At 44.2% G+C, this 72089-nt stretch overlaps 2 protein-coding genes and 1 long non-coding RNA gene across 4 annotated transcripts in view; 2 read left to right on the plus strand and 1 right to left on the minus strand.

Moving 5' to 3' along the window:
* Nucleotides 1-9385: 9385 nt before the first annotated feature.
* On the minus strand, nt 9386-29690 carry LOC140729424 (uncharacterized). 2 transcript variants are annotated; one of them, XR_012099324.1, is made up of 3 exons: nt 29510-29690; nt 24466-24673; nt 9386-12383 (listed from the first exon to the last, which is right to left on the minus strand). It is a non-coding gene; the product is annotated as an uncharacterized lncRNA (long non-coding RNA). The 2 variants fall into 2 exon arrangements; XR_012099325.1 differs by lacking the exon at nt 29510-29690 and adding an exon at nt 27311-28190.
* A 901-nt stretch (nt 29691-30591) lies between these two features.
* fjx1 (four-jointed box kinase 1) lies at nt 30592-39853 on the plus strand. The gene has a single exon (XM_073049140.1). The coding sequence runs from the start codon at nt 31197-31199 to the stop codon at nt 32361-32363; it is 1167 nt and encodes a 388-aa protein (XP_072905241.1). The 5' UTR covers nt 30592-31196; the 3' UTR covers nt 32364-39853.
* Nucleotides 39854-70352: 30499 nt separating this feature from the next.
* The window catches only part of trim44 (tripartite motif containing 44), a 99885-nt gene continuing 98148 nt past the window's right edge, over nt 70353-72089 (plus strand). Inside the window, exon 1 of the mRNA XM_073049141.1 lies at nt 70353-71500. Within this exon, the coding sequence (XP_072905242.1) occupies nt 71087-71500 (414 nt within the window). The 5' untranslated portion in view covers nt 70353-71086. The remainder of the gene's footprint in view (nt 71501-72089) is intronic.

Consider the following 72089-nt stretch of genomic DNA (forward strand, 5'->3'; position numbering starts at 1 on the left):
CTCAAAGTGAAGCTACTGGGTACTCGCCATATTATCTGATGTTTGGGCGTGAGGCGAGGTTGCCTATTGACCTTTGTTTTGGGACTGACGAGAGTGACTCACCACTGAGGACATCTGAAGTATGTGTGTCTGACACGAGAAGAGAGCTGAAAAGGACTTATGGATTAGCTGGGGTCGCAGCTGCCAAGCAGAATCAAAGGAATAAGAGGAGGTATGATCAAAAGGTGAGGTTCTCCCAACTCCTGCTGGGAGACAGAGTCCTCATAAGGAAAGTGCAGCTACCTGGAAAGCGTAAGTTGACTGACCACTGGGCGGCTACACCCTATGTGGTGGAGAGTCAGATGCCAAACCTACCAGCTTTCCGGGTGAAACCAGAGGAGGGGAATGGGCCTGTCAAGATTCTCCATCAGAAGCACCTTTTGCCCCGGGTCAAGAGGTGCAGGTAGACGCAGAGCCCAACTTGCAGCCTGCACCTAGTAAGAGGACTCTGCGGAAACGCGAAGTGACTACAGGGGCCCCAACAGGCGAGGTTAGGCCGGCCCCCACACCTGAGAGGGATACTGATTCGGAGGATGAGGACCTGAATGTATGGCACATGCTGCCTTTCACTAACTCCTCATTGATTGAGGAAGAGACCCCCGGCCCTTCTCCCATTGAGAAAGGTGAAGTTGGGGGGGGCTATCTGTGGACAGCCTGGGTTGCAGCGGGACCCTGCAGGAGAGGAAGTGGGGTTTGGCCCTGGGACAGAGGGCTCCGAGTTGTGGGTGGGCATCAATGATAGGCCAGGGGAGGCCTCGCCAGGTAGACCGGAAGTATCCCCAGTAGTGTCTGAACCTGAAGAGTTAGATGAGGGGGTGCGGAGGTCTCAGAGAATTAGGAGACCACCGGATAGGCTGGCCTATGTAGTGCCTGGGGAACAGGGAGTGATCTCTACCATTTGGGGAGCTAGTTTACTGCCTTATGCACCTGGATTGGGCTTTGTGTTTTGCAGGAAGGGTTGGCGAATTATCTCAACATCATGAGGACATGACTAAATTTGGTGGGGGAGAGTGTAACATGCTGTAAGGTTTCACTGCTAATGTAATGGCCTCTCTGTAATGTTCCACTGCTGATATAATGGTTTCTCTGTAGCAGCAATGTTTGGGTTATGACTAGAGATAACGGGGCTTTGGAATGTGGGGACTATCCAATGGGAGAAATGTTGCTCTTTCTTGTGAGTCTGGAAGAGAGATTTTCACAGTCTTTGGTCGACGAGAGAAGAAGGAAGACACGCGTGGAGAGAGCTGATAGACCACCAGATGGAGTGGTCTCGAAGCAAGGGTCCGAAGGTCGGCGAGGAGGAGGTCGATGGTTGATAAATGGCTGTATCAGTGAGCTCCAACGTGCACTTCTGACTTTTTCCCTTAAAATGGGCCCTCTTTCTTTTTACTTTCTTTACTAACCCTATATTCAGATTAAGATTTATAAAGTTCAATTATTTAATTGCATATGGTGTACTGTCTGATATTTTGTGGCACAGATTTGCAACCGGGCAATATATCACACAGCACCTACACGATTGAGATTTCTCAGTTTGGCGGGGCCAGACGTTGTCTTCCCCTAGACAAACATGTGCTGGCGGAGCCTGAGGGTTACATCTGTATTTGTTCTTGCTGCGTGACCATTATTCACTCTACATGCCTCATTATTGAGCCATGTGATCAGCGAGTCTTTGCATGAGTTCCAACTGATTCTGTCTCGATTCACAGAGCTCCCTCTGTTGGCTGAGTATCATAGGCAGCAACTCCCCCTGTTGGTTTGTGTTCAACTGTTGTTGTTCTGACCTTTGGATCTGTGTAGTCTCCCCATCCTCCTATTTATTTTTCCTCTTCAACATTGGAGAGGATCTTGAAGATATTTTTGACTTCCCGTCCTTAACTGAAGTCTAATGTTACAAGTTTCTCAAGTTACATCAAATAAGCATCCAAGCCCTTCAAATACATCTGCGTACTCTTTATTGAGTGTTGCCTGATCAACTTTGGTCTGTGAAGCCACTACAGAAACTCCTTCACCAGGTTGAGCTTTTCACATGCACTATGACCTAGTATTGGCTGTACTCACTTTTCAACAACCAGTAGGTGTGCCTTTAGGTGCTGTCCCTTGTGCTTGAAGATCACTGTACATCCTCCTTTTACTGGAACTTTCTCTCCAGTATAGCCTGTCACTTTTAACTTCACTGAGTAAATCTTGCTCTTTACGTTGAGAGTCTTGTAAACATCCACAGATAACAGATTCACCTGGGCTCTGGTGTCAGGCTTGAATGGAATTGTTGTCTCATTCACAGCCACTGGAATGATCCATTCTGTTTTATCAGCACCAGTACCTTGTAGAGAATCTACAGAAGCTTCCTCCATTTCCTCAGCAACCATGTGCACCTGTCTCTTGGTAGCCCCAGCTTTGCAGCCCTTTGTAAAATGATTCCCTGTCCCACAATTATTGCAGGACTTTCCATAAGCAGGACACATCTTAGGGATGTGTCTAACTCCACATTTGCTGTTTGATCGTACCTCTTTGCTAACTTGTTGCTTTGTGAAAATCCTTGTGCTCTGCCCGTTTGATTCAAAGCTAGCACCTTGTTTCTGTTCACAGAAGAACTTGTATCGCTCCCCCCCCCCCCCTCTTTCTCCTGAGGCCTCCCGTCCCATGATCCTTTCCCTTCTCCAGCTCTGTATCACTTTCCCCAATCACCTTTCCAGCTCTTAGCTTCATCCCACCCCCTCCGGTCTTCTCCTATCATTTCACATTTCCCCCTCCCCCCTCTACTTTCAAATCTCTTACTATCTTTCCTTTCGGTTAGTCCTGACGAAGGGTCTCGGCCCGAAACGTCGACATCGCTTCTCTCTATAGATGCTGCCTGGCCTGCTGTGTTCTACCAGCATTTTGTGTGTGTTGTTGTTTGAATTTCCAGCATCTGCAGATTTCCTCGTGTTTGATCTCTCAAATATGATGTTTTTACTTGGGACAAAATACTCCTCAAATTTTATCATCAGAGTGTCCAATGTCAAGCCTGTCTCATCAAGTTGAAAGCTGTTATTGATGTCCAAAGCATCTTCACCAATTCCAAGTAGAAAGATAGTTACTTTACATTTTTTCTCTGCCCTGCTTGCCACTAAATATATATTGAATCGCTGTTTGAAGCATTTCCAATTATCCGCTAGATTGCCGGTAAACTGCATAGATTCAGGGGGGCTTAAGTTGATTTCAGAGATGAAGGGGTTAACCTATGAGGAGAGATTGAGTCGCCTGGGACTATACTCTCTGGAATTCAGAAGAATGAGAGGGGATCTTATAGAACATACAAAATTTTGAAAGGGATAGATAAGATAGAAGTAGGAAAGTTGTTTCCATTGGTAGATGAGACTGGAACTAGGGGACATTGCGTCAAGATTCAGGGGAGGAGATTTAGGACAGAGATAAGGAGAAACTGTTTTCCCCAGAGTGGTGAATCTGTGGAATTCTCTGCCCAGGGAAACAGTTGAGGCTTCTTCAGTAAATATATTTAAGATACTGTCAGATAGATTTTTACATAGTAAGGGAATTAAGGGTTATGGGGAAAAGACAGGTAGATGGAGCTGAGTTTACGGACAGATCAGCCATGATCTTATTGAATGGCGGGGCAGACTTGATGGGCCGGATGGCCTACTCCCGCTCCTATCTCTTATGTCCTTATTCACAAAGGAATTTTTTGGGTTTCTCTCACCTGAATCTCTTGGTGAGCTTCGAGACAGTGTGCTCTCTTGCTAGCAACCTCTCCTTGTTGGAACCTCATGCCTCTTTCTTAATCCCTCGCAGTATTCAGTTACGCTTCATATTTAGACCTCACACCAACTTCTGACACCATGTTATGTTGTTGTTTAACAAAGACAAACTTGAGTGGGTAAAAATGCGAGAACTGTTTTATTCACAGATGTACAATGGCTTCAGCTCGACCACATTTTACTCAGGACCTTCAGCCCGCCAAGAGTGTGTGCGTGCATGCGTGTGCCCTGTTCACCAATGTCACTTCCGGTTTCGGCTGAACTGCCTCATTACACACTAAGTGTGGACAGTGGTATATATACCCCCCCCCCCCCCGTCATCCGTCCCTCCTGATTGGTTTGTCCTCATCCAATCAGGTTTCCGCTGTCCCACCTTGTTTACAATATCTTGCTTTAAGTAAGAACTGGAATTTGATTGTAAACAAGCTAAAACAGCGAAAACCTAATGAATGAGGACTAACCAATCAGGAGGGATGGATGATGGGGGTATATATACCACTGTTCAGACTTTACAATGTCTCACTTTAAGTAAGAACTGGAATTTGATTGTAAACAAGCTAAAACAGCGAAAACCTGATGAATGAGGACTAACCAATCAGGAGGGATGGATGATGGGGGTATATATACCACTGTTCAGACTTTACAATGTCTCACTTTAAGTAAGAACTGGAATTGAATTATAAACAAGAAGGGACAGTGAATGAGGACTAACCAATCAGGAGGGACAGACGGTGGGGGGGGGGGTATTTATATCAATGTCCACACTAAGCATTTTCCACTGCAACTATAGCAGGTGCAACAAGTCCCCACCCCTCCTCCCTCACCTTCATTCATAGATCTAAAAGCCCTTCCAAGTGAGGCAGAGGTTTGCATGTACCTCCTCCTCAATGCTCCATTGCATTTGGCGCTGTAAAATGATCCTAGTGTGTAAGTGAAGGGTAGGACCTGGGGATCGTTTGGATCAGGGTAGAATTAACGCAACAAAGGTGGTTGATGATCTGTATTCATTTGTTGGGCCAATGCTGTTTCATTCCATGACTCTAAGAATACATGTGGTCATAGAGTCATACAGGAAAAAGAACAGGTCCTTTAGCACAACTCAGCCATGCTGACCAGGAAGCCTACCTGAACTAGTCCCATTTGTCTGTAATTGGCCCATATCCCTCTAACACTTTCCTATCCATGTAGTTGTCTATATGCCTTCTTCTGGTAGCCCAGTCCAATCAGGACCGACAGAGGAGGCTACTCACAAGTATGAGTGAGATTTTAAAAAGGATCGTTTGCAGGCTTTCGGTGCTTTCCAGCAGATTAATCAAATCATGATTCAATAGGGCAAATAAAAGTCAGGCAGGGACAAGCAGAGCGGCCATTGTGTGAGGGGACCAGTGTTGGGAGTGGGGAGGCTTTGGCTCATCGGGCTTGGCTGAGGTAAGTAACTGGTAAGTATCTTCTTCCTTCTTCATTCTTCCTCGGCAATACATGGTTAGTGCAGTGAGGACGTGTTGTGTTCTTTGTGTGAGATGTTGGAATTCCGGGAGATCTGCAGCCTCCCAAATAACCACATCTGCACCAGATGCACCAAGCTAAAGCTCCTCAGAGAACACATTATGGAACTGGAGCTGCAGCTCAATGACCTTCAGTTCACATGAGAAACTGAGCAGGTGATGGATAGAAGCTACAGGCGGTGATCACCCTTACGTTACAGGAGACAGGGAGCTGGGTGACTGTCAGGCGAGGGAAAGGAAGTGGGCAGCCAGTGCAGAGTACCCCTGTGGTCGCTCCCCTCAATAAGTATACCACTTGGGATTCTGTTGGGTAGGTGGGCGGGGAAGCCACAGCAACCACTCTGGCATTGAGTCTGGCACTGTGGCTCAGAGATAAGGGGGGTGGGCAAGAGGAGCACAGTAGTGATACAGGATTCCATAGTTAGAGGAGTAGACACAAGGTTCCATGGACGTCCAGATGGGATGTTGCCTCCCAGATGCCAAGGTCAGGGGTGTCTCAGATCAGGTCCACAGCATTTCAAAGGGGGAAGGTGAGCAGCCAGAAGTTTTGGCAAAAATGGGCACTGATGACATTGGTAAGAAAGGGGAGATGGTCCTGAAGAGCAAATGTAGAGCAGTAATCTCTGGACTGCTGCCTGTGCCACGTGCCAGTGAGAGTAAGAATAGGATGATTTGGCAGGTGAATATGTGGCTGAGGAACTGGTGCAGGGGGCAGAGTTTCAGGTTTCTTGACCATTGAAGTCTCTTCTGGGGAAGGTATGGCCTGTAGGTTACACCTGAACCCAAGGCCAGGTTTGCTGGAACTGTTGGGAAGGGTTTAATCTGACTTGGCAGAGGGGTGGGAACTGGAGGGATAGGGCTGACAATGGGGTAGCTGGTATACAAGCAGAAGCAGTATGTGATGAGACTGCCTGGAAGGACAGGATGATGATACAGCAAAATTGCAGTCAGTACAATGAGTTGCAATGTAACAGGGGACATCAGAAAGGGTGAAGAAAATAGGACTGAAAGTGTTACATTTTAATGTATTCTGTATACAAAATAACATAGATGATCTTGTAGATTGGCAGGTATGATGCTGTGGCCATCACTGAGTTGTGGCTGAAAGAAGATTATTGTTGGGAGCTTAAAAACCAAGGATACAAGGTATCAAAAGGACAGGCAGGTAGGCAGAGAGGATGGGGTGGATCTGTTGGATAAAAATTAAATAAAATCCTTAGAAAGAGGTGACATAGAATCAGAAGATGTAGAATCATTGTGGGGAGAGTTCAGAAACTACAAGGGTAAAAGGACCCCGACGTGAGTTATATATAGGCCTATGAATAATACCAAGGATGGCAGCTACAAATTATAATGGGACACAGAAAAGGAATGTAAAAAGGCCACTGTTACAATAGTCATTGTGGATTTAAATACGTAGTAGATTGGGAAAGTCAGGTTGGTGCTGGATCCAAGAGAGAGAAATTGTAGAATGCCTACAAGATGGCTTTTTAGAGCAGATTGTGGTTGAGCCCACTAGAAAACTACCTATTCTTAACTGAGTTCTGTGTAATTTGTGTAATTGGATTTGATTAGGGAGCTTAAGGTAAAGGAGCCCTAAGGAGACAGTGATCATAATATGATAGAATTCACCCTGCAATTTCAGAGGAAGAATCTAAAGTCAGATGTATCAGTATTACTGTTGAGCAAAGGGAACTACAGAGGCATGAGAGACGTACTAGCCAAAGCTGATTGGATGGGAACACTAGCAGGGATGACAGTAGAGCAGCAATTGCTGGAGTTTCTGGGAGCAATTTAGAAGGTGCAGGACAGATAGCTCATAAGAAGAAGCATTCTAAAGGCAGAATGACAGAACCATGGCTGACATGGGAAGTCAAAGCCAACATTAACGCAAAAGAGAGGGCATACAATAGAGAAACATTTAGTGATGAGTTATAAGAGTGCAAAGGTTTTAAAAAGCAACAGAAGGCAAGCCATAAGGAATGAAAAAATGAAATAGGTAAGCTAGCCAGTAATATCAAGGAGGATACCAAAAGTCTTTTTTTCAGATATATAAAGAGTAAAAGAGAGGTGAGAATGGACCACTGTAAAACGACGCTGGTGAGGTAGTAATGGGGGCAAGGAAATGGACAAACTGAATACGTATTTTGCATGTCTTCACTGTGGAAGACAATAGCAATATGCTCAAAATTCGAGAGTGTCAGGGGGCAGAAGTGCAGGCTGTTCTTATTACTGGGGAGAAGATACTTGGAAAATTGAAAGTTCTGAAGGTAGATAAGTCACTTGGACCAGATGGACTACAGCCCAAGGAAAGAGGTAGTTGAAGAAATTGAAGAGGCAGTAGTAATGATCTTTCGGGAATCACTCGATTATGGCATGGTTCAGGAGGACTGTAAAATTGCAAATGTCACTCCACTCTTCAAGAAGGGAGGGAAGCAGAAAAAAGGAAATAGTAGGCCAACTAGCCTGACTTCAGTGGTTGGGAAGATGTTGGAGCAAATTGTTCAGGGAAAATCTCACCCAACAAATATGTTGGAATTTTTTGTAAAAATAACAAGGAGGATAGACAAACACGAGAAAATCTGCAGATGCTGGAAATTCAAACAACAACACACACAAAATGCTGGTAGAACACAGCAGGCCAGGCAGCATCAATAGGGAGAAGCGCTGTCGACGTTTCGGGCCAAGACCCTTCGTCAGGACTAACCAAAAGGAAAGATAGTAAGAGATTTGAAAGTAGTGGGGGGGAGGGGGAAATGCGAAATGATAGAAGACCGGAGGGGGTGGGATGAAGCTAAGAGCTGGAAAGGTGATTGGGGAAAGTGATACAGAGCTGGAGAAGGGAAAGGATCATGGGACGGGAGGCCTCAGGAGAAAGAAAGGGGGGGAAGCACCAGAGGGAGATGGAGAACAGGCAAACAACTAAATATGTCAGGGATGGGGTAAGAAGTGGAGGAGGGGCATTAACTTCCTTAAGGAGGGGACTGTACTTCCTTAGAAGGTTGGCGTCATTCAATGTCTGTAGTGAGATGCTGAAGATGTTCTATAGGTCAGTTGTGGAGAGCGCCCTCTTCTTTGTGGTGGCGTGTTGGGGAGGAAGCATTAAGAAGAGGGACGCTTAATAAGCTGGTAAGGAAGGCGGGCTCTGTCGTGGGCAAAGTACTGGAGAGTTTAACATCGGTAGCTGAGCGAAGGGCGCTGAGTAGGCTACAGTCAATTATGGATAACTCTGAACATCCTCTACATAGCACCATCCAGAGACAGAGAAGCAGTTTCAGCGACAGGTTACTATCGATGCAATGCTCCTCAGACAGGATGAAGAGGTCAATACTCCCCAATGCCATTAGGCTTTACAATTCTACCGCCAGGACTTAAGAACTTTTTAAAAGCTATTATTAATGCTTTTTGAGATAGTGATTTAGATGTATATCATATTTTTTACTGAGTTTACTGAGTATGTAATTAGTTTTGCTACAACAAGTGTATGGGACATTGGAAAAAAAAGTTGAATTTCCCCATGGGGATGAATAAAGTATCTATCTATCTATCTATCTAACGGAAGTTAGAGAAGTCAATGTTCATGCCATCAGGTTGGAGGCTACCCAGCCGGTATATAAGGTGTTGTTCCTCCAACCTGAGTTTAGATTCATTTTGACAGTAGAGGAGGCCATGGATAGACATATCAGAATGGGAATGGGACGTGGAATTAAAATGTGTGGCCACTGGGAGATCCTGCTTTCTCTGGCAGACCGAGCATAGGTGTTCAGCGAAACGGTCTCCCAGTCTGTGTCGGGTCTCACCAATATATAAAAGACCACACCGGGAGCACCGGACGCAGTATACCACACCAGCCGACTCACAGGTGAAGTGTTGCCTCACCTGGAAGGACTGTCTGGGGCCCTGAATGGTGGTGAGGGAGGAAGTGTAAGGGCAGGTGTAGCACTTGTTCCACTTACAAGGATAAGTGCCAGGAGGGAGATCGGTGGGAAGGGATGGGGGGGATGAGTGGACAAGGGAGTCGAGTAGGGAGCGATCCCTGTGAAAAGCAGAAAGGGGGGGGGGGGGGGGGGAGGGAAAAATGTGTTTGGTAGTGGGATCCCGTTGGAGGTGGCGGAAGTTACAGAGAATTATATGTTGGACTACTGGGGAGGCCTCACTTGGAGTATTGTGAGCAGTTTTGGGCTCCTTATCTAAGAAAGGATCTGCTGGCATTGGAGAGGGTTCAAAGGAGATTCATGAAAATGATTCTGGGTTTAAAAGGTTTGTCATATAGGAGTATTTGATGGCTCTGAGCCTCTACTCACTGGAATTTAGTAGAATGAGGTTGGATCTCATTGAAACCTATCAAATGTTGAAAGGCCTATACAGGATGGGTGTGGAGAGAGTGTTTCATATAGTGGGGGAGTCTAAGACCAGAAGGCATCACCTCAGAAAATAGGGATGTCCACTTTGAGTGGAGTTGAGGAGGAATTTCTTTAGCCAGAGGGTGGTGAATCTGTGGAATTCATTGCCACAGGCAGCTATGGAAGCCAAGTCATTGAGTGTAATTAAAGCAGAGCTTGATAGATTCTTGATAAGTCAGGGTGTGAAATGTTATGGAGAGAAGGCAAAACAATGGAGTTGAAAAGGAAATGGATCAGCCATAATGAAACGGCAGGGCAGACTTGATGGGCAGAATGGCCTAATTCTGCTCCAATGTCTTATGATCTTTTAAATGTTTTTATTGTACATGCCTCAACCACTTTCTCTGGCAACTCATTCCACAAGCACACCACCCTCTGTGTGAAGAAGTTGCCCCCTTTTAAATCCTTCTGGTCTCACCATAAACCCAACCCCTCTAACTCTTGATTCCTTTTCTCCAAAGAAAACAGGCAGCCTATCCTATATCTGCCCACGATTCAAGTCTTCAAACCCAGGAAACATTCATGTGAATCTTTTATACACTCTCTAGCCTAAATGTATTTTTCCTGTAGTGTAATGACCTAATCTGTACACATTACTCCAGGTCCAGTCTCACCAGTCTTGTACAACTGTAGCATAATGTATCAACCTTTATACGCAGTAATGAATGCCAACTGCCTTCTTCACCACCCTCTCTGCCTGTGAAGGCACTTTCAGTAAAGTAAATGTCCCTCTGTTCAACAACTCTCTCTTGGGCACTACCATTCACTTTGAAAGTTATACCCTGTTTCCTAAAATGCAACATCTCAACTTATTAGTATTGAATACCATTTGCCATCTCTCGGCCCACTTACGTAGCTGATTAAGGTATCTTTGAAATTTTGATAACTTACCTCACTGTCTATGATATCACCTATTTTAATGTCATCTGCAAACTTGCTAACTATTCTTTGTACATTGTTATTCAAATCATTTGCCTAAATGATGGATTGTTGCATTTGCTTTAACAATTGTTATCATAATGTTAATAATCTTTACAACACTCTTAGATTACAGCAACAGCATTAAACACTTCAAATTAGGCTGATACATCCAAAACATGTTACCAAATGTTTAAACTACCATTTACACGTGTGATTTTCCAATAATTTGCAGTGGTTTGAAAATCCTGTCTGACTGATGTTCTAATGCCAACCTGAAACATTCACCGTGGGGATAACAACACCAGTGTGAATGCAGTACGATTGGGTTGGTAATTAATCCAACTGTGCAGCTTCCTTATCATTGTCTGAAACTTATCACCTTAAGTGAACTTTGTTGCTACCACGTAGACCAGTACATCAATGTCTTCCTTCCAAGAGTGACTATTTCACGCAATATTCCACATAACAAGATTCACACAATATTCCACATAACTGGCTCATCGTTGTCATTATCTTTAGTGCAAGTTTGGACAAATATCAGACTACTGGAACAACTGCCACCTCATAAAGCATGACAAGATCAGCCATGTAGAGCAATAAAGAGTTACGGACTAGAAGTATTCAGCATGGAGTCATTAAGCCGAAGAGATCTGTGATAATATCTGTGCGTGTTAGCTCCCTGTGCAGGTCATAAGTTCTCTCATTCTGGGGAACTCTTATATCAGATATAGGAAAGCTGATACTGGGTGAGATCCAGACGAAAACCAGCTGTCTTAACGCATTGACTGCATAGCTATCTATCAACATACATGATTACTATACAACCTACAGCAATAAATAGCGGAATGCAAGAGTAAATAGAAAGCAGTTCTATGATTTACATGATAATAAAAAGTTTTAAAATACAGAAGTGGTACCAGTGGAATAAATAAAAGGCACACAAGGAGACATGACTATCTATTTTGCTGCAGCAGGCTCCAGTGACATTGAAAAGGTGGGCACCTTTTTCAGTCAGCAATAATGAATAGATGAAAACTACTTGTGGGAGGAGACTGCAGTGTGCAATGGGCCAGATGTTATTGTTCCACCTCTGGCTACGGTGGTGACTGCAGGATCTGAATCAGAATCAGGTTTAATATCAGCACCGTGAAATTTGTTGTTTTGCAGCAGCAGTACATTGCCGTACATAACAATAAAAACTGAATTACAGTAAATATATATATACACACACATATACAGTATATATAAAATAATTAGGTTAAATAAGTAGTGTAAAAAGTTAGTTAGATAGTGTTCATGGGTTCAATGTCCATTCAGAAATCTGATGGCAGAGGGGAAGAAGCTGTTCCTGAATCACCGAGTGTGTGCCTTCCGGCTCCTGTACCACCTTCCTGATGCCAGCAATGAGAAGAGGGCATGTCCTAGGTGTTGGGGTCCTTAATGATAGATGCCACCTTTTTGAGGTATTGCTCCTTGAAGATGTCCTGGATGCTACAGAGGCTAGTGCTCACGATGGAGCTGAGTCCACAACTTTCTGGAGCTTCTTTTGACTACCGTGCAGTAGCCACACCCCCACACCAGATGGTGATGCAGCCAGTTAGAAAGCTCTCCACAGTACATCTGTAGAAATTGGCGAGTGAACAGATGCAAACATATAAACACAATGATGAATGCAGGAAGTAGGTTCAGAAGGAAAAGCAAAATAGATCTGACAGATGATGGAAGTCTGAAATAAAAATCAGCACGTCAGGTAGAATCTGTGGAGAGAATAACGATTAAAATTTCACATCCGGGACTATTCATCTGGACAGGAAAATTGAGAAAATAAGCTAGTTTAGGCAGAAGAAGGTAGAGGAGGGCAATGGGTGGAACAGAAAGAACTTCTCAGATAGGGTGATACTGGATTACTTAACACTAGGGTAATGTAATTGATTAAAATGTACATAACTCACAGTCACTGACATTGAGTTCACTTTAAGGGGATGGTCTGTCATGATGTCACAATTACGCAAAACATTTTTACCACGCTTTGTGTTCAGTGTTTGGAGTACAATAAGTGAGTTGTTACGGTTTTTCTTAAACATAAAACTCCATCGTTGATATTTGCAAAAACCAACAATATCAGCTCCACATTGTATACTATAATTCCAAGCAAACTCATCTCCAAACTCCTAAACCTGGGACTCAACACCACCCTTTGCAGCTGCGTACTTGACTTTCTAACTAACAAACGGAATTCAGTAAAGTTAGACAGCAGCATCCCCACCATGATTATCACCAACACTGGAGCCTCACAAGGTTGTGTTCTCAGCCGTCTACTCCCTGTACGCTGACGGCTGCAGACCAGGTCTGCCCTAACTCCATCTACAAGACTGCAGACGATACCACCACAATGGGTCGATTTTTAGATAACAATGAGTCGGAGTACAGGGGAGAGATGGAGAGCCTAGTGGCACGGTGTCATTAAACAACCTTTCCCTCAGTGTCAGCAATAGAACGGAGCTGGCCATTGATTTCAGGAATGGGGGTACTGCACATGCTCTGGTTTACAACAATGGTCCTGAGGTTGAGAGGGTTGAAAGCTTCAGGTTTGTAGGAGTGAAGTTCACCAATAGCCTGGTCTGTTCCAAGCACATAGAGACTATGACCAAGAAAACTCACCAACGCCTCCATTTCCTCAGGGTTATACAGAAATTTGGCACGTCCCTTTTGACCCCTTATCAACGCATCACAGAAAGCATCCTATCCAGGTGGATCACCGATTGGTATGACAACTTCTCAGCCCATGACTGCTCTTCAGTAAAGTAGCCAGCATGATCATAGACCCTCTCCCACCCTGAATATTCTTTCTTCTCCCTCCTCCCATAAGACAAAAGATACCACGGTGTGAGAGCACGTACCACAAGGCTCAAAGACCACTGTTATAAGACAATTCAGCAGTCACTTAGAATGATAAGGTGTACTCTTAACCTCACAATCTGCCTCGTTATGGCCTTGCACTTTATAGTTTGACTGCACTGCATTTTCTCCGTAACGCTTCATTCTGCAATATTGTTTTCCCTTGTATTACCTCAATACATTGTTGTAATATAATGAGGTGGAGTTTTTCACTGTACCTTGGTGCATTTGATAATAACACACTAATTCCAATAAAATCAGATAGCTCTCTCTCCCTCGTTAGTGAGAGACAGGGCCTGTGAGATGTCGGGGTATTGGCTGAAAAGTAGTTTTTGATAAGCTATAGATTATGGTCTCTGGGGGCTTGCTATTGCTTGCATGATGGGTGGTGGGGGGCCTGATGCTTTCTGCTGGAACAACTTTGGGGAGGGGGAGGAGGGAGGGTTGAGGCTTTGCTGCTGCTTGTGCGTGGTAGGGGAGGGGGCTTTGGGATGCTAATGTTTTTCAGTCATTCATTCTTTGCGTTTGTTTCTGTTTTGAGGATGTCTGTGAAGAGTAAGGGTTTCAGGTTGAACATTGTATACGTTCCCTGACATTAAAGTGAACCATTGAGCTTATTTTCCTTTGTGGTGTGCTGGTGATATGGTCAGTAGACCAGATTATACAAAAAAAAAGTAAAACTGAGCCAAAATAATGACAGGTAAAAATAGCCTGTTCAGAGACAAAGAAGAAAGAAGGTTAACACAAATGGAAGAATTGAACATTGAATCCTGCAGGCTGCGATGTGCCCAGACCGAAGATGAAATGTGGCCATTGCCTTGTGGAGGCCACAAACAGAAAGACAGAGTAGGAACAGGATGCTAAATTAAAATGATAGGCACTAGGAAACTATGGGTCTCTCCTGCAGACAAAGCAGAGGCTCCCCCAACGAGATTATCCAATCCGCATTTGGGTTCTCCAGTACTGCATTATGACGTATGCAATTAACATATTTACATATAACGTATAATGAATTATTAAAAACAAGAATGCTTAAACAACCAATATACAGTATATACAAGATTACTCAAATATTATTGACAAATTAAATACACAACACTCCTCCCTGCTTAGCTATAAACTCCTTCTCAATATGGAATACATCTCAACTATATACAGGACATTATGAAAGTACAATATACACACATCTACAACATATTATCTTTTAAATTGTGCCATTCAGGGCTAAAGATTTAATTGCTGTGGAGGATTTCTTACTCTTGTAGGTTCTGGCCTTTCCTGACAAGTGGGTATCACTGCTTGGCAGGAGAGACTGTGGCTGTGAAAACAATCCCAGGTTCTGGGACCTTCCCCATGGTTGTTGTAGGAGTTGTCTCAGAGCTTACAGGAAGTGGTTCTGACCGTGATAGTCACCTTCCTTCTTCTTCAGAATCAGGTTTAATATTACCAGCATATGTTGTGAAATTTATTAACTTTGCGCCAGCAGTATAGTGCAACTGTGAATTACAGTATATATATATAAAATAGTTAAATTTAAAAAGTTGTACAAATACAGAAATTTAAAGAAGTAGTGAGGTAGTGTTCATGGGTTCAATGTTCATTCAGAAATCGGATGGGAAAGGGGAAGAAACTGTCCCTGAACCACTGAGTGTGTGCCTTTAGGCTTCTGTACCTCCTTCCTGATGGTAACAATGAGAATAGGGCAGGTCCTGGGCAGTGGGGATCCTTAAGATTGGATGCCTCCTTTTCGAGGCACCACTCCTTGAAGATGTCTGGATACTACACAGACTAATATCCATGATGGAGCTGAATAATTTTACAAATCTCTGCAGCTTACTTCAATCCTGTGCAGCAGCACCACCAACCCCCACCCCCCCCCCCCCCCCCCACCACCACCACCACCACCATTCTAGTTTGTGCATCTTGATATTGGGAAGGTGCATTTAGTTCACTGGAGTATTCTCTTATTAATCTTTCTGTTGCTCCCTTTACAATCAGATGTCTCCTCTTGGTTTCCTCACCCACAATATCTGACAAATCCTTACTTTTACAAGCAGCTTTTTGTCTTCTACTTGAAATTCCTGCAATAATCTTAATGCACACAGAATAGATTTTGGTTCTTTAAACTTACAAAAGGCAAAGGTTGCATCTTTCCTAAAGCTCCCTGAACTCTCTCCCAGCTTAAAAACAGGCCACACTTTGCAAGTAACTACCTGATTAACATATCAGAAGCTTTCTCAGATACGTTGCTTACAAAAACTGTTGTAGTCAGACTACAGCTTTTGTCACTTTCACAGTTCCTCTGGGCAGCATGGTCCTCCCTTGGACCAACCAAAAGCAAAGAGGTTGGCACCCACACCTGTTTGCCCTCTGATGGGCAATGGTTCACAGTGCTCAGGCTGGAGACAGTTGTGGCATCATATAATACCTTTCTGAATTCGCTTTCAGTGGCTTCATTGCAGGGGATGTGGCTTGCAATTGGTGGATGGATCTCCAATCAAGTTGTAGTCATCTCAGCCAATCACAACCCACAATGCTGGTCCTTCTGTTTTTACCACATACAAGCTCAATGTGGCTCATTAGTTGTTATATTTCAGTTACGGATGTCATTTCCTAGGAGTTATCTTTACTCCAGTGTAAATTCTTAATTAATATCTGCAGGCTTCAGTTTAGTATCTATTCAGACTCATTTTGTGGAATGATTTAAACAGCTGAACCAGTGTCTGATTCCATTTTAATTAACTTGCTGTTCACTTCTGGCACAAGCCAAATTGCTTGTCTATTATTAATTTTCACACTGTAAATCTCAAGGCTACACAATCCTGTGTCACTCTCATCAATATCAATTTTTCATCAACAGTTTGCAGATTAGTGCTCATTTTGAAACTGCAACTTGACTTTTTAGCAGTTTATCTTCCCTGTGCAATCCAGTTATTTTTGTATGCCTGACGTGCTCTTTGTATGTGCCCTATTTTGTTGCATTTTCTGCAGGTTTCACCTTTAAAGATGGGTTGTTTTATCGGAGCTCCTGCCACAATGGTAACACAATTTTGGTCAGACACTGCAACCTTGCTCACGCTCACTTTCATTCCTGACTGCAACTCAATTGCGTCTTTGTCTGCGGTTTCCATTGAAACAGCAATTTCAATTACTCTTCTGAGTACAAGTTGTGCTTCAGTTACGAGCTGTTTTTAAGTTTCCTTTTGTGATTCCACAAACTAAACAATTTCTCATTGCATCATTAAGCCCACTACCAAACTGACAATGCTCAGCCAATCTCTTCAATTCAGCCACATGCTCTGAAATGGTCTCCCCTTCCTTTCGATTCTGCTTATGAAACCTAAAGCATTCTGAAATCAACAGTGGCTTTGATTCCAAGTGTTCCAGTATCTCTTTTACAATAGCAACAAAGCTATTTGATCTGATGGTCTGATTGGAGCAGTCAAACACTGAAGCAAATTGTTTGCCTTTAAACCCAATGCACTTATCAAAATTGGCACTCACTTCTCATTGGCTATTTCATTTGCTTCAGCATACTGTTCCAATAGTTCAGTATACATGAGTCAATTACCCATTCTGTTATCAGACTCGTCAATCTTTATGTCATAGCCAGCTATTTCCGATTTTTTAATTATTATTATCACCTGATAGTCACTCTTTATGAACCCTGAATTTTTCCCATTACAGCCTCTTTTTTTCAAACTCGATTGGGTCTTCCTTTAGAAGAACTTGGGCTGGCTGTTTTTATGTTAAACTCGACCATCTCTCCACGGGCTGGGTTGTTTCTTTTAAACTCGACCATTCCTCGCAGCGCTATTTTTAGTTCGAACGTCTTGCTCTGCTTTAACAGGTCAGTAGCTGTCTCGGTTTCATTTTAAAGATACCTCATCGTCAATGTTATTTTGTAACTTCAAAACATTAAATTAATTCAAAGAAGACACAGGGTCCAAAAAATACTGAGGTAGTTCGAGTTTACTTTAAATGAGGCACGCACATATCACGTGGTAGCATGATATACGCAATTAACATATTTTTACACACAACCCATAACTAATTATTTAAACGGACAAGAATGCTTAATTAACCTAGATATAAGATGTAGTCAAGGGCTCGGATGACTGAGGTAGACGGAAAGACATAGTTCAGGAAGAAGCGAACATTTCTAAGGCACCTGCGAGGAATGTCTCATCATCAGAACAAACGTGATTTCAGACTGGGAGAATGGAATGGAATCGTTATAAGAGGCAGGGTAGAATGAAGCATAATCCAGGCTGTTGCAGCAACACCCCATCAGAAATATGACCTTTGTTCCACCCGTCTCCATCCTCATCTCCTCTGCCACCTAAACCAATTTGTTTTCTCTTTCCTCATTCTGACAAAGGGTCCAAGACCTGAAACACAAATTGCTTTTCCCTTCATAGATGCTGCCTGGCCTGTACAGTATTCTCAACATTTTCTGATTTTATAGGGCAGAAAGAGGCCATTTGGCTTCTTCAATTTCTTCACCTATTCACAGGATCAGGGCTGGTCTTCTGCCTCTATTCCAACCAGTCCAGTCCATCAAGTTTACTGTCATGAGCATCAGTGTTGACAGGTACAGACACAGTGAAAACCTTGCTTGTGAGTGGCATCACGGGCATGAAGGTGCAAACACACAGAATATAAATTACACAAGGCTGTAAAGAAAATGATTGTGGAAAAACAAGACATAAGCGTAGAAATAAAACACAATCAGAGACAAGTCCCAGGTAGTGCAGGAGGTGGCCGTAGTGTTCTATTGCTGAGAGAGGATTAGGGGTTTTCAGATCAGTTTAAGGATTTGATGTCTGTAGGAAAGTGTAGCTGTCCATGAACCTGGCGGTGTGGAAGTTCAGCTTCTGTATCCCCTGCCTGGTGGAACTGAGGGGTTAGCATGGTCCAGGTGGTGTGGATCTTTAATTTCCTGGCTTCAAAACATCTATCAGTCTTAAAAAACCTTCAAACAGAAATCCAGCATTTGCGCCATCTCTTGTGTTTATGGTTTGATGTCCCACTGCAAAGTCTCTTTGAGGTATGCCTACCTTGAAGAAGTCTAAATCTTCTCTTCAACATGAGTTCAGCGAGACCATTTGCGACCCCCCCCCCCCCCCGTGACCTCTCTGCACTCTGACTGTTTAACCATGTGCTCACCCAGACTCAATACCACAGCCTTGGAATGTATTTCTTTGGAAATAGTCCTTGGCTCCTGTTTGTTCTGTACGGTTTCCAGTCCCATTTTCAGACTTCCCAGTTTGGACCCACCGAGGACGCCAGGTACCTGCTTTTGACTGACTGCCCCACTTGCTGCTTCCCCTTCCGAATTCTACGCTCCACCTCTCCCCCGTGCAGAGATATCAGTCTCTGCCACAGCTCCAGGTCTCACTCTCCTCCACCCGACATGGACCGCTCCAACATTACATCCTCCACCAAACCCATGCCTTCAACCACCAGTTCTCCTCATTTCTCACATCCAGGGAAGATTGGAGGATCACCCCTCTCCAGACTGCAGGCACGGCCATCTCCCACTCAGATATCGACTCCATTGGGCAACTCCAGACTGCGAATCCCACCTCCAACCTACGATTCCGATGGCCCCCAATGCCTCCAGACTGCTGATACCACTGTCACCAACTCCAGCTCCAACAACCCCAGACAGCTTCTGACTGCAGATCCTACCATCAACATCTTTAGTTCTAACAACTGCGGACAGCTTCAGATTACGAATTATGCAGCCTCCATGTCCGGCTCCAGCCACAACCTCAGATGCCTCCACCTCCATGCCAAGACGCTTCTCATTGCCACTAGGACCCTGTGCTTCCCCTCCCCCATCACTACCCCACAACCCCCTCACCGCCCCCATCTTCCTCCCAACCTACTTTTCCTGAACAGCCCAAACCTCCTCCCCCCTCTGATGCCACTAACTCTCTTTCCCCTTCCCCCATCCCAAATGTAATCCCTACCAGTGTCTTCACCATTCCCTCTGACCTACCCCTCTCTGAGATGGAATGTTCTGTCCTCAGCAAGGGCCTTACCTTTGTCTCCCTCTGCCCACATCTCAGTGGGTTCCACGCCTGCCACAATGCTGAGTTCCTCTTCTGTTGCCCCTATCTCTGAGCCCACATCTTTGGCAAGGATTCCACACCCTTCACCGATAACCCCTTCTCCTGTTTCCAACCCTCCTCCCCTTCTTGGTCACCCTGCTCTGCTTTTCTGCCAACTCTGGAGCTTTTCATCTCTAAGTGTAGACAAGACATCAACCAGCTTGACTTCAGCTCTCCTCTCTCCTTTTCAAACCTTACCTCCTCTGAATGCACTATGCTCCACTCTCTCCACACCAGTCCCAGCCTCACCACCAAACCCCCAAAGGGGTGCCATTGTAATGTGGTAGACTGATCTCTACCGAGCTGAGGCGGCAACTTTCAGACACCTTCTTTTACCCACCCCTTGAAAAGGATCCCACTTAGGACCATCAGGAGCTGTCTCTCACAGCATCATCATCTCTGAGGATCTCCCATCCATTGCCACCAATCTCATTTCTCCCTTGCCCCGCACTGCTTACTTCTACCTCCTACACAAACATGACTGTCCTGGCCTGCTCCTGCCCCACTGAACCATATACCTCAACTCCATTTTATCCCCCTTGGTTCAGTCGCTTCCCTCTTACATCCACAACACGTCACATGTTCTTGATCTCCTCAATAACTTTCAATCCCATTGGCCCTGATCACCTCAATTTCATCATGGATGTCCAGTCCCTATACACGCCTATCACCCATCAAAAAGGCCCTAAAGCCCTCTGTTTCTTTCTCAACAACAGTCCCAACCAGTTCCCCTCCACCACCACCCTCCTTCACCTCACCCTCAACCATTTCTCAGCTCCTCCCACTTTGCCAAAACTCATGGTGTAGGAATGGGAATCCACACGGGCCCCAACAAAGGCTGCCTTTTTGTTGGCTACATGGAAAGTCCATGTTCCAAGCCTTCCCTGTACACTCTCCAAGTCTTTCTGCGCTACATTGATGACTGCAATGCTGCTGCTTCATGTCCCCGTGGTGAGCTTGTAAATTTCATTAACTTTGCCTCCAACTGCCAGCTCGCCCTTAAATTCATTTGGTCTATTTCTGACACCTCTCGCCGCTTTCTCAATCTCTCTGTCTCCATCTCTGGGGAAAAAAACTGTCTACTGATATCTTTTATAAACCTACTGATTGTCATGGCCACCTTGACTATAACCAATTCCCACCCTGTCTCCTGTAAAGAAGTCATTTCCTCTTCTCAGTTCCTTCATCTCCTGGCCAAGTACTAAAAACCTTGTCTGATCACTTAGCTGGAGTATTCACTGTGATCTTTAACCTCATGCTTTGGCAGTGTCTGGTACCCACCTGCTTCAAGCAGACTTCAATTATACCAGTGTCCAAGAAGAACTTGGTATCCTGACTCAATGAGCATTGTCCAGTAGCATCCACTTACATCCACACTGATGAAATGTTTTAAGAGGTTGGTAATGAAATATTTCAACTTCTGCCTGAGAAGTGACTCAGAGCCACTCCAATTTGCCTACCAAAGCAATAGGTCCACAGCAGGTGTCATCTCATTGGCTTTTGGCTCAACCCTGGAACATCAGACTGCAAGTATGCATGCAACAGGATGCTCTTTATCAACAACAGCTCAGTATTCCGTACCATCATCCCCTCAAAACTAATCAATGAGCTTCAAGTCTTTGGCCTCAATAGCTCCTTGCAAATGGATCCTTGATTTCCTCACTTGCAGGCTGCAGTCAGTTCAGATTGGCAACAGCATCTCTTCCATGATCTCCGTCAGCACAGGTGCACTACAAGGCTGCGTGCCTAGACCCCTGCTGTACTCTTGTTATACTAATGACTGTGTGGCTAAGCACAGCTCCAATGCCACATTCAAGTTTTCTGATGACACCACCGTTGTAGGCCAAATCAAAGGTAGTGACGAATCAGCATATAGGAGGGAGGTTGAAAATCCGGCTGAGTGGTACCGCAACAACAACCTCTTACCCACTGTCAGCAAGACCAAGGAGCTGATTCTTGACTTCAGGAGAAAACCAGAAGTCCATGAGCCAGTCCTTACTGGAGGATCAGAGGGGGAGAGGGTCAGCAACTTTAAATTCCTCAGTGTTATTGCTTCAGAGCCTGTCCTGATCCCACCAGGTAAGTACAATCAGGAAGAAAGCACGGCAGTCCTGTACTTCCTTAGGTGTTTATGAAGATTCGGCATGACATCTAAAACTTTGACAAACTTCAATAGACGCGTGGTGGATATATTGACAGGCTGCATCACTGCCTAGTAAGGAAACATCAATGCCCTTGAACAGTAAATAGAACAAACAGTCTTGGATATGGCCCAATACATCATGATAAAGCCCTCCACACACTGAGCACATCTACAAGAAAAGCTGTCAAAGCAAGGCAGCATCCATCATCAGGGACCCCACCACCACCCAAGACATGCTCTCTTCTCACTGCTACCAGGAGGAAGAAGGTAAAGGGGGCTTAGGACTCATAGCACCATGTTCAGGAAGAGTTACTTTACTTCTTTATTGTCACCAAACAATTGATACTAGAGCGTACAATTATCACAATGATATTTGTTTCTGCGCTCCGTATTCCGAAGTACAAATCGAAGTAAATATAATAAAAATTTTAATTATAAATCATAATTAGAAAATGGAAAAGAGAAAGTACGGTTATGCAAGTCAGGTCCAGATATTTGGAAAGTACGGCCCAGATCCGTGTCAGGATCTGTTCAGCAGTCTTATCACAGTTGGAAAGAAGCGGTTCCCAAATCTGGTCATACGAATCTTCATGCTCCTTAACCTTCTCCCGGATGGAAGTGGGAGAAAAAGTGTGTTGGCTGGGTGGGTCGTGTCCTTGATTATCCTGGCAGCACTGCTCCGACAGTGTGCGGTGTAAAGTGAGTCCAAGGATGGAAGATTGGTTTGTGTGATGTGCTGGGCTGTGTTATTATGTTATTACCCTCAGTCATAGGGCTCTTGAACCAAAAGGCATAACTTCACTCGCCTCATCATTGAAATGTTCCCACAAACTATGGACTCACCCTCAAAGACTCTTCATCTCATGTTCTTGATATTTATTGCTTATTTATTTATTATTATTAATTCTTCCTTTTGGTATTTGCACAGCTTGTTGCCTTTTGCATACCAGTTGAAAGCCCAAGTTGGTGTGGTCTTCCATAGGTTCTATTATGGTTATTATTCTATTATGGATTTATTGAGTAAGCCCACAAGAAAATGAATCTCGGTATTGTATGTGATGACATATATGTGCTTTGATATTAAATTTACTTTGAACTTCTTCAAAGAACCAGTTTTCCCTTCCAGGGACAGAGTTCTTCTCATCTTCACCTACCACCCCCATGAGCTTCCACATGCAACACATCATGCTCCACAACTTCCATCATCTTGAATGGGACCCTGCCACCAAACACATCTTTACCTTCCCTCCATTCTTTGATTTCCGCAGGGATCGCTCCCTCCTTGCCCATTTTCCTTCCCCACTAATTTCCCTCTGGCACTTCTCCCTGCAAACAGAAGTGCTACACCTATCCATTCACCTCCTCCCTCACCTACATTCAGGGTCCCAAACAGTCCATCCATGTGAGGCAACACTTGCCTGTGACTCTGTAACTTTTGTCTACTGTGTCCAGTGCTCCCTATGCAGCCTCCTCTACATTGGCGAGACCCAATCTAGACTGGGGACCCACTTTGTTGAGCACCTGCGCTCCATCTGCAGATAGCAGGAATTCCCGGTGGCCAACCATTTTAAGTCCCGTCTCCATTCCCATTCCAATATGTTGGTCCATGGCCTCCTGTTCTGCCATAATGAGGGCATCCTCAGCATGGATGGGCAGCATCCTATATTCTGTCTGGGTAACAAACAGAAAGGGCATATTCTGATGGAATGAACATCAATTTCTCCAACTTTTGGTAATTTTCTCCCTCCCCTTCCCTCTTCTTCAATTCCCCTCTCTGGCCTCTTACTTCTTTCCCTCACCTGCCCATCGCCAACCCCCTCCAGAACCTCTCCTTCTTCCCTTTCTCTCATGAACCCCCCTCCTCTTCTAACAGATGTACTCTTCTCCAGCACTTAAACTTTTCTAACTATCACCTCCCAACTTCTTACTTCAACTCCCTCCCCCACCCACCTGGCTTCACCTATCACCTTCTAGTTCGTCCTTCTTCCCCTCTCCCCACCTTTTTGTTCCAGTATCTTTCCTCTTCCTTTCCAGTCCTGATGAAGGTCTCAGCCCCAAACATCAACCTGATAAGCTGAGTTCCTTCAGTATTTTGTGTGTGAATCTGAAGCATTAACTTTGCTTCTCACTCCAGAGATGCTGTCTGGCATGTTAAGTATTTCTAGCAAGGTCTGTTTTCAATTAATGCTTTTTGGAATTCTTGTCTGTAAATCTCAGGCTTCAATGACAGACAATTCCAAAGATTCTCACCCCTCCATAAAACTTCATTTAATCAGTCCCAACTCCATATACTGAGACCATACCATCTAGTTCCAGAATCTCTGGCCAATGGAAACAGCTGCTCCGAATCCACATTGTCAATCGCTTTCAATCAGATTGCATTTGTCTCCACTTCAGAGAAAATGGGTTCATGCTACTCAATGCTTCTTCATAGAAATCTCATATCATCCTAGGGAAATCAGTCTAATAAAATATGCCTGCCTTGTTCCTTCCAAATCAATATGAGCCTTCTTAGTGCGTTTTGTACCTGTATACACTCCACCTGTATTTTATATGCAATGATACCCTTTTCTTCCTGAATACTGTTAATATATTTAATGCTTTCACTCAGTTAAAACAAAATTCTCTATTTTCCCCACCCTTCCTGCAACTTACAACTAATTTGTTTTTACTTTTTACCTGTTTTGGTTTTCAGTCTGAAGCATCAACTGTTTGTCTTTCCTCAGACCTGCTGAGTGTTCCCAGCATTTTCTGCTCTTCACTTCTGCTCCTTTGTATACTTTCCATCAAATAAACTACCTTCTGTTTGCCCACAATATACTTCATCTTCAAGGAAGCCCAGCATTCATTTTCAAGGGCTGCGCCACCCAGCAGTGCTCTCTTCTTTCTGTTGCCATTGAAATGGAGATACAAAAGTTTTAGGTCCCATACCACCAGCTTCAGGACCAGTTATTACTAGTTTGTTCAATGAACATCTTTCTGGACTTGATCATAAGCATCCCATGAAATTAGTTGTCTAACCCAGCTCCTGAAATAGCATGGGTCCAGTTAGTAATCTTTCATTGCTCAGAGGAGCAACTCTGCTATGTGGTGTGAGAGCTGGAGCATTTACACTGCCATTCCACTCTTTAAAAATTGAGGTAGGCATAAGACAGGAAAGTATAGGCTAGTTAGCCTGACTAGAGTAGTTGGAAGAGATTGGAATCCATTACAAAGAATGAGGTTTTGGGGAACTTGGAGGTGCATGATGAAATGGGCCAACGTCAACATGGTTAGCTTAAGGCAACATCTTGCCTGATGAATCTGTTGGAATTCTTTGAGGAATTATCAACGGACAGTCAGTGGATGTTGTTTGTGTACTGGAGTTTTCAGAAGGCCTTTGATGAGGTGCCACACATGAACAAGATAAGAGTCCACAGTATGACAGTAAGGATACTAGTATGGACAGAGCATTAACTGAGTGGCAGGAGGCAAAGGGTGGGAATAAACTCTGGCTGACTGCTAAAGACTAGTGGTGCTCTGCAGGGGTCAATGTTCGGACAGCTTTCCCTCACGTTATTCATCAATGATTTGGATGACAGATTTGATGGCTTTGTAGCCAGGTTTGGACATAGTACGAGGATAGGTGAAGGGACGGGTAGTGTTGAGGAAGCATGGAGTCTGAAGTTAGGAGAAAGAAATGGCAGACGGAATATAGTGCGTGGGAGTGTATGGTCATGCACTTTGGGAGAAGGAATAAAAGTGTAGACTATTTTCTAAACGGCGAGCAAGTTCAGAAATCAGACTCAAGAATCTGCATGCAAGATTCCCTGAAGATAAACTTGCAGGTTGAGTCAATAGTAAGGACGACAAATGCAATATTAGCATTCATTTCAAGTAAACTGGAATATAAAAACAAAGATGAAATGCTGAGGCTTTATAAGGCATTGGACAAACCACACGAGGAATATGGTGAGCAGTTTGGGGCTTCTTATCTGAGAAAGGATTTGCTGCCACTGGAGAGGGTCCAGAGAAGGGTCATGAGAATGACCTTGGGAATGAAAGGGTTAATATACGAGGAACAGTAGATGTCTCTGGGCCTGTAATCACTGGAGTTTAAAAAAATGAGGGGGAATCTCAGTGAAAGCTATCAAATATTGAAAAGCCTAGATAAGAGTGCACGTGGTGAGGATGCTTCCTATAATGGGAGACTCCAGGACCACAGGGCACATCCTCAAGGGCATCTCTTTGGAACAAAGATGAGGAGGAATTTCTTCAGCCAGATGGTCATGTATGCATGGAATTAATTGTCACAGGCCGCTGTGGAGGCCAAGTCATTAGTTATATTTACAGCAGAAGTTGCTAAGTTCTTGATTAGTCAGGGCATCAAAGGTTATGGGGAAAATGGCCTAATTGCACCTGAGGTGGGGGGAAGGGGTAACTCACCGGTTACCCAAAAACCTGGCGATCAGGATCAGACATGGGTCAGCGGGGACTGTCAGACAGCAGCACTAACTGATGTGTCATCATGCTGGCTGAATAAATCTCTCAACAAGCCCCTCCCCTCACCCTCCTGCCCCCCCCCCCCCCCCCCCCCGTATCTCTGGTTCAGAAAAGTACATCCAGGTTTTCCAATGGAGCTAAGATCCCTTTTCCCTAGTATGATTCCAGCAAAATGTTGCTTTCACCCTCACATACGATGGTCAGAATTGGACACCAGTAATGACTTCAATCAATGCTTTTATAACAATTCCTGCTTTTGTAACTCTTGTCTTGATATATGAAGTCAAGGACGCCTTTTGCTTGTATAACCACATTCCGAACAGGTTTAGCCATGTTCCAGGATTTAAGCACGTGGTGCCCTGAGGCTCTCTGTTCTTTTGAACTAATTTAGATTCTATTATCTCTCCTTGTTCATCCTGCCAAAGTGTACTTCACACTTGACTGTATTGAATTTCACCTGTCACAGGTCTATCCATTCAGCCTTGCATATAATACCTCCAGGCCCGGGGGTGGTCTGCACATTTCGACAAGGTACCCTGCTCAACCTTATCCAAGAACACCAGCAGCCATTTTGCCAAAGCTGGCTTTCTATCTGAAACCCAGGCACTCCCCACCGCTGCTTCCTGCCCTTCAGCACTTCCTTTCTTCTGATCCTTTCATTCTCTGATACACAAACTTTTATGTGTGATTTCTTCAAATGCCTTCTAAGATTCATACAGACCACATTCCATTTCCAAGACATGCTTCAACAAGATTGTGTTATTTCCTCCAGGTGCCTTTTCTTTAATTCCCGATTATTGTTTCACAGATCTTCACTACTACCGATTTAAAAAATGACAGCCCAGCAGGCACCTACGCCCCTTTTAAAACAAAGGTGTTACAATGGAAACTTTCTCGTCCCCGAGCACCTCACCTGTACCTGAAGTGGACTAGAAGATAGGGCAAGCCCTCTGCAACTTCCATCCCTTCTTCCCACTGTAACCTGGGGTTTGTTCCACCCGGGCCTGACGACATATTCACTCTAAGTATTGCCAGCTAATACCTTATCTTTCACCTCTAACACTATGGAGATACGGCAGCTTCTTCCACCTCGATAAAGACTGCCGCAGAATGTTCCCTTTGCCTTCTGGTTGTAAGCTCCATCACAGGGATACAGTTGGTGAGACGCTCCAGTGGCCTGGGTTCAATCCTGACTTTGGGTTGTCACTTGGCTAGAGTTTATGACCGCATCGGTTTGGGTTCCTCCCGCATCTCAAAGACATACGGGTTGATAACATCGAACCGATACAGCAAATCGCACCACTCTGTTAAAAAAAAATCTTCCGATACTTGTGCACTTCGCCGCCGGAAGTATCATTTATTGGGGTTAAACCGGCAGCTGGAGCTGAAAAGTAGGACTTAGGCTGAATGACCTCGTGGGAAAACCCCTCGGTGCCTCCATAGTTAAAGGCAGCTGGTGAGCCGGTACTGAATGGGTTAACGGAGGCTTGTGCTCTCCATAAGTACCTCCCACACCCCCACAGGTCAAACTGTCCTCTAGAACCGGATCTGTCACTCTTCAGAGGGACAAACCTCAACTCCTGCTTGGGGAGGCGGGGTGTACCGAATCGGTGCTGCTGTGACTGCTCCCGTTCCTAGCCGCGACTTTACAAATATGAGAGTAATTCACATAAAAATAATGATCCAAAAAAAGCTGTGGCAGCCTCTGGGGTTGAGCAACCGCGCCTAAACCCCGTGTGTGTCTGTCTATCTTGTGGAACCGCTGTCGGGTTATGTGCGTGTGGTCTCGGGTCGGCTACACTGTGGAATGTGCCCGCAAGCTCGATTTCAAAATAGAGAAGCCGGAGATGACATCTGGCGTTGAAACAAAGACGGGAACCCGCCCGGTTCCAGCCCTGTCCGGATTCAGAGCTGGATTCCTGTCTCTTCCCTCAGTGAGAGGTATTCCGCTTTGAGGTTGTTTAGTACGGGGAAAGAAGGGAGGAATGAAGCAACACAAGAGAGAAGGAGCGATGATTACGTGGGGGGGGGGAGAGAGGTTAAGCTGCTCGAGGGTGGGGTTGGTGTAGAACGAAGGGTTAAGCAACTGAAGAGTGGGTAGGTGGTAGGGGAGGGGAAACTCAGAGACCTCACGAGCTATCAGACCCTCATTCGAAAAGGAAAATCCGGGGCTAACCCACCTTCCGGTCATAACCCTGCTAGTCACGAATCCGCGAACACACCGTTTAAATGTGAAGAGAGTTTCTAGCCTTCCAGGCTCCGCTCCTTGAGTAAAGGAATACAGATCCACTTACTTTAAATCTGTGCCATGCGGCCTTGACCCAAAGCTGAAGGAGACCAGTCCTTTCCAATTCATCATTACCTCTCATTTCACCAATTATTTCCCCTCAATCTCTTCTGTTCTAAAAAAATTCAGCATAGTTTATCCAATCTATTCCTCAGAGCTGCAGTCATATTAAAAAAAATCTTTCTGTACTCTCTCCATCACAGTCACTGTCTCTTACCCTGACGACCAGGGTCCACTCACAGTGCTCATGCTATTAGTCCTGTGCAGTTCCAGCAAAACCCTCCTGTTACAGTCAATGTTCCACCTGCTGCAGATGGGCACCCAACTGCTTTCTGAAGCATCTTACTAGCTGTCCTGCTACCTTTGCAGGATCTGTGGAGGTTCCTCTGTTCAACCCGAGACATCGACAGTTCGTCCAGACAATTAACCCGACAACGCCAAACATCAGCACTGCTGCTCGACCTGCTGAGTTCCTCCAGAAACTGCTTGTTGTTGCAGATGCCAGCACTTGCATGGCAAATGCCATGTCTCCCTCTGTCCCATGCTATTTACCAGCATGCTCCCATCTATTTGACATTATGTTGGCTTGTTGAACCAGCCTAAACTCAAGCCCCTTGGCTTCTAATCATTATTCCATACCACAGAGAGCTGAGCCTGGTGGCTTGTAACTAGATGCAAGAACTGCCCATCAAACCCCATCAGTGGCACTCAGCCAGTTCTGAATCCATGTGTCCTCAGATTTCAGGTTTTTGACCAACCTGCCCTGTAGGATCATGTCAGTCACCTTGCTTTGTCCTACTCCTCCCCACCACAGCACAGTGCACAACAGGGAGTGGGGCTGCCTAGTTCATTAGTTACTGAATTTTGAGATACAGCACAGAACAGGACCTTCTGCCCAGCAACCCCCAATTAGCCCTAATCCTTTCACAGGACAATTTACAATAACCTACTTACCAGCACGTCTTTAGAGTGTGGAAGGAAACCAGAGCATCTGGAGAAAACCTACGCATTCCATGGGGAGAATGAACAGACAGTTCACCTATGTTTTCAATACATAATAAAACCTGTAACTTCACCCTGGTAAACTTCGAATGCATATTACATAGTGTCAGTTCCTGAACTCCCGGCTTATGAAGACCACGTGCTTTTGTAACTTAGCCCTTTAAGAACATCTGGAGAAGAAAAACTTCACTCCTGGGTGGAAGTTACGAGTCATGATTGAGATATATAAATTTACAACAGGCATAAATAGGGTAGACAGCAGGACCTCATATTCCTCATATCAGAGGTAGATAGAACTAGATACAGAGATTCAGGAGGAGGGGTGAGATTTAAAGAGGATCTGAGGGGGCCTTTTTCACGGAGAGAGTGGTGAGTACCTGGAATAAAGTGCCTGAGAGAGCGGTGGAAGCAGAGTCCCAATCACATTAAAGAAATGTTTGGATAAGCACGTGAATTGCCATACAGAGATCTATGGGCCTGTGCTGGAAGATGGCATCTTTTTGTGGTTGGGTGCCCACAGGCTGGCATTGATGTGATGGGCTGAATGGCCTGTTTTGCTGTTGTGAGACCCTATGACTCGATCATCGATGTCTTAAATTATAGCGAGAGATAAAAACCAATCTCGCTCTCTCAACCCTTCATCGAAGTCTCTTTTCCTCAGCTCCCTGCAATTAACTTGGCGCTGATACTTCCAGCTACGCCCTTTCCATCTTCGCTTCGGTCTCTATGAAAAACTGAAACAATCCTTATCAACCCACAAGAAAAGCTGGAGGAAATCAGCAGGTCGGGCACAATCCATCCGCGACTCATTGATGCCGATTTCCTTGGACATTAAGTACTACAGGTGATGACGCGGGGCATGTGCGGAGTTCGCAGACAGGGTTGCATAATTGTTGAAAAAGCCCTCACAAAGCCTGGGACCCGGATTTAATTCTACCCCCCGGTGTTCTCTGTGTGGAGTGCAGACTTTCTCCTAATGCCCGCCCGCCCACCCGGTGCTTCGCATCCGAAAGAAGTGCGGGACGGTAAATAAATTGGTCACTGTAAACTGCCCCTGTGCGGACGGTCATGGAATCTCACAGGAGATGATAGAAGGGAAGGAGAAAATAAAATGGGCTAGGATGGGAATAGCGGGCGTTTAATAATCGACCTGGGGTCGATGGGCTTAATGCCCGGTTTATAGCCTCTCAGTGGAGCAGAGCGAAAGACGGGTTAAAAGTAACAAGGGAGGGAAGGAAAGGGTTAAGTTGCAGAAGGAAGGGAAGAGCGAGCAACGCAGTGTGTCAAGGGAGTAAAATCACTTGTAAGATTGAAGGGGGTAGTGAACGGGTGAGGGGAGCCTGTTGTTACTCGTCGGGCTCTCGATGGTCTGGAGCCCGGCTTCCCCGTAAAGGAGCGAGGAGGGGAGGAGGGGAAGTCCCACCCTCCTCAATCACATGCTGGCTGCCTAGAGCAGCGAGAGCCGGGGCGATCGTTCGGTGGGAACGCGCTAAGGAATGGGAAGCCGCGGTGCCTCCCCCATCCCGGCTGGTGGGCACTGGCGGGACAACGGGCGCTGAAGCGGAGTGAGGATGCGATAACCCTGAGCCCCAGCCGGGAGCAAGACGGCGCGGCCACCCCGCACCCTCGCCGGGGCGGGATGAGGGAACTGCTGCCCGGCTTGGCTCTGCTCTGCCTACTGGGCTGGCTGAGCCTTACCTCGGAGCCCGGGGATCCCTCGCCGCCGCCGCCGCCGTCTGCTGCTGCTGCTGCTAAAACTTTCCGAAGTCTTCTCGCTGTTTCGCTGCAGGAGGAGGAAGCGGCGGGGACGACGAGGAGGAGCGGCTCGTTGCCAGGACGGACCGGGAACGAGCTGGCACCATTGGTGGAGCAGGGTGTGTTCTGGAGCGAGCGAGCCGACCGCTTACCGTCCGCGGGCTTCTCGGAGAGGCACGTCCAGCGCTGGCAGCAACGAGCCCGCTCTTCGCGCCTGGTCAGCCTGGAGAAGGGCTGCGGGAGGCTGTCCAACCGCCTGGCTACCTTCGCGGACGGTAGCCGAGCCTGCGTGAGGTACGGCATCAACCCGGACCAGGTTTTGGGTGAGACCCTCTCCTTCTACCTGTCCCGCCTGCTAGGCGTCCGCAACGTGCCCGCCCTGGCACTGTCCCGGGTCAACACCAACGCCGAACAGTGGCTGAGGGTCCGGCGTGAGGTGCAGGCGGCGCCCTGGGCGGACCGGCCGGTGGTCAGTCTGTCCGAGTGGATCGGCAACCTGAGCGACGTGGTGAGTCCGCCGCCGCTGCGGGCCGGGACCGGGGGCAGGGGGCTGCACCCTCGGGCGGACGAGCTGGCCAACGTGACGGAGCACCAAGCGCGGGAACTGGCCCAGTGGTCCGACCTCGTCCTCTTCGACTACCTGACGGCGAACTTCGACCGGCTGGCCAGCAACCTGCTGAGCTTGCAGTGGGACTCGCGGGTGATGGAGCGGTCGACCAACAACCTCCACCGAACGCCCCAGGGCTCCCTGGTCTTCATCGACAACGAGGCGGGGCTGGTGCACGGCTACCGGGTGTTACCCATGTGGGAGCGCTACCACGAGTCGCTGTTGAAGACCCTGTGCATTTTCCGCAAGGAAACGGCTAGGCGGATCACGGAGCTGCACCGTTCCCGGGATGCTGCCGGCCAGTTGCTGGCCCTGTATCTGGCCAGCGAGCCGCTGGCCCCGCAGCTCGGGTTCCTGTCCGAGGAACACGCTCAGATGGTGCAGGCCAGGACTGACCGCCTGTACAAACACATCATGCAGTGTAAGGCAAAGTATGGACAATAAGCTTGGCCAGGGGTTACCCTTTTTTTTTGGTGACCTCTTCCTTCCCCTGTTAAACCCTTGACTCCCCTTTGGGAGGGGGTTTGTTAACTGGGCGGTGTCCCCGTGCGAGGTGGGAAGGGGAAGCAGCACGAAGGAAGTCAGCGGCTGGAGCGGCATCTGTGAGGAGAAAGTACCGGTAATTGCTGACGGTTCAGGTCTAAAGCCTAAAGCAAAATCTCACCCCTAGATGCTAATCTACCTTCAGCAGATCTTTGTTGCTCCAGATTTCAGCAACTGCAGTTGTGTGTGTCTCCAAGGTGCCAATGGGCATCTCCCTGCCATTGAAGATCAACCTGCTCTTGCCCAACCTTCTATTTTCAGATAACTTGGGGAGGAATCAGAGCATTGAGCTGAGTCTGCTCTGGTGTGCCCGAATGAACTACGTCTCATGGACTGGAAACATCAAGAGGCAATAGTAAGAGAATTCTTCCTCGAACAGGGTCTAAGAAAACCCCCCTTTGTAACATAACTCTTCAGCTTTCTACGGTGGAATATTTTGGGACTGAAATTGGTATTGGGCGATAGCACGTAACTGGCAAGAGCAAATAATTGTGTCACCCATATCCTAGTGGCATTTGCCAGTTCATTGTTTCCTCTGTTATATTTTCATTCCAGAGAGATTTCAATTTTTTCATTATCTGCATTTTATTGCTCCTGGGTACTCTCTTACACCTTCTTCCTAGTACCTAGGCAACCGTTGAGTCAATCCTGTAAGTGGTTTCATCCTAGCCCCAGTTTGGTTCCAAAATTAGCCCAAGCAAATGTGAGAATTTGGATATTTCAATCTGACACAATTTCATATTTTACCATAACAAGCACGGCCAGACAGGTTAACAAAATTGAGAGCATAGATAGGGTCAGACAGTCTTTCTCCCAGGATGTAAGTGTCAGATACCAGGGATTTGGAGATTTAAGGTGAGATGGGAAGTTTAAAGAAGATTTGCAAGGCAACTTTCTTTTTAAGGGTGTGGTAGATGCCTGGACTGTGCTGAATGGAGAGGTGATAGATAGGAGAGTGGTTTATAAAAGGCATTCAGGCAGGGACTTGAGCAGCTGTGGAATAGAAGGATATGGACTATGTGCATCCAGGTAGGATTAATTAGATTGGCATCATGGTTGGTGAGGTCCCGATGGGTTGAAGGTCCTTACCATATTCTGTACTGTTCTATTCTGAGTGCCCACTTCTGTGCTTTGTAACTGGATCAGACCTTTTTAGTATCTCAAGCCTGTTCTCACATTCACCTAACTGTACCTGAAGTGTTTCTTAATTCAATTAATTGTTTAATTTAGTTTTTTAATTAAACTACTTTGCTCAAGGTAGTTTCAGGCTCTACAGTATTCAGTATCCTCACCAGTCACAAAAAACCCTACAAATTTAGCCCCAGCTTCAAGGATCCAATGCTTCTTCACGATTTCCCTGCTCAGTTTCGTGCCTCTTACGATTATTCTCCTCCTGCAGTTGATTAATTTAGCTCCCATTTTAGTTTTCTTTCCCTACAGCTGCCCACTATTGATTCTTGCTCAACCATCCCACACCAAGGTGATTAAGAGTAAACCATCCAGCTGTCGGGGAAAGTGAGTGAGTTTGAGATCATTGTAGAATGGGTTCATGATCCTAGCTGGGGTACTTGGTCACCAACAAAAAGAAAGCTTCCAACAATATGAAAGCTCCTCCTTTGAAGAGATTCTTGGCCTAGTAGAAGGAATGATGGGAAGATGGCAGAGCTAGTAGACAGCCTCTGACTCAGTGCTAGTGAGCTGGATTCAGTCCTGAACTCCGGTCTGTCTGTGTGAACACTGTATGTTGTTCTCCCTGTGACTGCAGGTTTCCTCTAGGTGCTCTTGCTTCCCTGCACATAAAGAAGATGCGCGGATTGGGAGGTTAACTGGCCTCTGTAGATTGCCCAAGTGTGGTGGTGAGTAGTATAATTTGGAGAGAGTTTGAGAATGTGGGGAGAAATTAGAAGTAGGAAGAATGAAGGGTTTACATTGATTGTTCAAGTAGGCATGGATTTGATGGGCCGAATACCCTCTGCTTGTGCTGAGCAGATGGGTTGTATCTCAGAAGGGAAGCTGCTCCTAGCCATGATTTGCTGAAGTGTCAGCTGAGAGGAAACGTACACTGGAGGTTTGCCCCATTTAAGTTGCTGAACCTCAAAGTGGAGAGTGATGCGTCTGTTTGTCCACATTCTTGACTTGATCGTATGGTCAGAGCCCAAATGGTTGATTCTTCTGGTGTTCTGCTTGTCACGGTCTGTCAACCTGAAAATGTACTTTTGTACCAACCTTGTTAACCAATGCCCTCTCAGTGCTATTGTGCATGAGACTTACCTTTAGCCATCTTTGCTCAAAGTTAGTTAAATATGATCTGATCAAAGTAGGCAGTTCCTAGATTGGGGAGTTTAAGGTTAGGAGTAATAGTTTTATATTGTTAACCAGGGTCTGTGGGGGACAAAGGTATCTCAGCTCAAAATGCTGACCATTCATTTTCTTCCATCGATGCTGCTTGTCCCAATAAGCTCTTCCAACATTTTGTGTGTGTTGATCCTGATTTCCAGCATCTCCAGAATCTCTCTTGTCCTCTAATTACTCGATGTCACTTTGTGACTAGGTCTGATTTTTAAACTTGGCAAAATTGAGGGTGTATGGTCTTGCTAGCCGTAGGTTAAAATTAATTAGCACAGAGGGTCGCCAAGAGTTGGACAACGCTGCCTGAAAGAGCAGTGGTAATGTTACCCTTTCATGAGGTACTTGTACTTATCACAAGGATGTCTATGGTTATGAGGGAAAGGCTGGATTGTACGGATAAGTGGGGCAGCTCTTTAAGGAGGTTTGTAATGACTCTAGCTGTATGAGTGCATGACTGAGTCTTTGTGCTAGATGTCAATGATTGGAGTCTGTCCAATCCTGAAATAAAAACAAAATACTGGAAGCAATTAGCAGTCAGAGAATCAGAAATAATATTTCAGGTCAAAGACCTTTCATCAATAATGGTTCTTGAACCTGAAGTATTAATTTTGTCTCTTTCAATAGATCCCGTGACCTACTTGCTCAGTGTTTCTGCATTTTCTGTTTTTATTTATGATTTACAACCCCGGCAGTGTTTTTCCCCCATTTATAATGATGATTTCAATCCAGACATTAAACAATACACCATGTAACTCTGAACTTGTGATGGACTTTTGTGTTGATTACGTGCCAGCCTTTGAGATCTGTGAGATGATCTGGTGATGGAGGTTCAAATACCACAGAGTGAGCGTTTGTTTGATTGTTACAGACGAAGTTGTTTCCGTTGAATGAAGCCTGGAAGAGAGCAAATTGTAAAATTTCAGTGATTCATTGAGGTCAGAACACAGTCACTTTAATCATACCAGATGGCAGCATTACTCCTGACTGAAGTGGTTTATATTTACAACAGCTTTGAAAGATTCTTGACGTTGACAGGGGATCAAAGTTAAAGACATTAGATTAGCCAATCATCTACTGTGCAGATAGATAATAAGTCTGTTTGAAGATGGAATTGTCAAGATTTAGAGAAGTTCCAAGCACATTATAGACCATGCTAGTCCTCTTAGTTGAATGTATTGCTACTTTGTTCTTCTACAAGGGAAGGGTGATCTGAGGTTCTCCAGATTGCCATACTTGATAGTGGAATCATGTTGGATAGGTCTGTGGTATTATGGTTGTGATATGCTGTTGTCGAGTTGAAATATATGGATATACGTTCCACGATGATGAGCCAGTGGGAGGTCCAAGGGAAAGGGTTTTCCTCATCTCCTGAGACTATCTAATACAGCTTCTTGAGTCAAGTTTTTAAAAAAAAAATCTGTCCTTTGAAGGTGACTATAATGAATATAGTCCAGAGGCAGAATTGCATTTTAAAAGATGGTTCCTGTGTTTGGAATAATGCTACATTATTTTTACTAGTCTGGCACTAGCAGTTGGGGAATAATGAGGCAGTAAAGTGACACATCGAAATGAAAAATGAGTTCTTGAAGAGTGTCGAGGATCATTAATATACTATTTACCCGAATCTAAATTTAGATTTTATTGATTGCGAACCTAAAAAAGGACTTTTTCTTTGCCTTTCCACATGCCATTCAGTACTAAATATTAAATAGAGGCGGTATCCTTCAGCCAAAACCTGAGGCTGCTGGAAACTCCCTACGAAGCAATGCTTCACCTAACCCAGACCTTCACTTGAAAGGCAATAATTAATTCCATTAAAATTTGAAGTTCAATATCATTGCTGTAAAGAAGGAGAAAATGGTGTGGATTGTGGAACAATTAAAAGGAGCAGGGTCTATCTACAACTTTATGCACACAGTAAATCATTGTCAAAATGTACATGTTCAGAAAGAGAATAGAGGCACGGGGATTATTTTAAGACTATTTTATTGAAGTAGATCGTGTAATCATATGGCATTTAGGGTGTTAACTCAAATGAGTGGGACAACCATTCATATTAACAGTAATTTATTAATTTTGAAGAACAAAGTTCTGTAGACACCTTTGGATTTCTTAGTAGTATAGTAATAGCCATATAGAGCAGGGTTCTATATGGAAAGTTGGTGATGAACAAGTTTGCTTTTAATAATACCTTTAACTATATTGAAATATCTGACATGAAGTTTTTAATGTATGAAGGGTTTTTAATGTATGAACCTGATCATAATGCAGACCCAGTCCTAGCTTTATGCTTTTCTACCGTCTAAGTAGAAATATTATAATCAGAAGTAGAAAAGTCAGCCTGGAATCCCAGTCCAGATCACTCCTGCTCAGAGCTCATGGGATTATGAACCTCTCTGCAGACAAGAGGGAAGGGAAGTGCAAGGCAGTAAATTCTTTGTGGTACCATTGTCTGCCATTGCCTCGGTTCATGAATGTCTGTATTGTGTGAAAGCTGTGCATGTTAAACAGCAAATTTTGTGTTGCAACCTTGTGAATAACATTTCCATAGCTTCCTACATTTGAAAGTATCATTTCTTCCTCTTTAATTGGGCTACCACTTAACATTATCATTGTGAGATGCAGCTTCCTTATTTTACAAAAATCAATGCCGTTGATGAGGGACAACAAAATTGTTTGCATTTGCTCCCTTCAAAAGGGTTAAACCTCTGGCAATGGAGGACAGACAAACTGCAGGATTGATTACCTCTATGAGAATACAGATGGGAGCCCAGGATTTAGTGAGGAAAGCTGGGTGCTGCTTCCCTGAATAGAAGCATGCATGATTTGGTCTAAGTGATTGTGTAGTTGGACATTTTAACCGTGCTTTCTGCTTGTTCAAAGCAAAGTTGTTATAAAAGTATGTATGCAACCCCATGATTCATGCACGGTTAATACAGGAAACACAATAGAATCAGCGAAAGACAGCACCCAACAGGATGGACAACCAACCAATGTGCAAAAGACAACAAACTGTGCAAGTATAAAAAGAACAATAATAACAAGCAATAAATATTGAAAACATGAGATAAAGAGACCTTGAAAGTGAGTCCATAAGTAGTGGGAACGGTTCAGTGATGGGGGAAGTGAAGTTGAGAAGTTATCCCCACTTGTTCAAGAGCCTGATGGTTGAGGGGTAATAACTGTTCCTGAACCTGGTGGTGTGAGTCCTGAGGCTCCTGTACCTTCCTGGTTTCAGCAGCAAGAAGAGAGCATGACCTGGATGGTGGAAGTCCCTGATGATGGATGCTACTTTCCTGTGACACCACTGTGTAGATGTGCTCAAGGGTGGGGAGGGCTTTACCAGTGATGGACTGGGCAGCATCCACTAACTTTGGTAGGCTTGTTTTCACACACCTAAAAGCAGTGGTTTTTGGACTAATTTTAGTACAGAGCCCAGATGTATTTTTCATATTCTATAGATTTTGCAGTGCATTTGGCCCAACTTAATTCTACCTAATTGTTGTGATTCTTATATGCATTGTATATAAATGTAATATATAATATCTCATTTTGGTTTACAGAAACAGGTTTTGTTTATTTGCAACATGTGTATATTAATGAATAATTTTGTATGAATACTTTGGTGTAATTGATATGACTTGTGTCTGACAATGTTAAACTTTCTCATTGAAAATTTATTTGTTACTTGTGAAGATATTTCTGATTGACTGAAAGTGGGATGTTTTTCAAATAATGGAATCTTTTGTCTGCATGTGGAAGGGACTAGTGGGTGAGCTCTCTGGAGTCCCCGCTTGTACACCTTTTGATGAGGTCTCTTTTTTTAAAGTTAGGTCTGGTTCCACTGATCTGAACATGTTGGGGCAAAGAGTAAGCTAGTGTCCTCTTATCATGATCCTCGGTAAATGCAGAGAGCTATTCTTTATTAGCTACACTTGCCAAAATATCTAACCCCGTCTTTATTATTTTTGTGCTGCCCGCTACTTGATGAAACAGTGGCACTCTTCCACCTCCAGAATCCTGGGTTAAGCCATTGAGCTTTGGTAACGGCAAAGGTTTTTGTTAATTTATTTACAGAATGGGTGTTATGGAATGGCAGAATCCATTCTTATTCACTGAAGCTTCTCTGTGAGACATGTTCCTTCAGTCCATTGGGCACATAAAGTCAGGTATATTCCTGATGCAGGGGCTCAAAACAAGGAGAGCCTTCCCGATGAACATTGAGTATGAAGGGTACCAATCATGCCAACACTTGAATTATTTCAGACCACCTTCCCCATGGATATGCTTGTAAATCAGTTCCAAGTTTTCCTTGTGCTTCTGATTAAGAAGAGTTTGCTGACCAGTTTGGATATTTGCCCCCTTGGGTTTTTTTTTAAGTAACTTTCTCCCCCATCCTGTCATGCAAGCATCTGTAAATAGTCTTTAGTGTCAAAGAAAACAACTGCTTCCAGTTCCTTAAAACCAGTTGCCAGCATTGAGGAATTCTTGCATTTTCGTGAACATGGGAGAACAAGGATGAACTGATCTGACTCCAGTGCTGCCTCCTGAGTAGCCAGACTACAAATGGAATTCTGCCGCTTGCCCGAGAGGGAGATGTGCGTTCGGGCTCCTTAGTGGTAGCATTGTGGAGAACTTCCGTGCGATTGCTGTTTCTAGCAAGATCACTCATGTTGCATGCTTATTCTTTTTACTTGAGACTATTTACAACGACTATTGAAAGCTTTCCTCAAGTTGAAAATTGGCTATTTTTATTTTGTAGTCTCCAGGTTCGTTTGAGTCTATTGCTGGATTCTTCAGAGCCTGATTTTGGGCTGCTACAGCACAAGAATCCTTTGGTTCAACGGAGAGCTTTAAATAGTTGTGGCATGTAACCATTTGGATTTCAAGAGGTTTGATTTCTGGCCCAAGAGCGGCATTCCCTTGCAATTGTCCAGCATCTTTCTCTTGCACCTTACTTTTTGTTAAAGGCAATCTGAATTATTGTTATTGAGGTTTTTACCAGACTAAATTGTCACATGGAAATAAAACTAAGGATCATTTTCTCTTGTGTCTTGATGTGGGGAAAGTGGAAGTATGATGGGGATTCAGTGATACAAGGCTATAAGATATAGGAGCAGAAGCAGGCTGTTCAGCCCATCGAGTCTGTCCTGCCATCGTGTTGCCTGGTTTTCTTCCCAGCCTGCCCCAAGAAAAAAGACAGGGAATTGTGGTTCACACTGGGACAAATGTCTCTGAAGGTTTTTTAAAAAACTATTGAGGAGGAAGAGCTCAAGGTTAACTAAAAGGTGGGGTCCTGGGGATGATTATTGCCCTGCTAATATGTAAATTTTAATATATTTTAAAAAAAGACGAAGAGGTCCAGAAATGAACATGCAGTCAAAGGATTGATATGGGAGAGACGCGTTCCCCTTTGTTGATACAAGAACAGTAAGGGATTGGGATTTGTACCGTGGTTAGGCGAGGACCAAGATGTGAAAAATACTTGGTTAAATGCTCTTTTAATGGTCAGCTTAGAGCACAGGCAGAAATTAAAAAGAGGGGTAAAGAAATGAGGACAGATTCAAATGATAAATAATTGCCAAAAGTAATGCAATAATGGGAAGACCAGGCAAAAATAACAGATTATGTGAGTGGTAATTTAATGAGAAATGTTTTTAAAAAAGGCAAAATAGCAGTGCATGGTTGTTGGCCAAAGTATTTCCAGTATTTAGAAGTGTGAGTGGCAGAAGGATTAACGGTGAAGATATGGGCATGGTAGGGTAGTGGTTAGCACGTCAGTTTACAGAGCCTACGATCAATTCCTGCTGCTTTTTGAAGAAGTTTGTATGTTTAACCCATGGCTACATGGGTTTCCTCTGAGTGCTCCAGTTTCATTCCACATTCCAAAGTCGGACGGTTATTGGCCCGCTGTGCAGGCGCCAGAAGCATCATGACACTTCTGGGCTGCCCAGCGCAATCCTCACTTTTGTGACTTGGGGCAAATGATGCATTTCACTGCATGTTTCAACATACACATGACAAATAAAATCTAATCTTTAACCCCTTAAAAGGTCATGGTAGAGCTGGTCAAAGAGATCTGGGCAAGACAGGAGCTTGGACAGTTGTAAGCTGCTGCTTCTTGTCTTTGTGAAATCTGCTGTTGTGACCGCAATAGTTCAACGGCTTCCTCCCATATCCTCAAAAAGAATATGGTGTTTGGACTACAGTAATTGGCTGATAGGAATTGTCCCAAGTATGTAGCCTCATTGGGAGAGGGTAAAGTGGGGAGAACAAAATAGGTTAGAGGAGTACTAATATCAAAGTGGGTGCATGATGACCAGATGGGCTGATTTTGGTGCTATTTCACTCTACTTCTTTGATCCTGTGATGAATTCCAGCGTTAGAAAGGGAATGCCACTGAGGAAGTGTAGTGGCAGGAGAAACTGAAGAATAACGAAGAAGATTTTAGGCCTTTGCAAGTGTTGGTCCCAGAGGGCAGCGATAAAGCTGTAGGTTGTATTAGCAGTTTGAAGGAGCTTACTGTTGTCGAGAATTTAATGTTTTTTAAAGCAATATGAGTCCCTAATGCAGCATATGAATGGTAGAAGTAAAATTAAAAATAAATCAAAAATATAACCATATATAAAATATTGCCCAAGAATGGATACAAAAAAAATCTAGCAATCGATGTTGCACAGAATATTGAAAACAGTTAAGAGAATTACCGATTCTTCATCATGATCCATGCACTCAGTTGAGGATTTTCTCCTTTTGACATGGAAAACTGCCAATATCACTATTATTTAAGAACAGTGGGAAAGAGAAACTAGAAAATTATACACCTATTCGATGTGTTGTGTGAAAGTTACTACAGTCTGTCATTAGAGAGAATGAAATTCTTGAGTAAGATGTAACAAAGCTGAATTCTTTAAGGAGGTAATTAACATGATAGATAATGGATGATATTTATCTGAACATGCAGAAAGTATCTGAAAAGATTTCATATAAGGGATTATTAACAGAAATTAATATAAAGACCCTTACACTATTGAATGGAAACAGCACTGAATTTCGATTTTGGGCGGCAGACACGAGAAGCCAGAAGCAAGCTGGATATGAAGGCTCTGTATAGAAAGTGATAGGGGCAGTGTTAAACACAAGCTTATGCAACTGGTTACAGAGAAAACACCATCTAAGTACTGCATTAGCTCTGGCAGCAGTAAGATGTCAGAGCTAATGCAATATATAAACAAGAGAAAATCTGCAGATACTGGAAATCCGAGCAAGACACACAAAATGCTGGAGGAGCTCAGCAGGCCAGGCAGGATCTATGGAAAAGAGTACAGTCGATGTTTCGGACTGAAACCCTTTGGCAGGCTGTAAAGTTATGACATGGTACAGAAATGTCCCGTGATGACCAACGAGATCATTGACCGAATATCTCTCTATGGTTTGAGCAATGAATATTGGGGAGCACACTAGGGCGAGCTCCTATTTGGTTGGTTGAACAAGAGCCTGAGTTACGTTTACCCCCCGCCCCCCCCAGCAAACCAGATACGGCCTAGTTTTCATATGGGTTGGGAAAGGTAAGAACTCAAGCAATGGCATGTTCATCCATACTGCTCAGGGATGTTAGCCCGTGTACATGCTGATGTCTCAACAGCGAGGCTCACATCCCTGACCTTCACTCTGACCATAGCAGATTCATTCTTGTTTTCTGCTGTTTAGGAGTCTGAAAAGAACTCTATCCAATTAAACTTCGCCACTGGCAAGGAAGACACACATTTAAAGTTTTAGGAGCAGCGTCTTCCCCTCCACCATCAGATTTCTGAACGTCCATGAACCCATGAATACTGTTTCATTATCGATCTTTTGCAATATTTATTTATTTTGTAACTTATAGTAACTTTTATGTCTTACACTGCACTGCTGCCAAATTTTACGACGCACGCCAGTTATAATAAATCTTATTCTGATACTAAAGAAATATACTTGGGCCTATGCGAGAAAGCAAGGAAAGGTTTTGGGAAACTGCTAAAGTGCACACTTTGAAATTAGTGGAGGTGCTGCAGAGGATCAAGCAAGGAGAACAACACTGACGACTGCGAAATTCTCCATGGTAGCATCACCCAGAAAATCAGGAGACATGGGAATCCGGGGAAACTTGCCGTGCCCGAACAAAATTGGTTTGCCCAGAGAAGGCAGAGGGTGGGAGAAGATGGTGAGTATTTTGTTCCATGGGGATCTGTACTGGAACCCTTACTGTTAGTGAAATGACTTGGATGAGGAAGTGGGAGAGTGGGTAACTAGGTCTACAGATGACACAAAGGTTGGTGGAGTTGTGGATAGCATGGCGGGTTGTTGTAGTTTACAACAGGACATTGACCAGATGGGATGAGAAGCTGCAGATGGAGTTCGACCAAAATGACTCATCTTGGAAGGTCAAATTTGAAGGTGGAACACAGTCTTGATGGTAGGATGCTTGGCAGTGTGGAGGAAGAGGGAGATCTTTGAGTCCACATCCATAGATTCCTCACAGTTGCCATGTAGGCTGATAGGGTGGATAAGAGGGCATATGGTGTATTGGTCTTCATCAGACCAGGGATTGAGTTCAAGAGCAGTGAGGTATTGTTGCAGCTCTATAAAACCCTGGTCAGACTGCACTTGGAAAATTCTGTTCAGCTCCCATTGCCCATTATAGGAAGGATGTGGAAGCTTTAGAGAGGACACAGAGAAGATTTACCAGAATACTGCCTGGGCTAGAGGGCATTATCTTATTAAGATAGATTCAGTGAGCTTGGGCTTTTCCCTTTCAAGTGAAGGAGGATATGAGATGAGTTGCTAGAGATGTACAAGATGATAAGAGACACAGACAAAGTAGGCAGCCAGAGAATTTGTCCCAGGGTGGAAATGGCTACTACAAGGGCATAATTTTAAGGTCATTTGAGAGAAGTATAGGGGGTGATTGTATTGTAGGTCTTTTACACAGGCACTGGTGGGTGTGTGAAACTACTGGTGGTGAAGGCAGATACATTAGGGACATTTAAGAGACTCTTAGATAATCACATGAATGGTATAGAAATGGAGGGTTATGTAGGAGGAGAGGGTTAGATTTATCTTACAGATAGTCAAAAAGTCAGCACAATATGGTGGCGGGAAGGGCCTGAACCATACGGTAAGGTTCTGTGTTCTGTGAGTGCTCTCCGAACCAATGTGATTCATGTCTGGGGTATTGCTGTAATTTTTCATTGCCGTCCTACTTCCCTGGACATGCCTCCTGCAGTCCCACCTTATCAAGCATTTTCAACTTTTCACGTTGGGCGGTACTCTGCCAAGCCATTCAATCCCTACCATAAGTCACAACGTAAAGAAATATTGCTTCAGCAGACTGCATATCACCATGTAACCATCTGCTATACAAATTGTTATGTGGAATTGGCATTGATATCAATGGTGTGACTGTATTTCCTCTACAAATAGCAATGGAATACTCAGGTTATGTGATCACAGATTATACATGTGTAACAAAACCCTCATGTGCCAGTGAAATTGCATTGTTGCAAGGCTATTGGCAACAAAATTGTGTGTGTGTGTGTGTGTGTTGTGGACAGTGGTCAGGCAATGGACAATGGATCATGGATCCTTTAAGTATGGTATTAAGGCATGCTACAAAACCTAAAATATTGAGACCAGTTTACTCATCTCTGTCTCTACAAACAGCTCAGTGATGAAGCAACTATTGTGTCATAGTTCATATAAATAAATATTTATGATTGCTTTAATGCTGTGTCAAAATAGAAGCTAGTTTCGGACAGGAAATCTATTATTATTATGGTAGTATCAAGTTATCAGCATAGAACAGTTTTTTCTTTACACAAACACTCCAAAGAAAACAAAATGACATCTTTCACAACTTCATCATGTTCCAAAAACATTATCGCCTCTAAAGTCTTTTGGCAACTATGCCAGCCAAATATGAGTGCAGTAAGTTCCCACAAAGTACTTTAGTGATGTTGGTTGAGAAATTAGGTGGATGGAATTTCACTCCTTTGCTTTGTGTAGTGCCATGGGATATTTTGGATCCACCCAAGAGGGCAATAAGAACTTGGTTAAAAAATGTCATGCAGAAAACTCGCTCTTTAGTGCTCTGGAGCGGCAATCAGGATTACGCAGGCAGACCCCTGGCCTTGAGGTACAACCTTCTAGTGCGGAGGTAATAAAGTTGTTGACAACAATAAATCAATTCCTTTTTATAATGTAGAGTAGTACAGCGCAAGCAGGGCCTTCAGCACAGGTATGGTGGGCTGATCGACACAGCCCTGTGCTGGGCTGACATCAGTCTAACTAACCCTATCTGCCAGCACGTGGCCCATTTTCCTGTATTCCCTACATGTTCACATGCCAGTCTAAACGACTTTCATACATTGTTATCGTATCTGCTTCTAACATCTCCACTGGCTACACATTCCTGATACCTTTGACTCTGCGTTTAAAAAAAAAAAAAAAATTGCCTTATAAACCTTTAAACTACAAACCCCACCCCCACACACCTCTTGACCAATCTTAAAGCTGTGTCCAGTAATTTGGCACTTCCACTCCAGGAAACAGACTCGGACTGTACCCTATCTGTGCCCTTCACATCAGTCCAACATTTCAGAGCATGCAGTGGTCACTGTCATGTGTCAGATGTTACCTCCCTTTCGACTCAAAAAATTGCCCCCACAATGTAACCAGATTCTGCATCCCTAGTCTAGATCCACTAGATCAAAATATAGAACCATAGGATATTACAGCACAGAAACAAGCTCTTTGGCCCTTCTTGGCTGTGCCAAACCATTTTTCTGCCTAGTCCCACTGACCTGAACCTGGACCATATCCCTCCACACATCTCTCATCCATGTACCTGTCCAAGTTTTTCTTAAATGTTAAAAGTGAGCCTGCATTTACCACTTCATCTAGCAGCTCATTTCCATACACCCACCACTCTCTGTGTGAAGAAGCCTCCCCCAATGTTCCCTTTAAACTTTTCCCCCTCCATCCTTAACCCATGTCCTCTTTTTTTTTTTCTCTCCCCTAGCCTCAGTGGAAAAAGCCTGCTTGCTATACCTATACCTATCATAATTTTATATACCTCTATCAAATCTCCCCTCATTCTTTTACGCTCCAGGAAATAAAGTCCTAACCTATTCAACCTTTCTCTGTAACTCAGTTTCTCAAGTCCCGGCAACATCCTTGTAAACCTTCTCTGCAATCTTTCAACTTTATTAATATCCTTCCTGTAATTCGGTTGACCAAAACTGCACACAATACTCCAAATTCGGCCTCACCAATGTCTTATACAACCTCACCATAACATTCCAACTTTATCATGTGATTTTATCAAAGAGATAAACTTGTTATCCCTTTTAATGAAGGAAGTTTGGCCTATTTTACAGACTCCATCTTCCTTGGTAATCCCTCAGGATTGAGGTTAATTTGATTACACTCGAGTTGGGATTCCAAGGTGGCTGAGGAGTCCAATCTGTGGAAACTGCAAACTATCCACAGATGAGGAAGGTGGGTGCTAACAGGACTGATAGTTCATGTAGAAACTACTGTGTGCTCCAGAATCCATGGGCATGTTGCATTTCTTTATGGAGGCTCTGAGCACAAATTTGTATCTTCTCTTGCCTGATAATCTCTTCCTGTGAATGGGTTATGAAAAAAACAATCTGTTTCAAGAGTTTGATATTGGGCATATGAAAATCACGGCCTACCCAACATAACAGTGAGTGTAGGTAGGAACCTCAGTGCTGAGGATGTTGGTCTGGTCATCTCATCTGTTCTATCTCATTTGGCATGTCATCTAAAGCTTTGACAAACTCTGCAGACGTGCGGTGGAATGTTGCATCACAGCCTGGTACGGAAACATCAATGCCTGTGAACAGAAGAGCCTGCAAAAAGCAGTGGATATGGCCAGTCCATCATGAGATAAAGCTCTCCCTACCATTCAGCACATCTACAAGGAGAATTGGTGCAGGAAAGCGACATCCATCATTAAGGACTCCCACTATCCAGGCTATGTCACTGTTGTCATCAGGAAGGAGGCACAGGAGCCTCAGGACCCACATCACTAGGTTCAGAAATAGTTATTACCTCTCCACCATTCAGCTTGAGAACCTGAGGGGATAACTTCACTTCACTCAACCCTTCACTGAACTGTTCCCACAACCTATGGACTCACTTTCAGGACTCTTCATCTCATGTTCTTGATATATATTGCTTATTTATTTATTTATTATTATTATTATTAATTTGTTTTACTTTTTATATTTGCACAGTTTGTTATATTTTGCATATTGGTTGTTTGTCCATCTTCTGTGTGACATTTCATTGATTCCATTCTGTTCCTTTGTATTTACTTTAAATGTCCACAAGAAAGTGAATCTCAGGGTTGTATATGGTGACATATATGGACTTTGATAATAAAATTACTTCAAATATTTGAACGTTGATAGGGGACCATTAGGGAATTATCAAATATGGGACATCTTATCCTAGTTACAGAACAAGAGTAGCAAGTATTAATACAAGGAAGAACCAGTCAGTCTTTGAAAATAACCTGGTGAAATGTAAAGTAAAAGCAGCAATAAATTCTGAAATTAAAAGACCTACAGACCACAGGTTGCTAGTCCACAGCAGGGAGCTGGCTTCTCAAGAAATGGTTTTCAAACTGACATGACCATGAGGCATTCTCATCTGCATCAGCCAAAGGCAACATAATCATCTACGTAATTGGCTTAAGACAAACAAGACACCTATTTTACTCTCTTCTTCCTGAAATAAAGGAGGGCTGCCAGACCAGTCTACATTTTGTCATTTAGCATGTCAAACATAGTCATAGGAATATTTGTTCTATCAACAACAGGGATATTTGTGTATTCAGAAAGTCAGCCCTCACAACATTAACCTTGGGATCTGTCCTCAAAAGCTTTTAGAGGACCTGTGTGAATCAGATTTTCCCAAAGGTGTTTGAGCCATCTGAGGTTCCTTATCAGTTACAATGTGCTCCCACTATATTACACTTCAATGGAACCATTTGCCAGACACAAAATATTGAAACAATGTCATTGTACTTATTGAAATTGTATTGAATCACTTCCTGTTTCTATTGGTTTTAAGAATATAAAATCTTGATGTGCTTCTTGGAAGACTCTAACCAAGAGGGTCCCCAAAAGAATATCTGCTTATAATAATGAAGAGAGACTTTCATGTCCACCAGTTTCTCCTGTGACTTCCAGTGGCAAGGACAATGGCATTGGTTTCCTTGTCCTTCCAGTGAACTTGAAGGGTGTTGCAGAGGTAGCGTTGTTCGGGTCTTTGCCCATACACCAATGCCCGCCCAGTGGTTTGTGAATGCTGTCCAGGTGTCAGGTGAAAGAGGACACAGGTTAACCACCTGGTGCTCTGATGGTTGCACTTTGTGAAATCCTGACAGAGCTCTTGCTTACGTGGCACTGCGTCATTCAACTCGAGGCATTCTCAGTTCAAGAACAATGCATAAAATACAAAGTCCCTTCCACTCCACATAACAATATATCTTAATCACAGCCTCAAAAATTACATCTTATTGAATTCATGTGAAGATTTTTTCTTCACAAACCAGCTGTCTTTTTCTAGTAAGGATGTTTGTCTTGTTCTCTGATCACTGGTAGCGGACTTGAGATTGCCGAGCTCATTTTTTTGGAACGGGCACAGAGAGATTTTCATCATATCTTGCTGCATTTGACATCAGATTCCTAATGCCAGAAACAACTGATCTAAAATGTCCTAAAGCACTTCTAATCCAAATAATCTTTCCCCACAGGATAAGCACTGCTGCCTATTTACATACAGATCACATAAAGTGAGTTAATACTTCAGAGATGAGAAAGAATAACAAAGATTATTAAAAGAAAGTTTGCAATTCTTGTTCCCATCCTCAGAATGCTCCAAATGATTTGACTTATCAATTATTTATGAGTGTTACCTTGGCAAATATGGCAATAAATCTACACACTAGAAACAACACACACACACACACACACACACACACACACACACACACACACACACACACACACACACACACACACACACACACACACACACACACACACACACACACATATCAAGTCAGGCAGCATCTATGGAGAGAGAAGCAGAGTCATCATTTCATTTTTAAGACCCTTCAACAGATAATCAGATTTTTGCAGGTTTTAAAAAAAAATTTCAATTTCTGCACATAGAAAGTCGTGCAAATAAAAAAATATGAGTAAGTAAGTGTCTTACTACACTTTTGATGAGGGAGTGAAGTAGAGATGTCAGAGGTAAGTTTTTACTCAGAGTGGTGAGTGGAGGCGGACACAATAGGGTTTAAGAGACTCCTGGATAGGTACATGGAGCTCAGAGAAATAAAGGGCTATGGGTAACCCTACGTAATTTCTAAGGTAAGTACATGTAGATACAGTATCTCCACCTAAAGCAAATATGTTTGTCACCAGTTTAATATTTCTTGCAACGGATTATACTTCTTACAAAGCAACACTTCATTGACCCTGGATGGTCAGGCTACATTCAATATCCAAGTCATAGAGAATAACTTGAAACCACAACGTTTCCACTCTGAGGTGAGAGTACCACCACTAAGGTGAGGTGTACAAGATGATGAGAGGCATTGATCGTGTGGATAGTCAGAGGCTTTTTACCAGGGCTGGAATGGCTAGCACAAGAGGGCACAGTTTTAAGGTGCTTGGAAGTAGGTACAGAGGAGATGTCAGGGTTAAGTTTTTTTACACAGAGACTGGTGAGTGCATGGAATGGGCTGCTGGCGATGGTGGTGGAGGTGGATACAATAGGATCTTTTAAGATACTTCTGGACAGGTACATGGAGCTCAGAAAAATAGAGGGCTATGGTAACCCTAAGGAATTTCTAAGGTAAGGACATGTTCAGCACAGCTTTGTGGGCCAAAGGGCCTGTATTGTGCTGTAGGTTTTCTATGTTTCTAGGTTTCTAAGCCACTTGGAGGAATGGTATAGAATAGGATAGGTTACTATTTGTCTCAGCTATACTTTCTCACTCAAGCAGCAAGCTCCTTGTAGTGCTCTCCACTACTTGGGCACAAGAATATTACCATGAGGGCCTGCACCATTCTTTTCAGATGTAGTTCAGAGTTTAAATCCATTAACACTTTTCAGAATTCTCCCTGGATTATGGATGCATTTATGTTGATTCACTCAGGCCAAGAGCAGAGTAATGCCTGAATTTCAGTTCAATATAGGTGGGGAAAACTTATAACAATATGTTAGAATTGGGAGTAAAACTAATCATTTTGTGCCACAGTTTCCATATCAAATGGCTTTAGGACAAGCAAATACTGTGTCTGCCAACATGACAACTCTATGTAGACATGCATAAATCAGATGAAGAGGAAAGACAGAGGCTTCCATAAATCAGGAACATCACCTACTGGTTAACAGAAACTCATTCTTCCCCTATAAAGGGCTGGACCATGATTTAGTAAGAGGAGACATGAGAATGTAGATGTTGGAATCTGGAGCAACTCAAATGGTTTGAGATCCAGTTTAAGGGTCTCTACCTGAAACGTCGACTGTCTACCTCCCTCCACAGATGCTGCCTGACACACTGAGGTCCTCCAGCATTTCAATTATTGATCCAAACTTTAAGTTTGTGCCTGGCAGCACCCATTCCTGAGCTCGACTGACTGCCTGCAGATTCCTGTCCCTAGAATCTGAAGATAATGGTGCAGGGGACAGATACAGTGACTGATTGACAACAAAATTGATCGGGCTGACCAAAGACCAGAGCAGTCAGGAAAGATGACAATCACACAAAATCAGCATCTGAGATGATAGATGGTAGATTGGGGTGTGGGGTCTGGGTGGCCTCTGGTGCTGAGATCCATATCGACAGCATTAAGGTGCAGAAATTCACCTCTTCACGATCCGTAACGGGATGCTCGGGTATTGGCTGGCTATTGAATCCCACTCCCCATATTTTCATTGTCCAATGAAGCTCTGTCAAAAGTTGACCAATAGTGTTGGATATCTTTCCTGCTTTCACAAATCAGACCTCTTCCAAAATCACCGTCAGACCCCCCCTCCCCCCCCCCCCCAGCTTACCCACACCAACTTGACCAGGATCTGTGGGGTGATTGAGCTAGAGCTCCATGCCTGAGAATGATCCCATTAAACAGTGCAGACCTCGGCTGGAGCCTGCCTTCAGACTGCATTGACGGTCTTTTGACAGCTTACTGACGTCACTGCTGGGCGGCCTTGGCACTGTTTTAAAATGTCTCTAATAGTCAGAATTATGTTATATGTGTTTAAATGATTTAAGGCAGAAATGTACAGTAAAATATATTAAACAGATAAAAGTCACTGAAATTAATAAGAGATATGAAATAAAATAATATATAATAAATAAGCTAAGCTCTAATCTACTCACTTAATTGAATGGAGTCACTATGAATGTTGAGGAGGGGGGAGGCCCATATGCAAAGGACATTGGGTTCTCTCATCAGTGCTCCATTATCAATCTCAGTGGTGAGTCAGACGCCACAGGATACATTCTCCAGTTTAGCATTACTTCTGCATTTTAATGGCCGGACTGGCTGGACAGTGAGGAGATGGCTGCTGGTTCCCTTCGGATCTCCTCACTGCAGAGGATGATCCCATTGTTTATTTTGGGGACGGATCTTTGATGCCGACGTGGGAACAGCTCAGGTCCCCTCAGTGGTGCACTAACACGGCTGCCTAGAACACGCTCTCTGGAACAATTACCGACCTCATGCAGTGCCAGTGCTTCTGTTAGCGGAGGTATTTGATGATTAGGAACTGCCCATCTGGATGTCTTTAAAGCACAGCTGGCACAAAGTGAAGGAAAACTGAAGGAATGAGGGAGGGAAGGAGATGGAGTTCAGTCTGCAAATAATTTATACACAAATCCACATTCAAAGTATCACCAGCTTTGTAGCACATATTATTGTAAGCACCATGGCAACCGTAGAGTTGTTAACTAGAGACGGGTACAAAGCAGCTCCCGCTTTCATACTGGATCAGATACCTGCTGGTTGGCTGATAAAGAAAGCAAGTCGTTTAATTAAATGTTTATTTTAAAAACACATTTCAGTGGACTGATTTGAATCCAATTTTGCAGAAGATCCTGACAGCTCACAGAATATTTCATCTTGGATCATAATTGAAATTCCGAAGGAAACTAATTGGATGTGACAAATACTCATTTATTTGAAGTGTCCAGAGAAGAGGGGAATCGTCCACTGACAACACCCTGATATTTTATTGGGTTACGTTCTGGCTGAGAGAGGGTGATGAAGGTTTGTTAACTGCAGCTGATCTGTCTGGGGGCGGGGGGGGGGGGGAGGTGTAGGTGGAAGGAGGTAAATGAAAACCGAGGAGGAGGGAAGTTAAAGAGAGAAAAGTCCCTCGAAGTGAGAAAGAACAAAATGCTGCAAAACTGAAATAAAAGCAGAGAACACCAGAAATAATCAGCCACTGTATAGAGAAAAATAACCGTTCAAAAAGTTAAAGCTGAGTTTATTGTCCTAGGCACAGGTGCAGTGAAAATCTTACTTGCAGCAGCATCACAAACACATAGCATTTTATCTTAGCATTAACAACCACATCATAAATTAAACACTTTTTTACAAGAAAAAGACAAATAGAACAAAAAAAAGACCATTTTAGTACAAAGTGATCAAAGGTTGTGATTAGGGTTGTGCCGGTGGGTTCAAGAATCGAATGATTTAAGAAAAGTAGCTGTTCTGAGCCCAGTGGTGTGGGACTTCAGTCTGCTATTCTTCCCGTTTCAGGCTAGTGACCTTCCACCTGAACTGGCCAGTTAGGATAAATTTGTTACCTGAAATGGTCTGGTTCAGTGTCAAGACCTGAATTCCACAATGCACTAAGTCAGATGAGATGCTGTAATGTTGGGCTTTGCCGGAAAAGGGTAAGAGACAGAATGTGGAAGTGGGACCTGAAGGAATGACCAAGTGATGGAATCCTAAACTGGAGGAGTCCAGAATGGTCAGGTTGTAGAGCAGGAGTGAATTAAAGACAGTGAGAGACTAGTCCAGGAGGGAGTGGTCCACAACAAGCTCCATCATCTTTGAAAAGTGATGGCAGCATCAGATATATCTTCCCCTCCTAATCCCCTCAGGCCTTCCCTGGGTTACGAACACCAGACATTTTAACACATAATACATATGAACTGTACAGAGGCGAATTTGCTGACTGCTGCAGGCACCTTCTGCCAGGTAGAGACGGGCCCCTTCTGTGTGCTGTCTTCCCTCCCCACCCGCACTCTCGAGCCCCAAACGGGGCCGGGCTGAGCAGACTCACTCACTTCCCCCGCGCCTGCTCACTCTCTCGTCACCTCTCCAAAACACTGCTGCTCTTCACTTCCAGCTTATGAAGAGGTCAGGTTCTGAGCAGTTCTCTGGAATGGGAACCCTGGGGACTGCCTGTAGCATTTCCCCCTTTGATAACCTCGTTCACTTTTCCCAGCCTCTGCACAGCCGTTCCCCAGGCAGTTTCCCACGTAGCTACAACGGGAACAACACCTTTTTCCTTCCTGACATCTGCAGCCCCAAGTGTTTCTCCCAGAAAAACTGAAAGAAATCTGCACTTCTCCATGTACTGTGGCAATTGCAACCGGTGCTCGCATGGAGGACTGGTCGACTTTGGCTGGGTGACTGCTGTAACAGAACAGATCCACTCAGTCCATAAGGGCAAACCCGAGCTTCCAGTCACCTACTCCCAGTCTGACCCCTCTGACCTGAGCCTCGAGCACGGTTCCCAATGGGCTCAGTACCAGCCACGGAAAAAGCTCCTCATCTTCTGATCTGTTACATTATGACTCACAAGAGCTAACAATGAATTCAGCAATTTCAGACAACCAGCCTCCCCACTTCAGCCTGGCCAATTCGGAATAAAGTTATTGATTTATATCATCAATTTTTTACTGTTAAACATTCAAGCCTTTTCTAATTTCATCGCAGCATGTTTCTTTTTTAAACTTGCCCCTTTTTCTCACTTTCCTCTTCTACCTACATTTCCTCCAGTTTAATAACCCTTCCTCACCCTCTCTCAACCATCACCACCACCTCTTACATCATTCAGCAACCCCTTACTCTCCACCCTATCACTGAAACTTTCTTTGATCACTCCCCTTTGCCCTTCCCTGCAAACTAAAACATATTTGATTTCTAAGGTTTTTCAGACTGATAAAGAAGTGATCACTTGAAACAATAAGTCTGCTTCTCTCCCTATTAACGCTGCTTGACCTGCCAAATATATTCCCAGCAGTCTCTGTACTTACATAACTTCATTTACACACACACATATACTGTATATACATACACACACACACACAAATATATACATATACTATATATACATACACACACACAAATGTATATATATACTGTATATACACACACAAATATATATATATACTGTATATACATACACACACACAAATGTATATATATACTGTATATACATACACACACACACAAATATATACATATACTGTATATACATACACACACACAAATGTATATATATACTGTATATACATACACACACAAACACACATACGAATTATAAATTGTCTAATCATTTCTATGAAGTAAACACTAATTAGGTTCACTTGCTAGATAACAAAGCGAAAGACCTGAGCGTTCTTTCACTGCAAGTATTTTTAATTCAGAAGAATGCTTTATCAAAGCCCATTCATTCGAGGTCAAGGGTATTGTACAAGGTACTGGTAGCAGATCAGCTAGCAACTACATTTTCTCTGCATTGAACACAATACAATGAAAGAAAGAAAAGTTTAAATTTTATGTTCAGCCCGCCCCCTTCTCCCCATCTCACCTCCTTCTATAACCTTCTGAGACTCTGTACACCCGAGTTTTGCCAAGCCTCAGTTTTCTTTACTCAATTATTCACGAAGAAAATAGGAGCGTGAGTAGACCACTTACTCCCTCAAGCTTGCACCAGCATTCAATATGATCGCGGCTGCCCCGCTCAGGTCTCGCCTCCTCGTTCTACCTCAGTGCACACTGCATTATGATCTGATCTGTAGGAACAGCATGCAAGACGAGAATTTTACTCCATCTCAGTACTTGTGATAATAACAATTCTAATTCCCTCCTTCACCCCCCCCACTTTAGGATTATATTTAAAACATTCATCTTTGCCCACCCTTCCACTCATTTCTCCTCATATCCCTCATGCAGCTTGATGTGAAATTTTACTTGATGATGCCCCTGTCAATGTTTGAAGAGTTATATGAATGCAAGATATTATTGATAAAAGATGGCAAAGGGTGAAAGATAACTGCCATTTCCTCAATCCGCCTGAGACACAATAATGCATCAGCCCCTCGGCTACTATTAATTCAGACATTTCACCATCATTTGCTCTCTCCCTCTAATCACAATTCCCATCTATCATTTGTTTAGTGTGTCAACAGTTCCTGAAAATGACTGTAATTAGCTTTCAATGTAACTTTATATTCATGTCCGTACACTTCTGACATGAGGTTAAAACAGTGGCAATTTTACATATGGCTCATTTTACATATAAATGGCCTGAACCAACTCAATGTATGTCATATCTTTTAAATCTGATGTGAGATTTCCTGCCAGAGCTACAGTTGCAAGAAAAAGTTTGTGAATCCTTTGCAATTACAGCCGGCCTTCCTTATCTGCGGGTTCCGCATGAACGGATTCAGCGAACCGCTAATCAGGAAAACCCGCAAGTTCTCTCTCCAGCACTTGTTGTTCGAGCATGTACAGACTTTAGTTCTAGTCATTATTCCCTAAACAATACAGTATAACAACTATATACATAGCATTTACATTGTATTAGGTATTATAAGTAAGTCGGAACAGGTACATCTGGTATTATTTAGCATCAGTTAGTCAAACATTTGTCTTAGTATATAGTATATATTTTACCTTTCTATGCATATAAAACACTTAAGGAATGTATGTATTTCAATAATTAAACCACCGCGTTGCTTAGTAATAATTGTAGCTTTCATCAGGGCAGGGCCTTTCACATTCTCCATTATTCTCACTTTATCCTTTAAAATTGTTCTAACCGTTGACCGACTGTAGCCTAACGCTTTTCCAACAACCAATGGCATTTCACCTTTTTCCAATGGCTTTATTGTTTCCACTTTATTTTCAATCATGATCATTTTCCGGAACAGAAACACTGCAGGCAGCGGGTCCCGAGTTCCACTGGGTCCTAAAGTCCACCACACTGAGCCAGGTTAAATAAGGTCTGGAACTCCGCCAGGTCCTAAAGTCCACCACATTGAGACGGGTTAAATAAGGTCCGGAGCTCTGCCAGGTCCTAAAGTCCACCAGATTGAGACAGGTTAAATAAGGTCCGGAGCTCTGTCAGGTCCTAAAGTCCACCACATTGAGACAGGTTAAATAAGGTCCGGAGCTCTGCCAGGTCCTAAAGTCGACCACACTGAGACAGGTTAAATAAGGCAGTGGTCCCCAACCACCGGGCCGGACCACATAAAATGTGGTCTGATCTAAGTCACAGTAATAGAGAAACACAATTTGTCTAAACTAATAACATACAAACCATTATACCACTTGTCAATACTGAGCACACCATTTAAACAATCACAGTGTAGGTTCAAAAATGTTTGTGAATCTCTGCGGTAATGCTTTCTACAAAAGCTATTTGGAGTCAGGTGTTCCAATCAATGAGATGAGACCGGAGGTGTGGGATGTAGAGGTACCCTGCCCGATAAAAAAAGACACACAAAGTCAAGTTACTGACAGAACCTGCTCTTCTCAAGAAAGGTCTGTTTATATACATAGTGCCTTGATCAAAACAACTTTCAGAGGACCTTAGAAGAATTGTAGAGATGCATGAAGCTGGAATAGATTATAAAAGCATTTCTAAAGACCTGAGTGTTCAACAGTCCACAGTAAGAGAAATTGTCCTCAAATGGAGGGAATTCAGTACTGTTGCTACTCTCCCTAGGAGTGGGTATCCTGCAAAGATCACACCAGGAGCACAACATGCAATGCTGAAGGAGGTGAAAAAGAACATTGTGAAGGACCCCACGCACCCCTCATTCAAACTCTTCTCCCTCCCGCCATCTGGCAAAAGGTACCGAAGCATTCGGACTCTCACGACCAGACTGTGCAACAGTTTCTTCCCCCAAGCTATCAGACTCCTCAATACCCAGAGTCTAGACACACACACACACACACACACACACACACGCACGCGCACGCACGCGCGCGCACGCACACACACACACACACACACACACACACACACACACACACACACACACACACACACACACACACACACACACACACACACACACACACACACACACACACACCTCCACTCCCTTTGCAATTTTTGCTCATTTCTTTCTCAATTCCTGCTAAAACATTGTTTACATTTACATAATTTATTATTATAATTTATTATTATTAATAATAATTATTATTTATTATTATATTGTAATTTGCCCTTTACTGTGCCTATTGTCTTGTTTATTAATTATTGTACTGTCTTGCACTGTTTTGTGCACTTTATGTAGTCCTGTGTAGGTCTGAAGTCTAATGTAGTTTTGTGTTGTTTCATGTAGCACCAGGGCCCTGGAGGAACGTTGTTTCGTTTTTACTGTGTATTGTACCAGCAGTTATGGTCGAAATGACAATAAAAACGACTTGACTTGAGAACCCAAGGGTTCTCGTAGAAGACCTGCAGAAATCTCTAGAATTTGCTAAAGTATCTGTTTGTGTGCCAATTACAAGAAAAACTCTAAACAAGAATGGTGTTTGTGGAAGGACACAATGGAGGAATTTGGGTAGCCTCCAACCTGATGGCACAAGCATCAATTTCTTAAACTTCCAGTAATGCCTCCACCAACCCCCCGTTCACCATTTCCCACCCCCTTGTCCCTCTCTCATGTTATCTCCTTGCCCACCCATCGCCTCCCTCTGGTGCTCCTCCCCACCCCTTTCTTCTTTCTTCCATGGCCTTCTATCTCTTTCACCAACCAACTTCCTAGCTCTTTGCTTCATTCCTCCCCTCCAAATTTCACCTATCGTCTGGTGTTTCTCTCTCCCCTCCCCCCACCTTTTAAATCTACTCCTCAGCTTTTTTCCTCCAATCCTGGAGAAGGGTTTCGGCCCAAAACATTGACAATACTTTTTTTTTCCAAAGATACTGCCTGGCCTGTTGAGTTCCTCCAGTATTTTGTGTGTGTTAACTAGGAGTACTGTTCATGGTTTAGAACATGAGACATAGGAGCAGAATTAGGCCATTCAGCCCATCGAGTCTGCTCCGCCATTCAATCATGGTTTCCCCTCCTCAGCCCAGTTCCCGGCCTTCTCCCCGTAACCTTTGTTGCCGTGTCCAATCAAGAACCTATCAAGCTCTGCCTTAAATACACCTAACAACCTGGCCTCCACAGCTGCCTGTGGTAATAAATTCCAAAATATCACCATCCTCTGGCTAATGAAAATTCTCCGCATCTCTGTTTTAAATGGACACCCCTCTGTCCTGACACTGTACCCCACCATGGGAAACATCCTTTCCACATCTACTCTGTAGATAGATAGATAGATAGATAGATAGATAGATAGATAGATAGATACTTTATTCATCCCCATGGGGAAATTCAACTTTTTTTCCAATGTCCCATACACTTGTTGTAGCAAAACTAATTACATACAATACTTAACTCAGTAAAAAATATGATATGCATCTAAATCACTATCTCAAAAAGCATTAATAATAGCTTTTAAAAAGTTCTTAAGTCCTGGCGGTAGAATTGTAAAGCCTAATGGCATTGGGGAGTATTGACCTCTTCATCCTGTCTGAGGAGCATTGCATCGATAGTAACCTGTCGCTGAAACCTGTCTAGGCCTTTCAACATTTGAAAGGTTTCAATGAGATCCCCCTCATCCTTCTGAATTCCAGTGAGTACAGACCCAGAGCCATCAAATGTTCCTCATATGATAACCCTTTCAATCCCAGAATCATCCTTGTGAACCTCCTCCGAACCCTCTCCGATGCCAGCACATTTTTTCTTAGGTGAGGAGCCCAGAACTGTTCACAATACTCAAGGTGAGGCCTCACTAATGCCTTATAAAGCCTCAGCATCACATCCCCCTGCTTTTGTATTCTAGACCTCTTGAAATGAATGCTAAGATTGCATTTGCCTTCCTCACCTCCAACTCAATCTGCAAGTTAACCTTTGCATCTCAATTTAGAAAATAGTCTGCACATTTATTTCCACTACCAAAGTGCATGACCATGCAATTTCCAACATTATACTTCATTTGCCACACTGTTTCCTCAACATTACTTACCCTTTCACTAATCTTCATATTATCTGCAAACTTGGCAACAAAGCCACCTATTCCATCACCTCAATCATTGATATTCAGCATAGAAAGAAGCGGTTCCAACACCAGCCCCTGCGGAACACCAGTAGTCACTGGCAGCCAACCAGACAAGGATTCTTTTATTCCCACTCGCTGCCTCTTACCAATCAGCCAATGTTCTAACCATGCCAGTAACTCTCCTGTATTACCATGGGCTCTTAACTTAGTAAGCAGCCTCATGTGTGGCGCCTCGTCAAAGGGTTTCTGGAAGTCCAATTATACGACATCCACTGCATCCCCTTTATCTATCCCATGTGTCATCTCAAAGAACTCCAACAGGTCCATCAGGCAAGATTTTCCCCTATGGAAATGGTGCTGAGTCTCCAAGTACTCCATAACTTCATCCTTAACAACTGACTTCAACATCTCCCAACCACTGAGGTCAGGCTCACTCGTCTATAATTTCCTTTCTGCTGTCTTCCTCTTTTCTTAAAGAGTGAAGTGATATTGCAATTTTCCAGTCCTCCGGCACCATGCCAGAGTCCAATGATTTTTGAAAGATCATTACTAATGCCTCCTCATTCTCTACCACTACCTTTCTCAGAACCCTGGGGTGCAGTTCATCTGGTCTGGGCGACTTATGTACCCTTAGGTCTTTCAGCTTTTTGAGCACCTTCTCCCTTGTAATAGTAACTGCACCCACTTCTCTTCCCTCAAACACCATTCAACATCTGGCACACTGTTAGTGTCTTCCACAGTGAAGACTGATGCTAAATACTCATTCAGTTCATCTGCAAATACAAGGAAATCTGCAAATGTTGGAAATTCAAACAACACACACAAAATGCTGGTGGAACACAGCAGGCCAGGCAGCATCTATAAGGAGAAGCACTGTCGACGTTTCGAGCCGAGACCCTTCATCAGGACTAACTGAAAGGAAAGATAGTAAGAGATTTGAAAGTAGTGGGGGGAAGGGGAAATGCGAAATGATAGGAGAAGACCGGAGGGGGTGGGATGAAGCTAAGAGCTGGAAAGGTGATTGGCGAAAGGGATACAAAGCTAGAGAAGGGAAAGGATCATGGGACGGGAGGCCTAGGGAAAAAGAAAGGGGGAGGGGAGCACCAGAGGGAGATGGAGAACAGGCAGGGTGATGGGCAGAGAGAGAGAAAAAGGGCCTGATTTATTTATTTTTCCCCCTCCCCTTTTTGTTCTCTCTCTGCCCATCACTCTGCCTGTTCTCCATCTCTGGTGCTCCCCTCCCCCTTTCTTTCTCCCTAAGCCTCCCGTCCCATGATCCTTTCCCTTCTCCAGCTCTGTATCCCTTTTGCCAATCACCTTTCCAGCTCTTAGCTTCATCCCACCCCCTCCGGTCTTCTCCTATTATGTCGCATTTCCCCCTCCCCCTCCCACTTTCAAATCTCTTACTATCTTTTGTTTCAGTTAGTCCTGATGAAGGGTCTCGGCTCGAAACGTCGACAGTGCTTCTCCCTATAGATGCTGCCTGGCCTGCTGCATTCCACCAGCATTTTGTGTGTGTTGCTTTAGTTCATCTGCCTGGCCCCCGTTATTATTTCTCCTGCCTCATTTTCTAGCAGTCCAATATCTGCTATCATCTCTCTTTTATTTTTTACATACTTGAAAAAGCTTTTTTCTATCCACTTTGATATTGTTTGCTAGCTTCCTTTCATATTTCATCTTTTCCCTCCTAATGATTCTTTTAGTTGCTGTCTGTATGGGTTTAAAAGCTTCCCAATCTTATGTCTTCCAACTGCATTGGCGCTGCCTCCTGCACACATGCTGAGCTCGTTGACTTCATTAACTTTGCCTCCAACTTTCACCCTGCCCTCAAATTTACCTGGTCCATTTCCGACACCTCCCTCCCCTTTCTTGATCTTTCTGTCTCCATCTCTGGAGACGGCCTATCTACTGATATCTACTATAAGCCTACAGACTCTCACAGCTACCTGGACTATTCCTCTTCCCACCCTGTCTCTTGCAAAAATGCTATCCCCTTCTCACAATTCCTCCGTCTCCGCTGCATCTGCTCTCAGGATGAGGCTTTTCATTCCAGGACAAAGGAGATGTCTTCCCTTTTTAAACAAAGGGGCTTCCCTTCTTCCACCATCAACTCTGCTCTCAAACGCATCTCTCCCATTTCCCGCACATCTGCCCTCACCCCATCCACCCACCACCCCATTCAGGATAGGGTTCCCCTTGTCCTCACCTACCACCCCACCAGCCTCCAGGTCCAACGTATAATTCTCCATAACTTCCGCCACCTCCAACAGGATCCCACTACCAAGTACATCTTTCCCTCCCCCCCTTTCTGCTTTCCGCAGGGATCGCTCCCTACGCAACTCCCTTGTCCACTCGACCCCCCCCCCCCCCCCCCCCATCCCTTCCCACCGATCTCCCTCCTGGCACTTATCCTTGTAAGCGGAACAAGTGCTACACCTGTCCTTACACTTCCTCCCTCACCACCATTCAGGGCCCCTGACAGTCCTTCCAGGTGAGGCGACACTTCACCTGTGAGTCGGCTGGTGTGGTATACTGCGTCCGGTGCTCCCAGTGTGGCCTTTTATATATTGGTGAGATCTGACGCAGACAGGGAGACCGTTTCGCTGAACACCTACACTCGGTCCGCCAGAGAAAGCAGGATCTCCCAGTGGCCACACATTTTAATTCCACGTCCCATTCCCATTCTGATATGTCTATCCATGGCCTCCTCTACTGTCAAAATGAATCCAAACTCAGGTTGGAGGAACAACACCTTATATACCGGCTGGGTAGCCTCCAACCTGATGGCATGAACATTGACTTCTCTAACTTCCGTTAATGCCCCTCCTCCCCTTCTTACCCCATCCCTGACATATTTAGTTGTTTGTTTTTTTTTCTCTCTCTGCCCATCACCCTGCCTGTTCTCCATCTCCCTCTGGTGCTCCCCCCTCCCCCTTTCTTTCTCCTGAGGCCTCCCGTCCCATGATCCTTTCCCTTCTCCAGCTCTGTATCACTTTCGTCAATCACCTTTCCAGCTCTTAGCGTCATCCCACCCCCTCCGGTCTTCTCCTATCATTTCGCATTTCCCCCTCTCCCCACTACTTTCAAATCTCTTACTATCTTTCCTTTCAGTTAGTCCTGACGAAGGGTCTCGGCCAGAAACGTCGACAGCGCTTCTCCCTATAGATGCTGCCTGGCCTGCTGTGTTCCACCAGCATTTTGTGTGTGTTGTCCACAAATTTTTGCTTTGTTTTACGCCTTCTCTTTTGCTTTTACATTAGCTTTGACTTCCATTGTCAGCCACAGTTGTACTATTTTGCTATTTGAATATTTCTTTGTTTTTGGAATTCATCTATCCTGCACCTTCCTCAATTTTCCCAGAAGTTCATGCCATTGCTACTCTGCTGTCATTCCTGTCAGCATCTCCTTCTAATTTACTTTGGCCAACTCCTCTCTCATACCACTGCTATTTCCTTTACTCCACTGAAATACCACTACATCAGACTTTACTTTCTACCTATCAAATTTCAGCTTGAACTCAATAACATTGCGATCACTGTCTCCTAAGGGTTCTTTTACATTAAGCTCCCTAATTCCTCCAGTTCATTACCTAACACCCAATCCAGTATAGCTGATCCCCTACTAGGCTCAGTGACAAACTGCTCTAAAAAGCCATCTCAGAGACATTCAACAAACTCACTCTCTTGAGATGAATTTCCAACCTGATTTTCCCTATCGACCTGCATGGTTTCATGAACCATTCAGAAATCCGTTGGCAGAGCGGAAGAAGCTGTTTCTGATTCATCGAGAGTGAGTATTCATGTCTGTATCTCCTTGCAATGAGAAGAGGATGTATCCTGGATGTTGAAGATCCTTAGCAATGGATGTGAGGCACCACCTCTTTAAGGTGACCTCGGTGGTGGGGAGGGTTGTACCCATGATGGAGCTGGCTCAATCTATGGACTCTTACGTTCCTGGGTATTGGAGGCTATACTTCCCCAGGAATTTTGGTGCTTCTCTCTGTTTTGACATGAGGTAGAGTTCTAATCACTGCCTACAGACAGAGAGAAAATCAAATCTCCAGCTCCATTTAGTGGAACTCTTAATGGGCCTCCCAAAACAAAGTGCTTCGCTTCACCCCAATTCCTGGCCAACCAGATAATGAGGGAAGAAAAATGGTTTTAGCTTCGCCCAATCTATAAGACTATGGTCACAATAGATGGAAGTATTGAATTAGGTCATGGAGAAGCCTTGAGATTTAAAACTCTCTCAGATTTAAAACTGACCTAGTTTCCTTAAAAGAGGAATAAATCGCTCCCAGCCTTTGAATGTGGGAGTATTTCCAAAGCTTCCCAAGAGGCCTTGTCAGATCTCCAAATTGTTCTCCAATCCCAACCCCCACCCACATTCTCTACTGATCGTATCAACTACTTTCTTAAATCAGTCACACCTATTTTTCTAAATTCTGGGGAATGAATTCAAGGGTAATCCATCTTTTTACATTTACCCCTTGAAATCCAAGTGTCCTGCACTGCCTCCAAAGGTAAAATGTGTCTCCATTGATTGGCTTATGAAATGCTCACATTGCACCTGGGGTGACCTAACTAAGGTTTTATAATGCAGTAGCATAACTTCCACCACATGTAGTCCAGCCTCCTCATGGCCACCATTCTATTATTCTTTGGTATTTTCGAACTACAGTATTTAATGATAGGATATGACTAGTATTGTCAACATTTATCGGGTCAGTTCTTGAATGAGAGGTCAGAGTACACTCAATCTTATTGGTGGGTCTGGGTCACATGATCCAAGTGAGATTTCCTTCCATATAGGATATCGGTGATCTACATGAGTATTTACGATAACCTGGTAATATCATGGTTACCATTACTAGCCTTTATAATCCACATCTACTTAAATTAGATATTTAAATTTTCCAGTTACCTCAGCAGGATTTGGACTTGTGCCTCTGCATCAATATTCCAGACATCCAAGGTTGGCACAGCATTGTAATCATTATGCTACCCTTGCTATTTTAACGATTGATGAGCATGAACACCCCAAAGTCTATTTGGATCTTGGCTGCTTCTAGTTTTTCACCATTTAGAAAGCATTCTAAAGTAGTTGGCCTCACATCTGTCTGCATTAAATGCTATCTGTCACAGTTTTGTGCCTTCACAACTCTTTTGGAAATAAAACATACATCCATCTGTGTTGCTTGACAATATTTCCTTTCTTTATCATCAGTAAACTTGGATACATGATTTTCGATTCTATAACAAAGCTGATTGTAGAACAGCAAGACAGCACTGGTCAGAAACCACTCCATGGTCTCCTATCACTCAGCTTACTAAACAGTTTCAATAAGTTGTATTCAATTCCACGCAACTTTAGCTGACCATCTCTGAATATCAGACCTCACCAAGTGACATCTGGAATTTCATACTAATAATGCACATAGACATTCCATTATCCACCACTTTAATAAACTTTTGGAAGAATCAATTGAATTTATGAAGCATGACCAACCTTTTACAACTCCTGGACTACACTCTCTCTGAACACCGAACATTCTCAAACTATTTGGTCACTCTATGTTGCAATGCAGATTCTAGAAATTTCCTGTTACCAGATACTGGCGCAGCTGATTCATAAATAAAAGCAAGAAAATGCGGATGTTGGAAATCAGCAATAAAAATAGGCTATACCTAGATTACATAAGGGTTCTGTTGCTGAGAACTGACCGTAAGCTCATTTCTTCATGAGTCATCTGTTCTCTTTATTAACCCATATCATAATGCTCTATGTGTAATCATTCTTACATTTAAGACCAAAAGATATAGGAACAGAATTAGACCATTTGGCCCATCAAGTCTGTTCCACCATTCCATCATGGCTGATCCAATTTTCCTCTCAGACCCAATCGCTTGTCTTCTCCCCGTATCCCTTTATGCCCTGAACAATCAAGAATTTATCAACCACAGCCTTAAATATACGTAAATATATGAGAAGCAGGACCTCAAATTTAGTAATCTCGGGATTACTGCCTGTGCCACGTAACAGTGAGTATAGGAATAGAATGAGGTGGAAGATAGATATGTGGCTGAGGGATTGGAGCAGCAGGCAGGGATACAGATTTCTGGACCATTGCGACCTCTTCTGGGGCAGGTCTGACCTGTACAAAAAGGACAGGTTGCACTTGAATCCAAGGGGGACAAATATCCTGGCAGGGAGGTTTGCTAAGGCTATTGGGGAGAGTTTAAACTAGAATTGCTGGGGGGGGTAGGAACCAAACTGAAGTGACAGAAGCAAAAGAGGTGGGGCGTGGCACTGTTGATCAGAGATAGTGTCATGGCTGCAGAAAAGGAGGAAGTCATGGAGGGATTGTCTATGGAGTCTCTGTGGGTGGAAGTTAGGAATAGGAAGGGGTGGATAACTCTACTGGGTGTTTTTTATAGACCACCCAATAGTAACAGGGACATCGAGGAGCAGATAGGGAGGCAGATTCTGGAAAGGAGCAATAACAACAGGGTTGTTGTGGTGGGAGATTTTAATTTCCCAAATATTGATTGGCATCTCCATAGACCGAGGGGTTTAGATGGGGTGGAGTTTGTTAGGTGGGTTCAGGAAGGTTTCTAAACACAATATGTAGATAAGCCTATAAGAGGAGAGGCTGTACTTGATCTGGTATTGGGAAATGAACCTGGTCAGGTGTCAGATCTCTCAGTGGGAGAGCATTTTGGAGATAGTGATCACAATTCTATCTCCTTTACTATAGCATTGGAGAGGGTTAGGAACAGACAAGTTAGGGAAACATTTAATTGGAGAAAAGGGAACCATGCGGCTATCAGGCAGGAACTTGGAAGCTTAAATTGGAAACAGATGTTCTCAGAGAAACGTACTGAAGAAATGTGGCAAATGTTCAGGGGATATTTGTGTGGGTTTCTGAGTAGGTACATTCCAATGAAACATGGAAAGGATGGTAGGGTACAGGAACCGTGGTGCACAAAGGCTGTTGTAAATCTAGTCAAGAAGAAGAACTTACGAAAGGTTCAAAAAACGTAATGATATGAACCTAGATGATTACAAGGCTAGCAGGAAGGAGCTTAAGAAAGAAATTAGGAGAGCCAGAAGGGGCCATAAGAAGGCCTTGGTGGACAGGGTTAAGGAAAACTCAAAGGCATTCTTCAAGTATGTGAAGAACAAGAGGATAAGACATGAGGAAATAGGACCAATCAAATATGGAACCAGAGAAAATAGTGGAGGTACTTAATGAATACTTTGCTTCAGTATTCACTACAGAATAGGATCTTGGCGATTGTAGGGATGACTTGCAGTGGACTGAAAAGTTTGAGCATGTAGATATTAAAAAAGAGGATGTGCTGGAGTTTTTGGAAAGCATCAAGTTGTATAAGTCACCAGGACCGTCTGGCCGTCCAGGTATTGTGTCCAGGCAATAATAAAAATTGGAAACATTTTATTGTTATTATTACAACCATGAAAAATGCTTCAAAAATGAATGGGTGAGTTGCATTTCCTTGAGTCAGGGCATTCATAATTCAGGGAGCCATGGATGAGACATGAATGAATGAGGCAGCATCCGCAGAGAGAGTAACAAAGTTAATATTTCTACTCAAAGACTTCCATTAGAATCTGAAAACCAAGAAAAATATGTTTTAAGTTGCTCTAGAGGGGAAGATAATGTGAAGACCAAGGTTGAAGAGGTGAGGCAATGCTTGCAGTTAATCATAGTTGATCTTCCGGGAGGAGTTTAATTAAAGAGTCAAGAACAAGGGCAGATGGAAAAACAAATTAACAAAAGTAAAATATTGGAACTGTGAGATGCAGAGTAGAGTGCTGCTGGTAGTGTCAAACAGTTGGAGAATGCTGGAAGCTCCTCACTGATCAAGAAGAGAGGAAAACAGAGCTTTGCTGCAGATGGATTAACTTTCACCAGAACCAGTCAATAAACAGGAAAGGCTGGTTATGTGAAAAGGGTGAAATCAATGTTGAATCCAGATGTGATCTTTTGCCTTGAGAGCCACTGAAAAGATGTGTGCGTAAATTGAGAGCAGAAGGTATGTTAGTATGAATTGAAGATTGGCTGTCATAGACAATGGAGTTGGAATCATTGTTCCATTAGGCTAGAAGGTTTGAGTACTGTAAGGATTGGTTCTTGGCCCGCAATGGTTTACCATTTACATTAGTGACCTAGAGGAGGAAAGAAAATGTAAGATTCCCAATTTTGCCGATGATACAAAAGTAGGCATTAGGGAATATTGTGATGGGGACATTCTGATCCTTTAGAGGGAGATAGATAGACTGAGTGATTGGGCAAAAACCTAGCAAATGGAGTACAAGTGTGAGGTCATGATTTCCATGTGCAATCAAAAGGCAAATATCATCTACATGGAAACTACATATGAGTGAAGTTCGGAGGGACCAAGGTGTTCTGGAACATTAATGAAAGTAGTTAGCAGGCAGGTCCAACAGGAGCTAAATATGCAAACAGGAGGTAAATATGCAAATGAGGTAAATATGCAAACAGCACATTGCTCTTCATTACAAAAGGGATGGTTTTTAAGACTAGTGAGATTTTACTCCAGTTGTAAAGGGTCTTGGTAACTTCGCACTCAGAATACTATGTACGGTTTTGGTCCCCCTACCTAATGAAGGAAATACTAGTAGTATTGGGAGCTTTAGAGATTCAATAGGCTAATTCTTGAGATGAGTTTTGTCCCATCAGGAGAAGCAGACATTTTGGGTCTGCATCCATGGGATTTCAAAAGGTCAGGCAGCACTTGTGGAAAGAGAAACAGGGTTATGTTTCATATCAAGGACACTTCGTCAGGACTGGGGAAGAGAGAAAACAGGTTTACGTTAACTCGCAGAAAGCGTGGGTGAAGGATGGATTGAAGTCAGCAGATAAGTTGTAGAGGATTAATGGAGGTAGTTAGAGAGAACATTACGAAATGAAGGAAGCTGGAGAATGAGAACACAGAGGAATGTAGAAGTTGTGAAAATGTAGGGTTGTTGGATATCCCAGCAGGACTGGAGGTGCTACTGGAGAAAGAAAGCTGGCCAATAACATGACAGATGACCTACAGAAGAAATGGCCAGTTTTTGACAGAGACAGTGAAAGGAAGTTAGGTGAAGTGATTCAATGTCAAGTCTGGAAGGCAGTTCAGACAGAAGATGAGATACTGTTCCTTTGGGTTATAAGAGTGCAAGAGGTCACAGACAGATCAGTCATAATGGGAATGGGATGTTGGATTAACGTAAGAGGCAGCCCAGCAAGACTGAACATATGTAGGTGCTCCGCCAAAAAGTCAGCCAGCCTAGAGCAGAAGCCATGATGTGAATACACCAGATGGGGTAAAGTGCAAGCGAACCGATGCTTTACTTAACAGGACTATCTGGATCTCTCGGTGGTGGAATTGAAAGAACTAGAAGGATAGGAAAAGTATAACTACAGGGAAGAGTTGATCCCGAATTTAGTGAGACTGTCAGGAAGGACAGGCAGATGACAGGGCAAAATTGAAGTCAGTGGAATGAGTTGCAGCGTAACATGGGGACAAAACTGAAAAGGGGAATGGACACAAGACTGAAGGTCTTCTATCTGAATGCACGCAGTGCAGTATACCGAATAAGGAAGATAATCTTGTAGCACAGTTAGGGATTGGCAGGTAAGGCATTACTGAGTCATGGCTGAAAGAAGATTCTAGTTGGGAGTTTATCATCCAAGAATACATATTGTATCAAAAGGACAGATTGGGAGAATGGGCACAGAGGTAGCAAATGGAATGGTGCCTGAAAGTGTACGATCATGCACTTTGGTAGAAGGAATAAAAGCATAGAATAATTTCTAAATTTCTTAACTCTACTACCTGAGGTGCAAAGCGATTTGGGAGTCCTCGTGCAGGATTCCCTAAAGTTTAATTTGCAGGTGGAGTCGGTGGTGAGGAAGGCAAATGCAACGTTGGCATTCATTTCGCGAGGACTAGAACATAAAAGCAAGGGTGTACTGCTGAAGTTTTTATAAGGCATTGGTGAGGCCTCCCTTAGAGCTCTGTCAGCAACTCTGGGTCCCTGATTTAAGAAAGGATGAGCTGTCATTGGAGAGGGAACGAGAATAATTCCGAGAATGAAAGGATCATGGTGAGAGGAGCAATTGATTGCTCCTCCATGTCCGCCGCATCTGCTCCCAGGTTGAGGCTTTTCATTCCAGAACTAAGGAGATGTCCTCCTTCTTCAAAGGAAGGAGCGTCCCTTCCTCCACCATCAATGCTGCCCTCAGTCACATCTCTTCCATTTCGCATATGTCTGCCCTCACCCCATTGTCGGCCCACCCCACCAGAGATAGGGTTCCTCTTGTCCTCACCTACCAACACACCAGCCTCCACACCCAGCACATAATTCTCTGTAACCCCACCATCTCCAACGGGATCCCACAACCAAGCACATCTTCACCCCCCCCCCCCCCCCCCACTTTCTGCTTTCCACAGGAATCACTCCCTACGCAACTCCCTTGCCTATTCGACCCTCCTGGCACTTATCGTTGTAAGCGGAATAAGTGCTACACCTGTCCCTACACCTCCTCCCTCACTACTATTCAGGACCGCAAACAGACCTTCCAGGTGAGGCGACACTTCACCTGTGAGTCTGCTGTATCCAGTGCTCCTGTATATCAGTGAGACCCGACACAGATTGGGAGACCACTTCACAACCACTTATGCTCCGCCCACCACAAAATGCAGGATTTCCCAGTTGCCACCCCGTTTTAATTCCACTTCCCATTCTGACATGTCACTCCTGTACTGTAACGATGCGGCCACACTCAGGTTGGAGGAGACTGGGTAGCATGAACATCGATTTCCCGAACCCCCAGCTCTCCTTCACCATTCCCCATTACTATTTCCCTCTCTCACCTTACCTGCCCATCACCTCACTCTGGTTCTCCTCCCCTTTTCCTGTATCTCTCCCAGCTCTTACTTCACCGCTCCCGGTTTCACCTGTCACCTTGTGATTCCCTCTCTCCTCCCCCATCTTCTAACACTGTCTTCTCATTTTTTTTCTCCAGTCCTGCCGAAGGGTCTCGGCCCGAAATGTCGACTATACTCTTTATCACAGATGCTGCCTGGCCTGCTGAGTTCCTCCAGCTTTATGTTGGTGTTCAGGAAAAAAAGGCAGCGTTTCAGAGGCACTTTGAGCCAGGGATATATCCCACGAAGTTACACAGAAGAGTAATTTCTAGTGAAGCCAGAAAGTTTAAAGAGGGCACCAGTCAGTTTCAAGGGCGAGTGGAACAGAGCACAGGCCTCGGGGAATCAGATATTTGATCTTTACTGTTTGGTCAATAAATACTTGGGGTGTGGAGTTACCCACTCAGAAGAGATTGCATTGTGCGCAAATTAGATATAGGTAAATTAAAAACTTGGTGTTTTTCGAGCAGGGCAGTTTGCCCCTTCAATGAGGAACCAGCGGAGCTCGCCGCCAAACCAGGAAGTCGAGCGAACGTATTTTTTTAGGAAGCGGGGTGCGCGAGTTCAACCTTTCCGCTTCCTGCGGAGGTTAAACCTGGACAAAAGTCAAAATGATTCGCAGCAAACCTGCCGGCACCGAAGAAAGGCTTTAACCGGAGGCCGAGGAGCGGGAAGAGCAGAGAGATCTCAGTTTGTTTTGCCCGCCGAGTCCTTGCAGATCGAGACATTGTTCCTGGTGTCGGTTTGTTTATCCGACACAAGGTTGCAGTCGGGCGCCGACCCGACACTTTGTTACACCCTGTCCAGTACCGAGCTGCTGCCGCCAGAGGCTGCGGCTGCGGCTGCGAACTGAGGCCCGGGACCGATGGCGAGCGGCCCCGGCCCCGGCCCCGGCCCGAGGGGCGCAGACGAGCCCGCTCCGGACGGCTTGTGCGACGTGTGCGAGCCGGACGAGGCGCAGCCCGCACTCAAGGTGTGCGACGCCTGCAACCTGTCCTTCTGCCAGAACCATGCCCGGCAGCACGACGAGAAAACGGACCCGCACCGCCACCAGCTCCGGGACTACCAGAAGGCCCCGCCGGCAGAGGCTCCGCAGCCGCCGCCCCCGCCGGCCGAAGACGACGCGAACCGGGGCGAGAGGAGAAAGTGCGTGGATCACGACCAGGAGGTCACACTCTATTGCAAAGACGACGAGAAGATCATCTGCGTGCTGTGTGCCGTGGGCCCCCACAGTGAACACCAGCTCATTACTCTGGACGAAGCCTACTTGGCCGTGAGAGTAAGTTTCTTGTAAGTCTAGGGTGTTGGGGGGTGTGACCGTAGGGGGATGATAGGCCCGTGGGAGGTTGCAAATTGTTTCTCCGTAGGCCCTCAGCCTCCTGGAGACTCTGTCCTCCCATTCAACAGGATTACTACTGGTCATCCATCTCTACACCAGACTGCACCGATGCCTGGGCCCTCTGCACAATGGAGGCTGATATTGTCCAAATAGCATGATCAACCCATCACCTGGATCCCGTGTCCTGCATCCTCTTGGCATAGTTCGTCCTGCTGCCCCATCAGACCATTTCACTGCATCTTGTCCCTCCTCTGCTTGGCAAACCCCTAGCTCTTCACACCCCTACCCCCCCCCCCAAACACACACCTCCTCATTGATCATAAACAGAGCAGAGAATGATAAATTTCAGGATATTCAAGGAACCAAGAGATATGAGGTCAGCCCATGAAATTAGAGTTAAAATGGGGGATCAGCTGTGATCCGTTGAATGGGCTTAAGGAGCTGAGTGATCTACCTGGTCCTTTCCGAGAAAGTACTTGCTGCAGAAGCCACCAGTCCCGTGAATATTTTATCAATTATCGCCAGTGAT

This window comes from Hemitrygon akajei, chromosome 6 (assembly GCF_048418815.1).
Source record: "Hemitrygon akajei chromosome 6, sHemAka1.3, whole genome shotgun sequence".
In the NCBI taxonomy this organism is placed as follows: domain Eukaryota; kingdom Metazoa; phylum Chordata; class Chondrichthyes; order Myliobatiformes; family Dasyatidae; genus Hemitrygon; species Hemitrygon akajei.

Coding starts and splice junctions, on each gene's coding strand:
- fjx1 (XM_073049140.1), top strand. CDS start 31,197: ATGAGGGAACTGCTGCCCGGCTTGGCTCTGCTCTGCCTACTGGGCTGG.